Source organism: Pleurodeles waltl, chromosome 3_1 (genome assembly GCF_031143425.1).
Source record: "Pleurodeles waltl isolate 20211129_DDA chromosome 3_1, aPleWal1.hap1.20221129, whole genome shotgun sequence".
NCBI lineage: Eukaryota > Metazoa > Chordata > Amphibia > Caudata > Salamandridae > Pleurodeles > Pleurodeles waltl.
The window spans coordinates 5,282,395-5,354,483 of record NC_090440.1 but is presented as its reverse complement, the minus strand read 5'-3'; the positions used below and the strand labels follow the sequence as shown (position 1 = coordinate 5,354,483).

The window sequence follows — 72,089 nt, the reverse complement described above, 5'->3', positions numbered from 1 at the left end:
TCCTACCTCTTCCATTTTCTGACCTCGTCTTTGCTGGCATTTCGACTCTGTGCACTTTACCACTGCTAACCAGTGCTAAAGTGCACGTGCTCTCTCCCTAAATATGGTAATATTACTTAATCCCCAATTGGTATGATTAATATATTTATATGCACCTAGTCAAGTGGCACTATGTGTACCCAGGGTCTGTAAATGAAATGCTACTAGTGGGCCTGCAACACTAATTGTGCCACCCACATAAGTAGCCCTTAACTCTGTCTCAAGCCTGCCATTGTAAAGCCTATGTGTGTGTAGTTTAACACTGCCATGTCAAAATGGCAAAATAATCATTCTGCGAGGCCCAAACCTTCCCTTTTTATACAGATCAGTCACCCCTAAGGTAGGCCCTAGACATCTCAGAGGGCAGGGTACAACGTGGTTAAGAGGAAGGACATGTACTTTGAAGTGTTGCGTGTCCTGAAAGTGAAAAACTCTCAACGTGGTTTTTCACTAGTGCAAGGCCTATCTCTCCCATAGGATAACAGTGAGATTACCTTAATACATGTTATAAATGTAATACACAACCTAGAAGGGATAGATTTTCCAAGGTTGGTGTCTCCAGAATCACAATTTAATATCCAAACTTATGGTGAAGTCCTATTTTAAATTGCAATTCTAAAAATGCTACTTTCAGAAACTTGTCATTTTTTTACTTTAGCCATTTGGTGCCTGCTGCCTGTCTCTGATCACATGGCTGCGGTGGGTGACTGCTGGGCTTTGTGTACTCCCCCTAGACAGCCACATTCAATGGGAGCTTAGGTGTGACTTGATGGGCCATCCTGGCAGGATGGGAGGGATGAGTTGGAACTAGCCTCACACGTGAATAGGCTGTGTCCTGTCCATACACAAAGGGCTGCATAACCCTCTTTAGTGTGTCGGTTGCCAGGGCAGGAAGGGCAGGCCCCCTGTACACTTCAAAGGCCTGTCTTTGAAGTCAGCCCCACTTCAAAGGCCGAAATGAGTATAAGTACTGGACCTCTGACATTACCACTTCAGTACACTTCTAGACCTGTGGATACTCTGCCAGGAAGAAGGACTGTTGAGTTGCTGAAGGACTACCACTCTGCTGGACTCCTTCTTTGCTGTGCTGACCTGCTGCCATCTGCCTAGGTGATAAGGACTGGACCTGTGTCATTTGAACCCAGAATCCAGAGTGACTCAAAGGGCTAGTTGCTGGCCTCCTGATCTGAAGTCTCTGGGACATAAAAAGACTCCCAGCCACCCTGCATCTTTACCTGGACTCTGCCATCTGTGAGTCTGCTCTGCTAAGTGGTGCCACTCCAGTCCTGGACCCTTGGAAGTGGGCCTGAGGTGCTTTCTCAGCGGAACCGACACATCCTCTGCTTAGTGAAACATCCCCAAGCACAACCAACACATCTCAAGTGAACGGCGCATCTTCAAGCAGCGACTTATCACCCCTGTTGCATGGATTAGACCTGTTGCAACAGACTCGCATTGGTGCCGCAACCCTCATCTTGCGTTCACCGTATTGCCTTTGGAATCACCACTGCGGCCGCTTTTCCTGGTGCAAGCTCCTTGCATCTCCCATTGACAGCAGCCTTGACAATGATGCCAAAACTTTGCATCGCAGCTTCACTGCTCATCAGAACTAATGCATTGTCTTGACTGTCCAATGCATCCTTGACACAAGCCTTCACATTGCAAGCCCCATCAGCAGGATGCTTCAGGTCGACACAACAGGAACTTGCACTACAGCCTTGCTGCATCTCGAAACCAATGCATCGCCTCAGATGGGAAACACATCATCGATATAGATCCATGCTACGCTTCGCAACAAGGATTCAAGGTATTTTGGTTCAGAGGGTCTAACTGGGTCCCTGTAGCCGGCCCGCACTCCATCGCTGTCAGCCTGAACTTGTGACTTTGTTCCACCCTTTTGCGACAAGATATCCCCAATAACTCCTTTTAAAAATTTGAAATTCAGTATCTCCAGTTCTACTAATTGGATATTTGTTGTTTTGGTCTTGTTTTATTTATTACATTCAGATCTATTTTTCTAACCTAGTGTGGAATCTTTTTGTGTGGTGTTTTCACTGTTTTACTGTTTGAAATATTGCACAAATACTTTACACATTGCCTCTAAGTGAAGCCTGACTGCTCAATCCCATGATACCAGAGGGTGAGCACAAGTTAATTTAGAGTTTGCTTGTGTCTTACCCTGACTAGGATTATGGTTGCATTTTAACCAGGGCTCACACCCCAGTGAACCAACATCTTAATTTCTAACAGTATCAGATGTCCGTGCACAAGATCTTGCAGGTAAAGTATTCTTTCCAGAAGGAGTTTCTTTTTCTATTACTAAATGTACAAAGTCCAATTCTAGATCTATTTCATATCCAGTGTTTCCCAGTAATGCAAAATTGCGTGTGGTATGCCATCTGAAGGAGTACGAAGCATGTACAAGAGAGTTGAGACAGGACCATAGTGGGCAATTGCTAATTGCTTTATAGAAGTCATAGAAACCAGTGGCAGCGGCGACTTTGGCCAGGTGGGTGCGCTGGCCATTAGCGGAAGCAGGTATTGATATTTCAAAGTCTGCCGCTCCTTTCGCTTGGGGAGCAATGGCTTCCAGGGTATACGCCTTGGATTTCTATCTGGAAGACCTCATGAGGGTGGCAGATTGGTCTTCAGAGTCTACTTTCAAAGCTAACTATTACAAATCTGTTGTGGATGTGGCATCCTTGGTGGCAGCACAGCTTTAAACAAGCTTAGTCAGAGCCTCCAGTCCTGATATAGAATAAAAACTTTTCTAGCTTACACAACAAGAGCTTTCAATTCCAGGACTCGGAGGCCCCTGGACATTTACATTGACAAACTTTGGTTTACATGAGTTACAATGCTGTTATCCATTTGCAGTCAGTTGTTGTCTTTGCAAAATCCCCTATCTCAACTTTACTGTCTTTCTGGGGTAGTAGGGTAACTTTATTCCTACTTTTCAGGGTCTTGAGGTGGGGTATCTTGGACACCCTTAGTGTTTTCTTATACTCCCAGCGACCCTCTAACCACTACACTAGGCCTGGGGTCCATTCGTGGTTCGCATTCCACTTTTGGAGTATATGGTTTGTGTTGCCCCTAGGCCTATTTCCCCCTATTGCATTCTATTGTGTTCTACAGTGTTTGCACTACTTTTCTAACTGTTACTTACCTGGTTTTGGTTTGTGTACATACTTTGTGTATATTACTTACCTCCTAAGGGAGTATATCCTCTGAGATACTTTTGGCATTTTGTCACTAAAATAAAGTACCTTTATTTTTAGTAACTCTGAGCATTGTGTTTTCTTATGATATAGTGCTATATGATATAAGTGGTATAGTAGGAGCTTTGCATGTCTCCTACTTCAGCCTAAGCTGCTCTGCTATAGCTACCTCTATCAGCCTAAGCTTCTAGAACACTACTAATCTACTAATAAGGGATAACTGGACCTGGCACAAGGTGTAGGTACCGCAAGGTGCCCACTATAAGCCAAGCCAGCCTCCTACATTGGTGGTGCAGCGGTGGGATAAGTACTTGTAACTGCTTTACCACTTTGTCATTGGTGCTTTTCATAAGAAAAACATATTCCAAATACTTAAAAATATATACTGTTAACCTAAACAGTTTAACTCTCTTTTTCTAAAAACTTTCCTGAACAGATTGTAAGATGTTTTAAACGTTTGAAAAGTTTTTTTCATTTCTTTAAAGGTTTCTAAAACTTTTTTCTCTCAATCTAAAACTCTTTCTTACAACTATGTCTGTAGTAGAGACCACCCCCACAGTTGTTCAGGCAACCTATGGTAGTTTAAACTTTAAAAGTTTGAGGGGTCTCTGCATAGAAAGAGGTTTAAGCATTGGTAAGAACCCTACCAAAGATCTTCTCCTTAGCCTTCTCCTAGAAAGTGACCAGAACCAGTCTGGCCCATCCCAGGAACAGGAGATAGGGGAGGAGGGTACCCAGGAGGAATCAGGGGAGGGCCCTGAGGACTCTGGGGAGGGTTCCTCCAAAGACCTGTCAGCGGACAAACCACCTAGTGACACTGGTAGTGGGTAACACACTAGTAGGGCACCTTTCACTCCAAAAGGCCAGGTAACTAGGGTTCAGGTAGTTAGAGACAGGTCCACTTCTGCACATTCCCATATTTCCTCTGTGCCTCAGAATTCCCAAGCCTCCCACCCTGAGGATAACACCCTAGAGAGGGAACTCAGAAAGCGGAGGTTGGAAGAGGCCAGACTGAAGCTGAGACAGCAGCAATTGGCCTTAGACAGGGAATCTCTAGATGTAGAGAGGGAAAGACAGAAGTTGGGGTTAGTTCCCCATGGTGGCAGCAGCAGCATTCTTGATAGTAATACTAAAAGAACAAAATTCAAGAAAACTGCACAGAATTGTCCCCCCTTACAAGGAGGGGGATGACATCAACAAGTGGATTGCTGCACTTGAGAGGGCCTGTTTGGTTCAGTTGGTCCCTCAAAGGCAGGGGGCTGCTATCTTGTGGCTTTCTTTCACTGGTAAGGGTAGGGATTGGCTCCTTACTGTTAGAGAAAGTGATGCTAACAATTTTGCAGTTTTGAAGGATGCACTCTTGGATGGATTTGGCTTAACCACTGAACAATACAGGATTAAGTTCAGAGACACCAGAAAAGAGCCCTCACAAGACTGCATAGACTTTGTTGACTGTTCAGTGAAGGCCTTGGTGGGGTGGTTACATGGCAGTAAAGTTTCTGACTATGAAAGCCTGTATAATCTTATTCTGACAGAGCATATTCTGAATAACTGTGTGTCTGACTTGTTACACCAATATCTAGTGGACTCAGATCTGACCTCTCCCCAAGAATTGGGAAAGAAGGCAGACAAATGGGTCAGAACAAGAGTGAACAGAAAAGTTCATACAGGGGGTGACAAGGATGGCAAGAAGAAGGATGGTAAGTCTTCTGACAAGGGTGGGGACAAATCTAAAAATTAGTCTTCATCAGGCCCACAAAACTCCTCTGGTGGGGGTGGTGGGTCCAAATCCTCTTCAAATCAAGTAAAAAAGCCTTGGTGTTATTTATGTAAAGTAAAAGGCCATTGGACAACTGATGCCAGTTGTCCAAAGAAAAACACCAAACCTCCCACTACCACAACCCCTACCCCTACTGCAAACTTTAGTGCCCCTAGTAATAGCAGTGGTGGTGGGAGCAAACCTACTAATAGCCAATCCAAGGGAGTAGCTGGGGTCACTTTTGGTAATTTAGTTCGGGTTGGTCTTGTTAGGGAGACCACAGAGGCTGTGTTAGTCTCTGAGGGTGCCATTGATTTGGCCACCTTAGTTGCTTGTCCCCTTAGTATGGATAAGTACAAGCAACTTCTCCTAATCAATGGTGTTGAGGTTCAGGCCTACAGGGACACAGGTGCCAGTGTTACCATGGTGATAGAGAAACTGGTACACCCTGAACAACACCTACTTGGTCACCAGTATCAAGTGACATACGCTCATAACAACACTCTTAGCCACCCCATGGCTGTTGTGAATCTCAACTTGGGGGGGTTCTGGTCCAAAGAAAGTTGTGGTTGCTTCAGATTTACCTGTAGACTGTCTACTAGGAAATGATTTAGAGACATCAGCTTGGGCAGAAGTGGAGTTGGAGGCTCATGCAGCAATGCTGGGCATTCCTGGGCATATTTTTGCTTTGACAAGGGCTCAGGCCAAAAAGCAAAAAGGACAGGGTGACTTGGATCCTGGAACAATGGACCAAGTGCTCCCTAAAGCTAGGGGTAGCAAGAGAAAATCCCTACCCACTATCCCTCCCTCTACAGATGATTCTCCTTCTGAGGAAGAAGAATTTCCTCCCTGTGCAGAACCTTCACCAGATGAGCTGGCAGCAGACACTGCTGAGCATTTGGGTGGAGGGGGGCCTGCCAGGAAGGAGCTGAGTGTGGCACAGCAATCCTGTCCCACATTTGAGGGTCTCAGACAGCAAGCTGTCAAGCAGCAAAATGGGGATGTCAGTGACTCAAATAGAGTTTACTGGGAGGACAACCTCTTGTTCACAGAGGCAAGGGGCCCAAAACCTGGAGCAGCCAGGAGATTGGTCATTCCCCTGCAGTACATAGAGTTCCTCCTAACTCTGGCACATGACATTCCTTTGGCTGGACATTTGGGCCAGATTAAAACATGGGAAAGGCTTGTCCCCCTGTTTCACTGGCCTAGGATGTCAGAGGACACAAAAGATTTTTGTAAGTCTTGTGTGACCTGCCAAGCCAGTGGCAAGACTGGTGGCACACCAAAGGCTCCCCTTATTCCACTACCTGTGGTTGGGGTTCCCTTTGAAAGGGTAGGGGTTGACATAGTTGGCCCCCTTGACCCTCCTACTGCTTCAGGCAATAGGTTTATCTTGGTGGTTGTGGACCATGCCACAAGATATCCTGAAGCAATTCCTCTAAGGACCACTACAGCACCTGCAGTGGCAAAAGCCCTCCTAGGAATCTTTTCCAGGGTGGGTTTTCCAAAAGAGGTTGTATCAGACAAGGGTAGCAACTTTATGTCTGCATACTTGAAGGCTATGTGGAAGGAATGTGGTGTAACATACAAATTCACCACACCTTATCATCCACAGACAAATGGACTGGTAGAGAGGTTTAATAATACTCTCAAAGGGATGATAATGGGACTCCCTGAAAAACTCAGGGGGAAATGGGATGTCCTGTTACCTTGCCTCCTTTTTGCTTACAGGGAGGTACCCCAGAAAGGAGTGGGCTTCAGCCCCTTTACTCCTATTTGGGCACCCTGTAAAAGGTCCACTAACACTGTGAAGGAGGGTTGAGAACAACCTTTAAAAGCTCCCAAACAGGACATAGTAGACTATGTACTTGGCCTAAGATCCAGAATGGCCGAGTACATGAAAAAGGCCATTAAAAACCTTCAGGCCAGCCAAGAGCTCCAGAAGCAATGGCATGACCAGAAGGCTGTTCCGATTCAGTACCAACCAGGACAGAAGGTGTGGGTATTGGAGCCTGTGGCCCCAAGAGCACTCCAAGACAAATGGATTGGACCCCACCTCACTGTTGAAAAGAAGGGCGAGGTGACCTACTTGGTTGACCTGGGCACTGCCAGGAGTCCCCTTAGGGTGATTCATGTCAACCGCCTAAAACCCTACTATGACAGGGCTGATCTCACCCTGCTCATGACAACAGATGAAGGACAGGAAGAAGAGAGCGACCCTCTCCCTGATCTCTTCTCTTCCACTGAAGATGATGCTTTAGTGGAAGGAGTAGTTTTAGCAGACTGTCTTACTGCTGAACAGAAAGACAACTGCATAAATCACCTTGGACACTTTTCTGAACTCTTTTCAACTGTGCCAGGCACCACATCTTGGTGTGAACACACAATTGATACTGGAGACAGCTTGCCTGTCAAAAGTAAAATCTATAGGCAGCCTGACCATGTCAGGGACTGCATAAAGCAAGAAGTTCAGAAAATGCTTGATCTAGGAGTGGTTGAACATTCTGAAAGCCCATGGGCCTCTCCTGTGGTGCTTGTACCAAAGCCTCACTCAAAAGATGGAAAAAGGGAGATGAGGTTTTGTGTAGATTACAGAGGTCTCAACCAGGTAACAAAAACTGATGCTCACCCTATACCCAGGGCAGATGAGCTCATAGATATACTGGCATCTGCCAAGTATCTAAGCACCTTTGATTTGACTGCAGGGTATTGGCAGATCAAGTTATCAGAGGATGCTAAAGCAAAAACTGCATTGTTGACTATTGGAGGGCACTACCAATTCACAATAATGCCCTTTGGTTTAAAAAAATGCACCTGCCACTTTTCAGAGGTTGGTGAATACAGTCCTGCAAGGGTTGGAGGCTTTTAGTGCAGCATATCTAGATGATATTGCTGTCTTTAGCTCCACCTGGGATGATCACCTGGTCCACCTGTGGAACGTTTTGGAGGCCCTGCAAAAGGCAGGCCTCACTATCAAGGCTTCAAAGTGCCAGATAGGGCAGGGAAAGGTGGTTTATCTGGGACACCTTGTAGGTGAAGAACAGATTGCACCACTTCAGGGGAAACTCCAGACAATCATGGATTGGGTTCACCCTACAACTCAGACCCAGGTGAGAGCCTTCCTAGGCCTCACTGGGTATTACAGGAGATTCATTAAAAACTATGGCTCCATTGCAGCCCCACTTAATGATCTCACTAGCAAGAAGATGCCTAAAAAGGTATTGTGGACAGCTAGCTGTCAGAAAGCTTTTGAGGAGCTCAATCAGGCCATGTGCACTTCACCTGTCCTAAAAAGCCCATGTTACTCCAAGAAATTCATTGTTCAAACTGATGCATCTGAATTAGGGGTAGGGGCAGTCTTATCACAACTTAACTCTGAGGGCCAGGATCAACCAGTTGCTTTTATCAGCAGAAGGTTGACCCCTAGAGAAAAGCGTTGGTCTGCCATTGAGAGGGAGGCCTTTGCTGTGGTCTGGGCACTGAAGAAGTTGAGGCCATACCTGTTTGGCACTCACTTCATTGTTCAGACAGACCACAAACCTCTACTTTGGCTAAAACAAAGGAAAGGTGAAAATCCTAAATTGTTGAGGTGGTCCATATCTCTACAGGGGATGGACTATACAGTGGAACATAGACCTGGGAGTACCCACTCCAATGCAGATGGACTCGCCAGATATTTCCACTTAGACAATGAAGACTCATCAGGTCATGGCTAGTCTTATTGTCCTTCGTTTGGGGGGGGGGGTTGTGTAGGAAAGTACCATCTTGCCTGGCATGTTACCCCCATATTTCACTGTATATATGTTGTTTTAGTCTATGAGTCTATGTGTCACTGGGACCCAGTGCTCATAAGTATGTGCCCTGTATGTGTTCCCTGTGCGATGACTAACTGTCTCACTGAGGCTCTGCTAACCAGAACCTCCGTGGTTATGCTCTCTCTGCTTTCGAAATTGCCACTAACAGGCTAGTGACCAATTTCACCAATTCACATTGGCATACTGGTACACCCATATAATTCCCTAGTATATGGTACTGAGGTACCCAGGGTATTGGGGTTCCAGGAGATCCCTATGGGCTGCAGCATTTTTTTTGCCACCCATAGGGAGATCTGACAATTCTTACACAGGCCTGCCAGTGCAGCCTGAGTGAAATAACGTCCACATTATTTCACAGCCATTTACCACTGCCCTTAAGTAACTTATAAGTCACCTATATGTCTAACCTTCACCTGGTGAAGGTTGGGTGCAAAGTTACTTAGTGTGTGGGCACCCTGGCACTACCCAAGGTACTCCCACATTGTTCAGGGCAAATTCCCCGGACTTTGTGAGTGCGGGGATACCATTACACGCGTGCACTATACATAGGTCACTACCTATGTATAGCGTCACAATGGTAACTCCGAACATGGCCATGCAACATGTCTAAGATCATGGAATTGTCACCCCAATGCCATTCTGGCATTGGGGAGACAATTCCATGATCCCCCGGGTCTCTAGCACAGAACCCGGGTACTGCCAAACTGCCTTTCCGGGGTCTTCACTGCAGCTGCTGCTAACCCCTCAGACAGGTTTCTGCCCTCCTGGGGTCCAGGCAGCCCTGGCCCAGGAAGGCAGAACAAAGGATTTCCTCTGAGAGAGGGTGTAACACCCTCTCCCTTTGGAAATAGGTGTGATGGCTGGGGAGGAGTAGCCTCCCCCAGCCTCTGGAAATGCTTTGATGGGCACAGATGCTGCCCATCTCTGCATAAGCCAGTCTACACCGGTTCAGGGATCCCCCAGCCCTGCTCTGGTGTGAAACTGGACAAAGGAAAGGGGAGTGACCACTCCCCTGACCTGCACCTCCCCGGGGAGGTGCCCAGAGCTCCTCCAGTGTGCCCCAGACCTCTGCCATCTTGGAAACAGAGGTGTTGCTGGCACACTGGACTGCTCTGAGTGGCCAGTGCCAGCAGGTGACGTCAGAGACTCCTTCTGATAGGCTCTTACCTCTCTTAGTAGCCAATCCTCCTAGCTAGGTAGCCAAACCTCCTTTTCTGGTTATTTAGGGTCTCTGCTTTGGGGAATTCTTCAGGTAACGAATGCAAGAGCTCACCAGAGTTCCCCTGCATCTCCCTCTTCACCTTCTGCCAAAGGATCGACAGCTGACTGCTCAGGGCGCCTGCAAAACCGCAACAAAGTAGCAAGACGACTACTAGCAACCTTGTATCGCTTCATCCTGCCGGCTTTCTCGACTGTCTCCCGGTGGTGCATGCTCTGGGGGTAGCCTGCCTCCTTCTTGCACCAGGAGCTCTGAAGAAATCTCCCGTGGGTCGACGGAATCTTCCCCCTGCAACCCCAGGCAACAAAAGACTGCATCACCGGTCCTCTGGGTCCCCTCTGAGCACGACGAGCGTGGTCCCTGAAACTCAGCAACTCTGTCCAAGTGACTCACACAGTCCAGTGACTCTTCAGTCCAAGTTTGGTGGAGGTAAGTCCTTGCCTCCCCAAGCTAGACTGCATTGCTGGGTACTGCGAGATTTGCAGCTGCTCCGGCTCCTGTGCACTCTTCCAGGATTTCCTTTGTGCACAGCCAAGCCTGGGTCCCCGACACTCTAACCTGCAGTGCACAACTTTCTGAGTTGTCCTCCGGCATCGTGGGACTCCCTTTTGTGACTTTGCGTGGACTCCGGTTCACTCATCTTCCAAGTGCCTGTTCAGGTACTTCTGCGGGTGCTGCCTGCTTCTGTGAGGGCTCCCTGACTTGCTGGGCGCCCCCTCTGTCTCCTCATCCAAGTGGCGACATTCTGGTCCCTCCTGGGCCACAGCAGCATCCAAAAACCCTAACCGCGACCCTTGCAGCTAGCAAGGCTTGTTTGCGGTCTTTCTGCATGGAAACACCTCTGCAAGAGTCTTCACGATGTGCGACATCCATCCTCCAAAGGGGAAGTTCCTAGTCCTCTTCGTACTTACAAAACACCAAGCTTCTTCCATCCAGTGGCAGCTTCCTTGCACCCTCAGCTGGCATTTCCTGGGCTCCTGCCCACTCTCGACACTGTCGCGACTCTTGGACTTGGTCCCCTAGTCTTACAGGTACTCAGGTCTGGAAATCCACTGTTGTTGCATTGCTGGTGTTGGTTTTCCTTGCAGAATCCCCCTATCACGACTTCTGTGCTCTCTGTGGGTTGTAGGTGCACTTTACACCTACCTTACAGGCTCCTGGGGTGGGCTATTTTTCTAACCCTTACTGTTTTCTTACAGTCCCAGCGACCCTCTACAAGCTCACATAGGTTTGGGGTCCATTCGTGGTTCGCATTCCACTTTTGGAGTATATGGTTTGTGTTGCCCCTATACCTATGTGCTCCTATTGCAATCTACTGTAACTTTACATTGCTTGCATTACTTCCTTTTTGCTATTACCTGCATAATTTTGGTTTGTGTACATATATCTTGTGTATATTTCTCATCCTCATACTGAGGGCACTCACTGAGATACTTTTGGCATATTGTCATAAAAATAAAGTACCTTTATTTTTAGTATATCTGTGTATTGTGTTTTCTTATGATATTGTGCATATGACACCAGTGGTATAGTAGGAGCTTTACATGTCTCCTCGTTCAGCCTAAGCTGCTTTGCCATAGCTACCTTCTATCAGCCTAAGCTGCTAGAAACACCTCTTCTACACTAATAAGGGATAACTGGACCTGGCACAAGGTGTAAGTACCTCTGGTACCCACTACAAGCCAGGCCAGCCTTCTACATTGGTTGTGCAGCGGTGGGATAAGTACTTGCAACTACTTACCACTTTGTCATTGTGTACTTTTCATAATAGAATAATATGCAAAACAAGTTCAGTGTATGTACACCTAACCAAAAAGTTTAGCTTTTCTTCTCTTACACTATCTGCTAAGTGCTGAAAAGTACCTCTAAACTTTCTAAAAGTTTCTAAAAAGTTGAAAAAGTTTTTTTTTTCTGTTTTCTTAAAAAGTCCTGAAACTTTTTCTTTCTTTTATCTGTCCCTAAACCTTTTTCTATCATGTCTGATGTAGGACCTTCTCTTGATCTGGTCAGCTCAGCTTATGACCACTTTAACTGGAAGAGTTTGAGGAGTCTCTGCATTGATAGAGGTTTAGGAGTGGGGAAGAATCCCTCTAGAGAATTATCTAACATGCTTATTGAGAATGATAAGGCCTTAGCTGGCACATCCATTGAGAAGTTATGAGATGGTTCACACTCTGACTCAGGGGCACCCCTAGTAAGAGTGTTACAGTAAGAGTGTTAGATGGTGACCTTCCCAACCTGCCCCTTAGCAGACCACCTAGCATAGCTGGTACTAATGTGAGCTCACATCGCAGTAGGGATGTTATTCCTGCAGGCCAGGTTGTTAGGGTGCCAACTGTGAGGGACAGGTCTCCCTCTGTTCATTCACATCATTTTTCTGTGTCAAAGCTTGCACAACCCACCCACCCTGATGACAGATTGTTAGAAAGGGAACTCAACAGATTGAGAGTGGAAGAGTCCAGGCTGAAGCTTAAACAGCAACAGCTGGCTCTAGACAGGGAATCTTTAGACTTAGAGAAAGAAAGAAAGAGGTTGGGGTTAGGACCCCATGGTGGCAGCAGCAGTATTCCAGATAGTAATCCTGTGAAAGAGCATGATTCTAGGAATCTGCATAAGATAGTTCCCCCTTACAAGGAGGGGGATGACATTAACAAGTGGTTTGCTGCACTTGAGAGGGCCTGTGTTGTACAGGGGGTCCCTCAAAGGCAGTGGGCTGCTATCCTATGGCTATCTTTCAGTGGAAAGGGTAGGGATAGGCTCCTTACTGTGAAGGAAAGTTATACCAATAATTTTACAGTTTTGAAGAATGCACTCTTGGATGGATTTGGCTTAACCACTGAACAATACAGGATTAAGTTCAGAGAAACCAGAAAAGAGTCCTCACAAGACTGGGTAGACTTTGATGACTATTCAGTGAAGGCCTTGGAGGGGTGGTTACATGGCAGTAAAGTTTCTGACTATGAAAGCCTGTACAATCTAATCTTGAGAGAGCATATTCTGAATAACTGTGTGTCTGATTTGTTACACCAATATCTAGTGGACTCAGATCTGATCTCTCCCCAAGAATTGGGAAAGAAGGCAGACAAATGTGTCAGAACAAGAGTGAACAGAAAAGTTCATACAGGGGGTGACAAGGATGGCAAGAAGAAGGATGGTAAGTCTTCAGACAAGGGTGGGGACAAATCTAAAAATGAGTCTTCATCAGGCCCACAAAAACACTCTGGTGGGGTGGTGGGTCCAAATCCTCTTCTAATCAAGTTAAGAAACCATGGTGCTATTTATGTAAAGTAAAAGGCCATTGGACAACTGATGCCAGTTGTCCAAAGAAAAGCACCAAGCCTCCCACTACTACAACCCCTACTGCTACACCTAGTGCCCCTAGTAATAGCAGTGGTGGTGGGAGCAAACCTACTAATAGCCAATCTAAGGGAGTAGCTGGGCTCACTTTTGGTAATTTAGTTGGGGTTGGTTTTGTTAGGGAGACCACAGAGGCTGTGTTAGTCTCTGAAGGTGCCATTGATTTGGCCACCTTGGTTGCTTGTCCCCTTAGTATGGATAAGTACAAGCAACTTCTCCTAATCAATGGTGTTGAGGTTCAGGCCTACAGGGACACAGGTGCCAGTGTTACCATGGTAATAGAGAAACTGGTACACCCTGAACAACACCTACTTGGTCACCAGTACCAAGTGACAGACGCTCATAACAACACTCTTAGCCACCCCATGGCTGTTGTGAATCTCAACTGGGGGGGTACTGGTCCAAAGAAAGTTGTGGTTGCCTCAGATTTACCTGTAGACTGTCTACTAGGGAATGATTTAGAGACATCAGCTTGGGCAGAAGTGGAGTTGGAGGCCCATGCAGCAATGCTGGGCATTCCTGGGCATATTTTTGCTTTAACCAGGGATCAGGCCAAAAAGCAAAAAGGACAGGGTGACTTGGATCCTGGAACAATGGACCAAGTGCTCCCTAAAGCTAGGGTTAGTAAGGGTAAATCCCTACCCACTATCCCTCCCTCTACAGATGATTCTACTTCTGAGGAAGAAGAATATCCCCCCTGTGCAGAACCTTCACCAGAGGAGCTGGAAGCAGACACTGCTGAGCTTTTGGGTGGAGGTGGGCCTGTCAGGGAGGAGCTGAGTGTGGCACAGCAGACCTTTCCCACACTAGAGGGTGTAAGACAGCAAGCTGTCGAACAGCAAAATGGGGATGTCAGTGACTCACATAGAGTTTACTGGGAGGACAACCTCTTGTATACAGAGGCAAGGGATCCAAAACCTGGAGCAGCCAGGAGATTGGTCATTTCCCTGCAATACAGAGAGTTCCTCCTAACTCTAGCCCACGACATTCCCTTGGCTGGACATTTGGGTCAAATTAAAACATGGGAAAGGCTTGTCCCCCTGTTTCATTGGCCTAGGATGTCAGAGGACACAAAAGACTTTTGTAAGTCCTGTGTGACCTGCCAAGCCAGTGGCAAGTCTGGTGGCACACCAAAGGCTCCCCTTATTCCACTGCCTGTGGTTGGGGTTCCCTTTGAAAGGGTAGGGGTTGACATAGTTGGCCCCCTTGACCCTCCTACTGCTTCAGGCAATAGGTTTATCTTAGTGGTAGTGGACCATGCCACAAGATATCCTGAAGCTATTCCTCTAAGGACCACTACAGCTCCTGCAGTGGCAAAAGCCCTCCTGGGAATCTTTTCCAGGGTGGGCTTCCCAAAAGAGGTGGTATCAGACAAGGGTAGCAACTTTATGTCTGCATACTTGAAGGCCATGTGGAAGGAATGTGGTGTAACATACAAATTCACCACACCTTATCATCCACAAACAAATGGTAGAGAGGTTTAATAAAACTATCAAAGGAATGATAATGGAACTCCCTGAAAACCTCAGGAGGAGATGGGATGTCCTGTTACCTTGCCTCCTTTTTGCTTACAGGGAGGTACCCCAGAAAGGAGTGGGCTTCTGCCCCTTTGAACTCCTATTTGGACACCCTGTAAAAGGTCCACTAACACTGTGAAGGAGGGTTGAGAACAACCTTTAAAAGCTCCCAAACAGGACATAGTGGACTATGTACTTGGCCTAAGATCCAGAATGGCCGAGTACATGAAAAAGGCCAGTAAAAACCTTCAGGCCAGCCAAGAGCTCCAAAAGCAATGGCATGACCAGAAGGCTGTTTCTGATTCAGTACCAACCAGGACAGAAGGTGTTGGTCTTGGAGCCTGTGGCCCCAAGAGCACTCCAAGACAAATGGAGTGGACCCCACATCATTGTTGAAAAGAAGGGAGAAGTCACCTACTTGGTTGACTTGGGTACTGCCAGGAGTCCCCTTAGGGTGCTCCATGTCAATCGCCTAAAACCCTTCTATGACAGGGCTGATCTCACCCTGCTCATGGCAACAGATGAAGGACAGGAAGAAGAGAGTGACCCTCTCCCTGATCTCTTCTCTTCCACAGAACAAGATGCTCTAGTGGAAGGTGTAGTTTTAGCAGACTGTCTTTCTACTGTGCCAGGCACCACTTCTTGGTGTGAGCACACTATAGATACTGGAGACAGCATGCCTGTCAAAAGTAAGATCTATAGGCAGCCTGACCATGTCAGAGACTGCATAAAACAAGAGGTTCAGAAAATGCTTGAACTGGGAGTGGTTGAACATTCTGAAAGCCCATGGGCCTCTCCTGTGGTGCTTGTACCAAAGCCTCACTCAAAAGATGGGAAAAGAGAGATGAGGTTTTGTGTAGATTACAGAGGTCTCAACCAGGTAACTAAAACTGATGCTCACCCTATACCCAGGGCAGATGAGCTCATAGATATACTGGCATCTGCCAAGTATCTAAGCACCTTTGATTTGACTGCAGGGTATTGGCAGGTCAAGTTATCAGAGGATGCTAAAGCAAAAACTGCATTGTTGACTATTGGAGGGCACTACCAATTCACAATAATGCCCTTTGGTTTAAAAAAATGCACCTGCCACTTTTCAGAGGTTGGTGAATACAGTCCTGCAAGGGTTGGAGGCTTTTAGTGCAGCATATCTAGATGATATAGCTGTCTTTAGCTCCACCTGGGATGATCACCTGGTCCACCTATGGAAAGTTTTGGAGGCTCTGCAGAAGGCAGGCCTCACTATCAAGGCTTAAAAGTGCCAGATAGGGCAGGGGAAAGTGGTTTATCCGGGACACCTTGTAGGTGGAGAACAGATTGCACCACTTCAGGGGAAAATCCAAACTATCATGGATTGGGTTCCCCCTACAACTCAGACCCAGGTGAGAGCCTTCTTAAGCCTCACTGTGTACTACAGGAGGTCCATTAAGAACTATGGCTCCATTGCAGCCCCTCTTAATGACCTAACCTCCAAGAAAATGCCTAAAAAGGTATTGTGGACAGCTAGCTGTCAGAAAGCTTTTGAGGAGCTGAAACAGGCCATGTGCACTGCACCTGTCCTAAAAAGCCCATGTTACTCCAAGAAATTTATTGTTCAAACTGATGCATCTGAATTAGGGGTAGGGGCAGTCTTATCACAACTCAATTCTGAAGGCCAGGATCAACCTGTTGCTTTTATCGGCAGGAGGTTGACCCCTAGAGAAAAGCGTTGGTCTGCCATAGAGAGGGAGGCCTTTGCTGTGGTCTGGGCACTGAAGAAGTTGAGGCCATACCTGTTTGGCACTCACTTTATTGTTCAGACAGACCACAAACCTCTACTTTGGCTAAAACAAATGAAAGGTGAAAACCCTAAATTGTTGAGGTAGTCCATATCTCTACAGGGAATGGACTATACAGTGGAACATAGACCTGGGAGTACCCACTCCAATGCAGATGGACTCTCCAGATATTTCCACTTAGACAATGAAGACTCATCAGGTCATGGCTAGTCTTATTGTCCTTCGTTTGGGGGGGGGGGGGATGGGGGGGTTTAGTGTATGTGTCACTGGGACCCTGCCAGCCAGGGCCCCAGTGCTCATAAGTGTGCCCTGTATGTGTTCCCTGTGTGATGACGAACTGTCTCACTGAGGCTCTGCTAACCAGAACCTCAGTGGTTATGCTCTCTCTGCTTTCTAAATTGTCACTAACAGGCTAGTGACCAATTTCACCAATTCACATTGGCATACTGGAACACCCTTATAATTCCCTAGTATATGTACTGAGGTACCCAGGGTATTGGGGTTCCAGGAGATCCCTATGGGCTGCAGCATTTCTTTTGCCACCCATAGGGAGCTCTGACAATTCTTACACAGGCCTGCCATTGCAGCCTGAGTGAAATAACGTCCACGTTATTTCACAGCCATTTACCACTGCACTTAAGTAACTTATAAGTCACCTATATGTCTAACCTTCACCTGGTGAAGGTTGGGTGCTAAGTTACTTAGTGTGTGGGCACCCTGGCACTAGCCAAGGTGCCCCTACATCGTTCAGGGCAAATTCCCCGGACTTTGTGAGTGCGGGGACACCATTACACGCGTGCACTATACATAGGTCACTACCTATGTATAGCGTCACAATGGTAACTCCGAACATCGCCATGTAACATGTCTAAGATGTTGGAATTGTCACCCCAATGCTATTCTGGCATTGGGGAGACAATTCCATGATCCCCCGAGTCTCTAGCACAGACCCAGGTACTGCCAAACTACCTTTCCTGGGGTTTCACTGCAGCTGCTGCTGCTAACCCCTCAGACAGGTTTCTGCCCTCCTGGGGTCCAGCCAGGCCTGGCCCAGGAAGGCAGAACAAAGGATTTCCTCAGAGAGAGGGTGTTACACCCTCTCCCTTTGGAAAAAGGTGTCAGGGCTGGGGAGGAGTAGCCTCCCCCAGCCTCTGGAAATGCTTTGATGGGCACAGATGGTGCCCATCCCTGCATAAGCCAGTCTACACCGGTTCAGGGATCCCCCAGCCCTGCTCTGGCGCGAAACTGGACAAAGGAAAGGGGAGTGAGCACTCCCCTGACCTTCACCTCCCAGGGGAGGTGCCCAGAGCTCCTCCAGTGTAACCCAGACCTCTGCCATCTTGGAAACAGAGGTGCTGCTGGCACACTGGACTGCTCTGAGTGGCCAGTGCCAGCAGGTGACATCAGAGACTCCTTCTGATAGGCTCTTATCTGTGTTGCTAGCCTATCCTCCTTCCTAGGTAGCCAAACCTCCTTTTCTGGCTATTTAGGGTTTCTGCTTTGGGGAATTCTTGAGATAACGAATGCAAGAGCTCATCAGAGTTCCTCTGCATCTCTCTCTTCACCTTCTGCCAAAGGATCGACCGCTGACTGCTCAGGACGCCTGCAAAACCGCAACAAAGTAGCAAAGACGACTACTGCAACCTTGTATCGCTGATCCTGCCGCTTTCTCGCCTGTTTCCTGGTGGTGCATGCTCTGGGGGTAGCCTGCCTCCTTCTTGCACCAGGAGCTCTGAAGAAATCTCCTGTGGGTCAACGGAATCTTCCCCCTGCAACCGTAGGCAACCAAAGACTGCATCATCGGTCCTCTGGGTCCCCTCTCAGCACGACGAGCGTGGTCCCTGGAACTCAGCAACTCTGTCCAGGTGACTCCCACAGTCCAGTGACTCTTCAGTCCAAGTTTGGTGGAGGTAAGTCCTTGCCTCCCCACGCTAGACTGCATTGCTGGGTACCGCGTGATTTGCAGCTGCTCCGGCTCCTGTGCACTCTTCCAGGATTTCCTTCGTGCACAGCCAAGCCTGGGTCCCCGACACTCTAACCTGCAGTGCAAAACCTCCTGAGTTGTCCTCCGGCATCGTGGGACTCCCTTTTGTGTCTTCGGGTGAGCTCCGGTTCACTCCTCTTCCAAGTGCCTGTTCCGGTACTTCTGCAGGTGCTGCCTGCTTCTGTGAGGGCTCCCTGACTTGCTGGGCGCCCCCTCTGTCTCCTCATCCAAGTGGCGACATTCTGGTCCCTCCTGGGCCACAGCAGCATCCAAAAACCCTAACCGCGACCCTTGCAGCTAGCAAGGCTTGTTTGCGGTCTTTCTGCGTGGGAACACCTCTGCAAGCTTCTTCACGACGTGGGACATCCATTCTCCAAAGGGGAAGTTTCTAGCTCTCTTCGTTCTTGCAGAATCCACAGCTTCTACCATCCAGTGGCAGCTTCTTTGCACCCTCAGCTGGCATTTCCTGGGCTCCTGCCCACTCTCGACACTGTCGCGACTCTTGGACTTGGTCCCCTTGTCTTACAGGTACTCAGGTCCGGAAATCCACTGTTGTTGCATTGCTGGTGTTGGTTTTCCTTGCAGAATCCCCCTATCACGACTTCTGTGCTCTCTGGGGATTGTATGTGCACTTTACACCTATCTTACAGGGTCTTGGGGTGGGCTATTTTTCTAACCCTTACTGTTTTCTTACAGTCCCAGCGACCCTCTACAAGCTCACATAGGTTTGGGGTCCATTCGTGGTTCGCATTCCACTGTTGGAGTATATGGTTTGTGTTGCCCCTATAACTATGTTCTCCTATTGCAACCTACTGTAATTCTAGACTGTTTGCATTACTTTTCTTGCTCTTACTTACCTAATTTTGGTTTGTGTACATATAACTTGTGTATAGTACTTACCTTCTTACTGAGGGTACTCACTGAGATACTTTTGGCATATTGTCATAAAAATAAAGTACCTTTATTTTTAGTATATCTGTGTATTGTGTTTTCTTATGACATTGTGCATATGACACCAGTGGTATAGTAGGAGCTTTGCATGTCTCCTAGTTCTGCCTAAGCTGCTCTGCTATAGCTACCTTCTATCAGCCTAAGCTGCTAGAAACACCTCTTCTACACTAATAAGGGATAACTGGACCTGGTACAGAGTGTAAGTACCCCTTGGTACCCACTACAAGCCAGGCCAGCCTCCTACAATGAGCATCTGGTCCACCTATGGAACGTTTTGGAGGCCCTGCAAAAGGCAGGCCTCACTATCAAGGCTTCAAAGTGCCAGATAGGGCAGGGAAAAGTGGTTTATTTGGGCCACCTGGTAGGTGGGGAACAGATTGCACCACTGCAGGGGAAGATCCAGACCATTATGGAATGGGCTCCCCCTACAAGTCAAACCCAGGTGAGAGCCTTCTTAGGCCTCACAGGGTACTATAGGAGGTTAATTAAGAACTATGGCTCCATTGCAGCCCCTCTTAATGACCTCACAATCAAGAAGATGCCTAAAAAGGTATTGTGGACAGCTAGCTGTCATAAGGCTTTTGATGAGCTAAAACATGCCATGTGCTCTGCACCTGTCCTAAAAATCCCTTGCTACTCCAATAAATTCATAGTCCAGACTGATGCTTCTGAAATAGGGGTAGGGGCAGTTCTATCAAAGCTTAACACTGAGGGCCAGGATCAACCTGTTGCTTTTATCAGCAGGAGGTTGACCCCTAGAGAAAAGCGTTGGTCTGCCATAGAGAGGGAGGCCTTTGCTGTGGTCTGGGCACTGAAAAGTTGAGACCATGCCTGTTTGGTACTCACTTTATTGTTCAGACAGACCACAAACCTCTATTATGGCTTAAACAAATGAAAGGTGAAAACCCTAAATTGTTGAGGTGGTCCATCTTCCTACAGGGAATGGACTTTACAGTGAAACATAGACCTGGGAGTACCCACTCCAATGCAGATGGACTCTCCAGATATTTCCATTTAGACAATGAAGACTCATCTGGGCAAGGTTAGCCTTATTGTTCCTCGTTTCGGGGGGTGGGGGTTGAGTAGGAAAGTACCATCTTGCCTGGCAAGTTACCCCCATTTTTCAAATGTATGTAAGTTTGTTTTTGCCTGTGTCACTGGGATCCTGCTAGCCAGGACCCCAGTGCTCATAGTTTGTGGCCTGAATATATGTATCTGTGTAGTGACTAACTGTGTCACTGAGGCTCTGCTAACCAGAACCTCAGTGCTTATGCTCTCTCTGCCTTTAAAATTGTCACTATAGGCTAGTGACAATTTTCATCAATTCTAATTGCCACACTGGAACACCCTTCTAATCCCCTAGTATATGGTATCTAGGTACCCAGGGTATTGGGGTTCCAGGAGATCCCTATGGGCTGCAGCATTTCTTTTGCCACCCATAGGGAGCTCAGACAAATCTTACACAGGACTGCCACTGCAGCCTGAGTGAAATAACACACACGTTATTTCACAGCCATTTTTCACTGCACTTAAGTAACTTATAAATCACCTATATGTCTAGCCTTCACTTAGTGAAGGTTAGGTGCAAAGTTACGAAGTGTGAGGGCACCCTGGCACTAGCCAAGGAGCCCCCACATAGTTCAGGGCAATTTACCCAGACTTTGTGAGTGCGGGGACACCATTTCACGTGTGCACTATATATGTCAATACCTATATTTAGTTTCACAATGGTTCTCCGAATATGACCATGTAACATGCCTAAGGTCATGGAATTGTGACGATTTATCTAATGTGACCTCATGGTAGGCTGATGCTAAGCCAAGTGGTAAAATTATTAGCACCAGCCAAAGTTGTTATTTCATCAATGTTCGGAAGAGGAAATCTAGCCACAATTACTTCCTTATTCAGTGCTTTGAAGTCAACATACAACTGTATCTCATTGTTGGACTTCTTTGCCACCACTATGGGGAGCCAATCGCTCATTAGCTTTCAGCAGCTCAATCACCCCCAAATCAACCAAATGAGTAATATCTTGCTCTACTCCTTCTTCTTTGCTAAGTGGTATTTTTCGCACTTTAGCAACTACAGGTTTTGCACCCAATTTTAGCTTAATGTGATGTTTATAGTTTAACAGACATTCCAATTCATCAGAAAATAATACTGCAAATCTCATCTCATATTCACTTTTGTCCCTATCTATCCCCTTTACTTGTACTTGTGGAATTGCAATTGAATTTAGTGTTATTCCCGACAGCAGCAGATTTTCTGGTGCCAGGGGCTCCCCTAAATACTGAATTTAGAAGGCCTGCTATAGGAGTGACTTGGGGCAGAGGAGCCTGGGGGTGAAGGGAGCTGGGGGGGGGGGCAGAGGAGCCTGGGGGTGAAGGGAGCTGGGGTGCCTTGTTAGAAGGTATGTGTGAGAAAGTAGCCTCTTTCTAGCCTTGTTACCCCCACTTTTGGCCTGTTTGTGAGTATATGTCAGGGTGTTTTCACTGTCTCACTGGGATCCTGCTAGCCAGGGCCCAGTGCTCATAGTGAAAACCCTATGTTGTAAGTGTGGTTGTTATGTCTCACTGGGATCCTGCTAGCCGACCTTGCACTAGCTACAGTCCCCCGCATCCAATGAACCACCCCAGTTGAAAAATAAAAATCATTGGGCCCCCCTCAGAGTTTTTCACAATTATTTTAGAAAGATGCCAATGTTTAAATATGTCTAAACCTATTTAAACATTGCAGTTAAACACCGTTACCTTTTTAAAACTGAAATAACTTGCTTCTGCTTAAAACAAAGGCACGTTATCTGTATATTTCTTTTGGCCAGAGTTTGGCACCCCCCCCTGGGATCACTTGAGGCTCCCCTAGAGGGGCCTGCCCCCCAGTTTGAAGACCTCTGCCCTAGAGGATGGCACAATCAGTGCTGGTGCCCTCAGGGGCCTACTCTTAGTACCCCATGCCCTGGCTACCTATATACCATTTACTAGGGACTTACAGTGGCAGCTAAAGGTGTTGCCAATTGTGCCAATGCATCATAACAGTTTAGGAAAAGAGATCTGACCCAGGGAGCCAAGTTAGCAGGGGCCACTATTTCTCAGGGACAAACACTGTTTAGTTGTATGATGTAAATGATGTGCCTGCCAGCGCATTTCTAAAACAAGTACTAAGTTAGGCTGAAACCATGGTATGCCGGACTATTAATGGCATGGCTGTCACCATAGTACAGTTTAATTATGTGGTTGTCACAATTTCTCAAAACAAACACTGCAAAATAAGATGAATTTATGGTGTGCCTACCACAGTTGTATTTTGTTAGGCATTCCCTCTTAGTTTTGATGTACTTTCACTTGATCTTGGATGTTATTTATAACCAGGGCCTGTGACCATAACTCATATTAGTGTGCTTCTTAAATACTTCTGAACCCAATTTCCACCAAAAACGTGTGCCTGTAGTGCAATACGACTTATTTATAGGGAAAATGAAGCCTTTTTCAAGATTTCTGCCAATATCCTGATCTCCCAAAACGGCTGCCAGGCATGACCACAGAACGATAGGACTTGTTTTTACATAAAGCTGAGTTTGTTCTGATAGATCCCGGATGTCTTTTTACAGGAAGTTGGCCACTCTCATTTCAGTTTATTTTGGGTTTCACCACATTATCTGAACTCTCTCGTCTCCTCCAAACAGTTCAAAGTGATACTCCAGACAACAACCTGTGTCCTGTTGCACTTCGCTCCTGTGTACCTCTGCGATGAGCTGTTGGTATCACCACAGTCAACAGCGGTCGGTCACTTTCAGCATTATGTGCACGTTGATGTTGAGGTGGAAAACAACTGCAACGTCCCGCAGCCTGCGCTCATTGCCAAATGTGAAGTTGTGTTCTTGAAAGGATAAGAGACAGCTCACTGAGGTAACAGCACTTTATTCCACCTCATGCAGCAGTTTCTCTCAGCAGACATCTGGAAGACTTTTTAAACACCAACATTCTCTTACTTAACAAAGTGAGATAGTTCCACCTTGGAGCCTGAGTACGGCACAGAAATGGAAGACATATTGGAACAACATGCCTGATGTTCTGCACCACTACAGGTTTTTCACTTTGAATTCTGGGAATTGTTGTCCTCTTTTATAATTTGATAAACAAGAGCACAAGTCCCAGAATTTGAAGAAAAACTCTGGACTGGAGCAGCAGGTCACGCATGGATTTGCCTGGACAGTGAAACCCGTCGGTGGCCAACACTGGTTATAAAAATAGAGCAATGTCCTGGTTCTGGGGAGGTTGGGGAGAGCCGCACATTCATCTCTGTGCTTCGGAGGCCCCTCCTGAGGCAGCACTGATCACCCACGGCCAGGATAACAAAGGTGCCCTCGCAGCCCCCGGCAGCATGCCCAGGAAGCCTTTCATGTCCATGCTAGAGATGTGCTTCTCGAGAATGAGACTTCCATGGTGTAGGGTGTTCCAAACGGCAGCCCTGAGAAAAACAAAAAGGTGCGCTCGATCCATCTGCGCGCGGAAGTCACTGGCCTACAACGGGGCCACGCGGGCGGCGACAACACGGAGTCCTGCGGTTTTGTGCGGAGGATCTGCTCGCCCTACATGGCCCAGGGAGGCCTGCAGGCGGATCCGCACACGGCCCTCCGCTCAGCACCACGGCCGCGGTTAATGTCCTCTTCGAGCTGCCATGACCAGCTCTGCACAGATCCGAATGCGTCGGCAGAGAAGCAGCACGAGGCGCAGCACGAGGCGCCTGACGCTCTATGACGTCACGGCGCGACGTCAGCCGCCGACCCGACGTGGGCGCGCAGGCGCAGAACGAGCGAGGCTGCCCTAAGATGGCGGCGGCTGCAGGGCGCGAGGGGGACTGCGCGCGCGCCCCCTAGCCTCCCCCGCCCCAGGTGCGCGCGCAGCCCGGGCCCCTCCCCCCTCCATGGCGTCTGCGGTGGCGCGCATCGCCTTCCTCCCCTCGCTGCTGTACAACGTGCTGCTGGAGAAGGCCTCGCTGCGGAGGTGGTACGACCGCATAGACCAGACCGTGGTGCTGGGGGCGCTGCCATTTCGGGGCGTCAGCCGCCGGGTGAGCAGACGCGAGCCGAGCGCGTGCTGTGAGGGGCGCCGCGGCAGAGCGTGATGACAGCGGAAGTGTGGTGCTTGGGGGCGGGCCTAAAGCGTGCAGACCCGGAAGCGGTTAGAGAGAGGCCTGGAAAGAGCGCGTGGAGCGTCGGCGCCGTTACTCTTGTGTGTTACCAGGGTTGCGGGAAAGGACGGCTCCCTCCGCGTCGTGCGTGACACTGACGGGATGAGACAGTCTCCTGCCCGCGTCATGCGTGACACTGACGGGATGAGACAGACTCCTGCCCGCGTCATGATGACACTGACGGGATGAGACAGACTCCTGCCCGCGTCATGCGTGACACTGACGGGATGAGACAGACTCCTGCCCGCGTCATGCGTGACACTGACGGGATGAGACAGTCTCCTGCCCGCGTCATGATGACACTGACGGGATGAGACAGACTCCTGCCCGCGTCATGCGTGACACTGACGGGATGAGACAGACTCCTGCCCGCGTCATGCGTGACACTGACTGGATGAGACAGACTCCTGCCCGCGTCATGATGACACTGAAAGGGCCAAGATAGAGACCTTCCCGCGTCATGCGTGACACTGACGGGATGAGACTCCTGCCTGCGTCATGCATGACACTCAGACAGACTCCTGCCCGCGTCATGTGTGACACTGACGGAATAAGAGCGAATCCTGCCTGCTTTACGTGTGACATTGATGCTTAGGGACAGAGACGAGACCTGCCCTCCTCATGAGTGACCATTAGGAGCAGACACCATCCCATGCTGTGACACTGACGAGATGAGACAGAATCTTACCTGCTTCATGCATGACACTGACGGGATGAGACAGAATCTTACCTGCTTCACGTGTGACACAGAGGTCCTGGACACGTACATGCCTGCCTCATGCATGACATTGAGGAGCCGAGATAAGAGACCGGCCCATGCCACCACATGCATGACACTGACGGAACAGGACAGGGACCTGCCCTCGTCACAGATGACAGTAAGGGCCTGGACAGAGACCTGTTGAGCCATGCGTGACACTGACTGGCCAGAAAGAGACCGTCATGTGTGACACTGGTTGGGAAAGAGACCTGTCTGCATCATCCATGGGCTGCAGTAAAAACAAAGTAATGAAACAACGCACTAGTAATTAACTGCTGTTAACCCATCTGCATAAATCCCGCACATTGAGCTGATGAGAAAATTTGGTGATTCAAACACGGAGTTCACATGCTGATCCTTTCGTGAGTTGAGGTCTCATGACCTGGCTGACAGTTAATCCAACCTTAGTGTTTTAGCCAACCTCATTTTGCATTCTGGGATTTCTGCGCTAATGCTCACAATTCTAAAAGCAACACCGAAAGTCCATCAACGAATAGCTGTGCGTTCCCGGTTTTACAGTGTTGCATTTTTACTAAAAAGCCAGAAATGTGTGAATGTGTCACCTATGACACAAGGTCATATAGCAGTTATGACATGAAACATCCACATTTGCTGAAAAAAAAAACATGAAAATTCTTCCTCCATATCTTGTTTCGTCCTTGCTTACTGTTAACATGTGATATCTCAAGCATCCTCTCTACGACATGCCACTCCACTCTCAAGACCCCACTACACTCTGTGCCCCTCTGCTCTACACTCCACTCTACGCCACTCTACAGCACTTTATGATCCTCTACTCGGCGTCCCTCCAATCTAACACTCTCCACTCTGACGCTCCACTCTACAATACTCTGTGCCACTCCATGACACTACTCCACAACTGCCACCACTTCACACGTTTTTTACTCCACTGTAGCCTACTGCACTCTTCACTCTGCGAATCACTACTCCACTCTTCACTCTGTGCCACTAGAAACCAGGCTCTCTAAATGTAGCTGTGGATGAGCAGACAAGGCTTATGTAGGATACATGCAAAGCTCATGCAATACCACTGTAGTCACACAGTACTCACACATGAAACAAAATACCCAGTGTTACAAAAATAAAGGAACTTTATTTTGATGACACAAATGCCAAAAATACCTTAGAGATTATACTCCCTTAGGAGGTAAGTAATACACAAATTATATACACTAGTATGCAGAAATAGGCATAAAAACAGTTAGAAAACAGTGCAATTAGTGAAAATCACAGTAGTTAGAAATGGGCATAGGGGGAGCACAAACCATATACTAAGAAAGTGGAATGTGAAAGTCGATCTCCCACCTAGGCAAGTGTAGGGTGTAGAGGGGAGCTGGGAGTACTAGAAACCCCCACAATTAAGTACCAGAACCCACCCAAATGACCAGGAAAGCAGGAGTAAATCACAGTAAGTTTCCTAGAACACACACAGAAACAAGAAGAAGAATTATGCAAGAACCAGAAGATACTGCAAGACACTAACAGTGGACTCCTGGACAAGAAGACCTGTGGAAGAAGGAGACCAAGTCCGAGAAGCACATATGAGTCCAGGAAAAACAGGAGCCCCTGCTAACCTGTATGAAGGTGCAAAAGGTGAACCACTGGTGAAGAAGAAAAGTGAGCACTGCACCCAAGAAGACGAAGTTGGGTTCCTGGAGGGTGCAATTGATGTCCCACGCCGGATGGAGGATTGCAGTCTGGTTTGCGTTGCTGGAGTCCGCCAACAAGCCTTGGCACACACAAAGCTCGCAGTTAGCGGAAAATGGCGCCTCCCGGGACCAGGAGGGAGCAGGTGGACTACCCAGGAGTGGGAGGCAGAGGGGCCCCATAGCAACTCATAGAGCTCTTAGAAGACCAGGAAGTGCACACAGGAGACCCACATGACGGGGACAAGAAAGTTGCAGAAGAGGCCCACACAACACTACGACAGAGTCCCACGCCGACGGAGACCTACCTAGGAAGCTGTGCGTTGCAGGATAGAGTGATGGAGGCCAGAGCTGCAAGTTGCACGAAGAACTTCATAGAAGGATGCCAACAAGCCTTGGCAGCTACAAAACACGTGGTGCACAGGGGTACAGTCTTGCGCGGGGAGGCAAGCTCTTACCTCCACCAAAGTTAGATAGCTGGACAAGAGGACCGTCTGGACCACTTCAGTCCACCACCCATGATGCAGGATCCACGCAGCTCTGCAGGAGAGGGAATCCACGTAGCCGGTCGTCGTTGCAGTTGGTGCCTGCTGAAGCGGGGGAGTGACTCCTTCACCCTAAGGGAGATTCCTTCGCTCTTCTGGTGCAGGCTGAAGACGGACTGTCCTCAGAGGATGCACGACCAGGAAACAGTTGCAATTGCTGGCAGGAATCAGAGATACAATTTTGCAGAAGGCATCTTGCTTCTTTGTTGCACTTGTAGAGTTCCTGTAGGATCCAGATGCAGTTTCTTCAGTGAGAAGTCGAAGTGGAGGATGCAGAGGATTCCTACTGGAGACTTTCAATCCGAATCTGAGGGACCACCCAAAGGAGAGACCCTAAATAGCCCTGAAAGAGGGATTGGTCACCTTACCAGGTAAGCACCCATCAGGGGAGGGCTGTGACGTCACCTGCTGGCACTGGCCTCTCAGGTGCTCCCACAGTTCCCTGCCAACCATGAATCCAAGATGGCAAAACCCAGGGACCCGCTGGAGGACTTTGAGCACCACCCCTGGGGTGGTGATGGACAGGGGAGTGGTCACTCCCCTTCCTTTGTCCAGTTTCGCGCCAGAACATGGACTGGGGGTCCCTGAACTGGTGTAGACTGGTTTATGCAAGGAGGGCAGCAAATGTGCCCTTCAAAGCATTTCCAGTGGACTGGGGAGGCTACCCCTCCCGAGCCTGTAATACCTATTTCTAAAGGGAGAGGGTGTAACACCCCTCTCCCAAAGGAAATCCTTTGTTCTGCCTTCCTGGGCTCGAGCTTTTCAAGCAACAGGAGGGCAGACACCTGTCTGTGAGGTGGCAGCAGCTGGGGCTGCCTGGAAAACCTCAGAAGGCTGAAATGACAATACTGGGGTGGTGCTCTAAGAAGCCCCCAGAGTGCATGGAATCATACAACCAATGCTTGCCATTATGTAGCTGGACGTAGGTAGTGACCTATGTCCAGTCCACGCGTAAAATGGCGTCACACACTCACAAAGCCTAGGAAAATGGTCATGGAGGTCGTGGGGGCACCTTTGCTAGTGCAGGGGTGCCCTCACACAGGTACTTTACACCCTGCCCTCCGGGCTAGAGGGCCTGCTATAGGGGTGACGTATAAGTGACCTGGTGCAGTGTAAATGACAGTGAAAGGGTGCTTGCACCTTTTCACGCAGGCTGCAATGGCAGTCCTGCAGAAGCCCTTGCATGGGCTCCCTATGGGTGGCAAATTATATGCTGCTGCCCATAGGGATCCCCTGGAACCCTAATGCCCTAGGTACCATATACTAGGGGCTTATAAGGGGGCACCAGTATGTCAATTGTGGGTGAAATACTGTGTTAACAGTAGCCAACAACCACATTTAAAGGAGAGAGAGCATAATCACTGGGGTCCTGGTTAGCAGGATCCCAGTGAACACCGTCAAGCACACTGACATCAGGCATAAAATGGGGGTAACCATGCCAAGAAAGAGGGTACTTTCCGACAAAGGGAGCAAATGTTTGGGGAAGCCCAGCATGGCTGCATGGACAAGGAACTCTACCTCAGCCCAATCTGAGGCCTCTAGGTCATTCCCTAACAGACACTCAACAGGTAGGTTAGGACAGACTACCACCTGTTAGGGGCCAGTAACTCCCCCCCACTAAAGTGTACTCTAGCTAAGGGGAGGGACTGAGTGGAGTTGTTGACATCAGTAACTTGGTACTGGTGACCAAGTAGGTTTTATGCAGGTGACACTAAGCTTTCAGTAACTATGGTGACACTGGCACCTGTGTCCCTGTAGGCCTGGGCCTCAACACCATTTACCTGAAAGTGCTGCTAGTACTTACCCATAGTAAGGGTACAAGCAGCCAGGGTGGCAAAGCCAGTGCCACCCTGGGAGACAGAAACTGTCTTAGGGGTTCCTACACCTATCCCAGTTTCCACTATGGACCCAAAGGTGAACCCAACTACACTTGTGGGCTGACTACTGTCAATAGTCCCACCACTATTACTACTACTGCTATGGGCACTCTGAGTGGAAGTGGATGTAGTAGTGGTGGAAGGCTCAGGACCTTTACCAGGACAGGAGCTGTCCCCTGGCCTAAGGCCTTTATTTCTCCACACACAGCACCAATGCTTTTTACTGTATGCAGAGGATGAAGAGGTTTTAGACCCACCCCAGAGGAGTTTTGTGGGCCTGATTAGGAGTCTTTACTTTTGTCTTTGTCCCCACCCTTGTCCTGAGACTTTACCTGTTTCCTTTTTCTTATCCTTGTCACCCCCTGCATGAGCTTTTCTGCTCACCCTTGTTTTGACCCATTTGTTTGCCTTCTTTCCCAATTCTTGGGGAGAGGTCAGATCTGAGTCTACCAAGTACTGGTGCAACAAATCAGACACACAGTTGTTGAGAATGTGCTCTCTCAGAATTAGATTATACAAGCCCTCAAAGTCACGACTTTGCTACCATTTAACCAGCCTTCCAGAGCAGTCCACAAAATCAATCCACTCTTGGGAGGACTCTTTCGTGGTCTCTCTGAACTTGATACTATACTGTTCAGAAGTGAGACCAAAACCTTCTAAAAGTGCAGATTTAAAAACTGTATAATTATCAGCATCCCCCTCTTTGACAGTAAGGAGTCTATTTTTCCCCTTGTCAGAGAAGGAGCGCCAAAGAATAGCAGCCTTCTGTCTCTTGCGGACCTTCTGAACTTTAAAGGCCCTCTCCAGAGCAGCAAACCACTTCTGGATCTCATCCCCCACCTTGTATGGGGGAACAACCTTACTAAGATTTCTAGAATCTAAAGAGTCCTCCCTGACCCTAGGTTCCCTGAAACCAAAGTTACTGCTGCCACCATGGGGTGCTAACCCCAACTCCTGCCTCTCCCTCTCCACTGCCAAGGACTACCTGTCTAGGGCTAGCTGTTGCTGCCACAGCCTTATCCTGGCCTCCTCCAGCCTCAGTTACCTGAGCTCCCTGTCTAGAGAATATTTTGCTGGAGTTGATCAGTTGGTCCCCTCAGATACAGAGGTGACATGAGAGTGGCAGGATGAGGATCTTTCCCTAGTCTTACTAACCCTCTGAACTAGTCCTCTGGGGACAAAGGGGGACCTTCTAACATGGCCACCTTTGGCACTACCTGTAGTGCTCCCAGCCACACTAGGGGGTTCGTTAGAGACCCTGTGATCCTCCGAGGGACCCTCCTCAGTGTTCAGATCCTCTCTTTCTAACACTGGGGGGTTATACTCCTCTTCCTCCTCTTCATGGCTACCAAAAGCACAATTGTATTAGGGGCCCTCCCTGTCTTCAGGTTCCTACTCTTGCACACTTCCCTAAGTTCCTGAAAGTTTAAGTCCTCACAGGGAGAGCCCATAGTCTGAGATGTGCTAGGTACTGAAGACATGTTTGTGTTAGTGTGCTGTAGGGCGTGCCTAACCTCCCTAACTTCTAGTCCCTTTTTAGAGAAGTCTGGTGTAAGGGCTGTGCCAGACCCCTTTCTTACCCAAACTTTAAGTGACTATCCCTGCTACTCGCTATAAGTGTAAACCTAACTAGTAAGTGGTCTTTCTTGTAGAAAGAAGCAAGCAAAAGAGTGATAAGGCAATTGCAAGTGCTTATCCCGCCGCTGCACCACCAATGGAGGAAGCCGCTATGGTACTTGCACCTTATACCAGGTCCAGGTATCCCCTATTAGTGAAGTGTAGGCAGTGTCTAGAAGCCTGGCTCTCTAGGGATAGCTGTGGATGAGCAGCCAAGCCTTATCTAGGAGACATGCAAAGCTCAGGCAGTACCACTACAGTCACACAGTACTTACACACAAGAAAGACAACACTTGGTTGTTAAAAAATAAAGGTACTTTATTTTTAGCACACAGTATCAGAAAATACTAGAGAGGCAAACCTCCAAGCGGAGGTAAGTAAATACACTATATATATAATAAACAGTAGGAGGCATAAAAGGTTAGAAAACAGTGTAAAATAGCAATAAGCAATAGTGGCCCTAGGGGGAGCCCACCATATACCAAGAAAGTAGAATGCAAACACAGGGCCCCCACCTAGGTAAGTAAATCGTGTAGAGGGGAGCTGGGAGTACTAGGAAACCACACAGGTAAGTAATGCAGTACCCCCAGCTACCAGGAATGAAGGAGTAAAACACTGGATTTCCCTGAAACCACCCCAAAGGATGAAAAGAAGACACCCAGAACAGACTGCAAGAAACCGACAATGGATTACCAAAGAAAGAGACCTGTGGAGAGAGGGGACCAAGTCCAGAAGTGCCTGTGGAGTCCAGGAGGAGTAGGAGATACTACCCACCCAGGGGTACTTATTGAAGTTGGTCGACGAAGAAGAAAGACAGGTCAACACTGCAGCCCAGAAGCTGGAGAAGAGTTCCTGATGAGTGCAAATGGTGTCCCACGCTAGAAGCTGGATTGCAGAGGGGTGTTGGTGAAGGATTTCCACCCACAAGCCTTGGCAAACTCACGTTTGGAGGAAAAGAGGTGCTGCTGAGGACCAGCAAGGTCTAGGAGGACTCTACCCGGTAGGGGGAGTCACAGGGGACCCTCCGCGTCACAGAAGGCCTACAGGAGCAAAGGCAGCACCCACAGGTGCCCCACAGGACAGGGACACAGAAGTCGCTGAAGCAGCCCACGCAGCACCACAGAAGTTGCTCCCACCTCGCCGGAGGACCACGCAGAGGCCCAGGAGTTGCAGGAGGGAGTGCTGGGGCCTGGAGTTACACGTTGCCTGAAGTTCCCCTTGGAGGTGAAGCAACCAAGCCTTGGCAGCTGCAAAGGACAGGGTGCACGGGGGTACTGTCATGCGGGGAGTGGAAAAGACTTACCACCACCAAAGTGCAACAGCTCATAAAGAGGACCAAGGGGACCACCTCCCGTGATGCAGGATCCACGCAACTCAGGATGAGGGGAGACCCATGCAGCCAGTCGTCGTTGCAGACTGGTACCTGCAGATGCAGGGGAGTGATGCCTTCATCCCACGGGAGATTCCTTCTTCTTGTGCAGGCTGAAGAGTTGCAGTCTTCTGCGGATGCACGGCTGGGAAAATGTTGCAAAGCTGGCAGGAGCCAGAAAAGCAGAGTTGCAGAAGAGTCTTCTTCCACGTTAGCAGCGATGACGGTTCCTGGAGGGTCCAGATGCAGTTCTGATAGCCAGAAGTCAAAGTGGAGGTTGCAGAGGAATCCTGCTGGAGTCTTGCAAGCCGAATCTGAGGACCCACCTCAGAGGAAGTGTGAGAAGGTAGCCTCTTTCTAGCCTTGTTACCCCCACTTTTGGCCTGTTTGTGAGTGTATGTCAGGGTGTTTGTCACTGTTTTCACTGTCTCACTGGGATCCTGATAGCCAGGCCTCAGTGCTCATAGTGAAAACACCATGTTTTCAGTATGGTTGTTATGTGTCACTGGGGTCCTGCTGGTCAGGACCCCAGTGCTCATAGGTTTGTGGCCTATATGTATGTGTCACTGGGACCCTGTCACACAGGGCCCCAGTGCTCATAGGTGTGCATGTATATGTTCCCTGTGTGGTGCCTAACTGTCTCACTGAGGCTCTGCTAACCAGAACCTCAGTGGTTATGCTCTCTCATTACTTCTAAATTGTCACTAACAGGCTAGTGACCAATTTTACCAATTTACATTGGCTTACTGGAACACCCTTATAATTCCCTAGTATATGGTACTGAGGTACCCAGGGTATTGGGGTTCCAGGAGATCCCTATGGGCTGCAGCATTTCTTTTGCCACCCATAGGGAGCTCTGACAATTCTTACACAGGCCTGCCACTGCAGCCTGAGTGAAATAACGTCCATGTTATGTCACAGCCATTTTACACTGCACTTAAGTAACTTATAAGTCACCTATATGTCTAACCTTTACCTGGTAAAGGTTAGGTGCAAAGTTACTTAGTGTGAGGGCACCCTGGCACTAGCCAAGGTGCCCCCACATTGTTCAGAGCCAATTCACTGAAATTTGTGAGTGCGAGGACACCATTACACGCGTGCACTACATATAGGTCACTACCTATATGTAGCTTCACCATGGTAACTCCGAATATGGCCATGTAACATGTCTATGATCATGGAATTGCCCCCTCTATGCCATCCTGGCATTGTTGGTACAATTCCATGATCCCAGTGGCCTGTAGCACAGACCCTGGTACTGCCAGACTGCCCTTCCTGGGGTTTCACTGCAGCTGCTGCTGCTGCCAACCCCTCAGACAGGCAGCTGCCCTCCTGGGGTCCAGCCAGGCCTGGCCCAGGATGGCAGAACAAAGAACTTCCTCTGAGAGAGGGTGTGACACCCTCTCCCTTTGGAAAATGGTGTGAAGGCAGGGGAGGAGTAGCCTCCCCCAGCCTCTGGAAATGCTTTGTTGGGCACAGATGTGCCCAATTCTGCATAAGCCAGTCTACACCGGTTCAGGGACCCCTTAGCCCCTGCTCTGGCGCGAAACTGGACAAAGGAAAGGGGAGTGACCACTCCCCTGACCTGCACCTCCCCTGGGAGGTGTCCAGAGCTCCTCCAGTGTGCTCCAGACCTCTGCCATCTTGGAAACAGAGGTGCTGCTGGCACACTGGACTGCTCTGAGTGGCCAGTGCCACCAGGTGACGTCAGAGACTCCTGCTGATAGGCTCCTTCAGGTGTTAGTAGCCTTTCCTCTCTCCTAGGTAGCCAAACCCTCTTTTTCTGGCTATTTAGGGTCTCTGTCTCTGGGGAAACTTTAGATAACGAATGCATGAGCTCAGCCGAGTTCCTCTGCATCTCCCTCTTCACCTTCTGATAAGGAATCGACCGCTGACCGCGCTGGAAGCCTGCAAACCTGCAACATAGTAGCAAAGACGACTACTGCAACTCTGTAACGCTGATCCTGCCGCCTTCTCGACTGTTTTCCTGCTTGTGCATGCTGTGGGGGTAGTCTGCCTCCTCTCTGCACCAGAAGCTCCGAAGAAATCTCCCGTGGGTCGACGGAATCTTCCCCCTGCAACCGCAGGCACCAAAAAGCTGCATTACCGGTCCCTTGGGTCTCCTCTCAGCACGACGAGCGAGGTCCCTCGAATCCAGCGACACCGTCCAAGTGACCCCCACAGTCCAGTGACTCTTCAGCCCAAGTTTGGTGGAGGTAAGTCCTTACCTCACCTCGCTGGGCTGCATTGCTGGGAACCGCGACTTTGCAAGCTACTCCGGCCCCTGTGCACTTCCGGCGGAAATCCTTCGTGCACAGCCAAGCCTGGGTCCACGGCTCTCTAACCTGCATTGCACGACTTTCTAAGTTGGTCTCCGGCGACGTGGGACTCCTTTGTGCAACTTCGGCGAGCACCGTTTCACGCATCCTCGTAGTGCCTGTTTCTGGCACTTCTCCGGGTGCTACCTGCTTCAGTGAGGGCTCTTTGTCTTGCTCGACGTCCCCTCTCTCTGCAGGTCCAATTTGCGACCTCCTGGTCCCTCCTGGGCCCCAGCAGCGTCCAAAAACGCCAAACGCACGATTTGCGTGTAGCAAGGCTTGTTGGCGTCCATCCGGCGGGAAAACACTTCTGCACGACTCTCCAAGGCGTGGGGGATCCATCCTCCAAAGGGGAAGTCTCTAGCCCTTGTCGTTCCTGCAGTATTCACAGTTCTTCAGCCTAGTAAGAGCTTCTTTGCACCAACCGCTGGCATTTCTTGGGCAGCTGCCCATCTCCGAGTTGCTTGTGACTTTTGGACTTGGTCCCCTTGTTCCACAGGTACCCTCAGTCAGGAATCCATCGTTGTTGCATTGCTGACTTGTGTTTTCCTTGCATTTTCCCTCTAACACGACTATTTTGTCCTTAGGGGAACTTTGGTGCACTTTGCACTCACTTTTCAGGGTCTTGGGGAGGGTTATTTTTCTAACTCTCACTATTTTCTAATAGTCCCAGCGACCCTCTACAAGGTCACATAGGTTTGGGGTCCATTCGTGGTTCACATTCCACTTTTGGAGTATATGGTTTGTGTTGCCCCTACCCCTATGTTTCCCCATTGCATCCTATTGTAACTATACATTGTTTGCACTGCTTTCTAAGACTATACTGCATATTTTTGCTATTGTGTATATATATCTTGTGTATATTTCCTATCCTCTCACTGAGGGTACACTCTAAGATACTTTGGCATATTGTCATAAAAATAAAGTACCTTTATTTTTAGTATAACTGTGTATTGTGTTTTCTTATGATATTGTGCATATGACACTAAGTGGTACTGTAGTAGCTTCACACGTCTCCTAGTTCAGCCTAAGCTGCTCTGCTAAGCTACCATTATCTATCAGCCTAAGCTGCTAGACACCCTATACACTAATAAGGGATAACTGGGCCTGGTGCAAGGTGCAAGTACCCCTTGGTACTCACTACAAGCCAGTCCAGCCTCCTACAGGAAGACCCTACATAGTCCAAAGAGGGGGCTTGGTCACCTAACGAGGTAACTACCTATCAGAGGGTGCCTCTGACATCACCTACCTGGCCTGGCCACTCAGATGCTCCCAGAACTCCCTGCAAACCTTGGAATCAAGATGGCAGAACCCAGAGACCCCCTGGAGGAGCTCTGAGCACCACCCCTGCGGTGTTGGTGGACAGGGGAGTGGTCACTCCCCTTTCCATTGTCCAGGTTCGCACCAGAGCAGGGCCTGGGGGGTCACTGAACCGGTGTGGACTGGTTTATGCACAGACAGCACCAAATGTACTCTTCAAGGCAAAACCAGTGGCTGGGGGAGGCTACCCCTCTCAAGCCAGTCACCCATATTTCCAAAGGGAAAGGGTGTTACCTCCCTCTCCCAAAGGAAATCTTTTGTTCTGCCTTAATGGGCTTGATCAGATCGAGCACCTGGGCTGCCCGGAAAAACCGGTAAGACTTGTGGTAGCAATGCTGGGGGTCCTCTAAGGAGCCCCAAGGGTGCATGGAATCATACTTCCAATACTTGCAACAGTATTGAGGTATGATTCCGACATGTTTGATACCAAACATGCCTAGGTTCGGAGTTACCATTATGGAGGTGGACTTAGGTAGTGACCTAATTCCAGTACTCGCGTAAAATGACGTTCCCTTACTCACGAAGTCCAGGAAAATGGAACTGGAGTTCGTGGGGGGCACCTCTGCCTTCGGGGCTGAGAGGACCTACTCTAGGGGTGACGTGCAGTGACCTGTAGGGAAAGGGTGCATGCACCCGTTTCACGCAGGCTGCAATGGCAGGCCTGCAGAACCCTTTGCATGGGCTCCCTATGGGTGGCAGAATAACTGCTGCATCCCCTAGGGATCCCCTGAAACTCCAATGCTAGGTACCACATACTAGGGACTTACATGGGGGGACTGGTATGCCAATTGTGGGAAGAAAAAGTTACCAGCAACCAAATTAAGAGGAGATAGCATAATCACTGGGGTCGTGGTCAGCAGGATCCAAGTGAACGTAGTCAAACACACTGACAAACAGGCCAAAAGTGGGGGTTACCAAACTAGAAAGAGGCTACTTTGCTAGACCAATGCCCGGGGTACTTGGGTACCCTATACTACGGACTTGCATGGGGGCACCAGTATGCCAAATGTGGGGTGGAAGTAGTTTAAGGAACCAAGTTTGAAGGGAGAGAGCATAATCACTGGGGTCCTAGTTAGGATCCCAGTGAGCACAGTCAAAACACTGACAACAGGCAGAAAAGGGGGTAACCATGCCAAGAAAGAGGGTACTTTCCTACAAGGGGACTCCATTGAATGGTACAATTCTCATAATGGTGTATGAGGGAACTCCATTGAATGGTATGATTCTCACAATGGTGTATGAGGTAACTCCACTGACTGGTACGATTCTCACAATGGTGTATGAGGGAACTCCACTGAATGGTACAATTATCACAATGGCGTATGAGGGGACTCCATTGAATGGTACGATTCTCACAATTGTGTATGAGGGAACTCCATTGAATGGTACGATTCTCTTGATGCTGTGTGAAGGGACTCCAATGAATGGTACGATTTTTGCAGTGGTGTATGAGGAGACTCCGTTTAACGGTACGATTCTTACGATGGTGCACGAGAAGACTCAGTTGAATGGTACGGTTCTCTCGATCGTGTATGAGGGCACTCCATTGAATGGTACGATTCTTACGATGGTGTATGAGGAAACTCCGTTTAATGGTACGATTCGTACGATGGTGCACGAGAAGACTCAGTTGAAAGGTACAATTCTCTCGATGGTGTATGAGGGCACTCCATTGAATGGTACAATTCTTACGATGGTGTATGAGGAAACTCCGTTTAATGGTACAATTCGTACGATGGTGCACAAGAAGACTCAGTTGAAAGGTACGATTCTCTCGATGGTGTATGAGGATACTCAGTTTAATGGTACGATTCTTACGATGGTGCACGAGAAGACTCAGTTTAATGGTATGATTCTCTTGATGGTGTATGAGGGGACCCCATTGAATGACACGGGTGGCGATCACACTCCTTTTCGTTACAAAGCACATCAGATAAGTTATCTTAAAAGAGCTGAATAATACTTCATTATTTTCGTTTCTCTCCTGCTGCAGCTTGTGGAAACGGAGAATGTTCGAGGAGTTATCACCATGAACGAAGAATATGAGACTCGCCTGTTCTGCTACACAGCTGAGGTGAGTGCCATACATACCAACACACCCATTCAGCATTGACTTGTGTCCCCTGCCCCCAACACAACCCCACTCTGCGAACTTGGGCTCCTATATCTGTGCCATGCCTTCCCTCTCTCTGGCCTTCAGGTGTCGCTACACGGTCCTGCATCTGCCCCCCATTCCAGCTTCCCCGTGCCGTTGCATGCTTCTATCTGTGCAGTAGTCGTCAAGCAAGCTTTCATGCTATCACATGCTTTCCTTAGTGTGATTGTAATGCGGGCACCTCTTCCTGCCATCACACGTATCTCTTAGCATGATAGCTATGAAACAGTATATAGTGAATCGTTGCAAAAAAGGGGAATTTGATGTGGCCATTGTGGTTACAGAATGCCTCCGAGGCAAATGTGAGTGTGTGGTTGAGGTTGAGGTTTGGGACCTGAATGTCCCTGTCTTTAGTGCCCGACTGCATGCAAAACTGGCAACAGGCTAATCCACCTGTATGTAGAGGCCTAGGCCCTCTCTGTGGTAATGCGCTACGTATTGTATGCATGTGCTGCTTGTATAGTGCATACGTATCTAGCCTAACAGTAGGTAAGCTCTGTACAATGTCAAAGACAAGTATAGAGTCGAGTGATAAGAGTTTGTTGGTTTGTGAGTGGTTAACACGTAGTGCTCTTTAGAAAGGTGCATCTTCAGCTTTTATCCAAATTGAAGCAGTGTTTTGGTTGTCCTGATGGAAATAGAGGTGTTGTTCGATAACCTGGGTGCAGAGATGGAAACATCCTGTTGCCTTGTTTTTTAATTTTTACACTTCTTGGTCTGCAGTCTGGTGGTTTCCTGGCTGCAGGTGTTTCGAGAACCACCAGCGAGGGTGTGCTTGTCTGGAGTCTGGTGGTGTCCTGGCAGCAGGTGTTTCGAGAACCACAAGCGAGGGTGTGCTTGTCTGGAGTCTGGTGGTGTCCTGGCAGCAGGTGTTTCGAGAACCACAAGCGAGGGTGTGCTTGTCTGGAGTCTGGTGGTGTCCTGGCCACAGGTGTTTCAAGAATCACCAATGATGGTGTGCTTGTCTGCAGTCCGGCGGTGTCCTGGCCGCAGGTGCTTCGAGACCTACCAGCGACGGTGAGATTGTCTGTAAGATAAGCAATCGTGCTGCTCTAGGTGGCTTTGTAAATGATGCATCTGGTTTGAAAATGTGTAGGCTGGCAGGGGGAGCCAATGGAAGCCTGCAAGGATGGGAGTGATTTGTTCATATTTCGTCAGGCCCGGATGAGACATGGTCTGCCATGAAAGATTCTGTTTAGGGGTGCCGGTGTGGAGTCTGAGAGGCCATAGAGTATGATGTTACTATCATCCAAATGCAAGAGTACAAGGGCACGATCAGCAGTTCTGAAATTGTCTTCTGAAATAATTTCACTGTCTTTAGAAGAGAGGGTTTGTACCAGGCTGTCTGTTTTTTGGCAAGGTGTCCTTCAGAGACTGGTAGTCATGCAGGAGATGGTTAGTATTAATGTGATTTTGGAGTTGAACCAGGTAGAGGGAGAGCTTTTTGTCAGAGTAAGATTGAGCACTAAAGCAGTACTTTAGGAAGTACCTTCTTTTTCATCCTTTTGTGCCTGCCCCCTCCCATCCTGTTCTTATCCTCCTCCTCTGCTCTTTCTCTGCTTGCATGCTGCAGGAGTGGCAGGCTCTTGGTGTGGAACAGCTGCGTCTAAGCACTGTGGATCTGACTGGTGTCCCCACTCAGGAGCATCTGCAGAAGGGAGTGAAGTTTGCATTGAAACACCAGGAGCTCGGCCACAGCGTTTACATTCACTGCAAGGCTGGGCGCTCGCGCAGTGCCACCATGGCAGCAGCGTATCTAATACAGGTAAGATATTCTGCACCCTCTGGCTGCTTATATTTGGGGCTTGTTGTCAGAATGTTTTGGCATTTTCATGTGTGTAATGCTGTAAGGACCAACCGGGTAGGCTTGGACACCCTCTACACTAAGCCGTGTCCCTGTGGACACAATTGCCGGATCATTCTTGGGTCGTGGGGTTGAGTTGATTTGGGGATAAATGATCGGACATAAGGAGCTATGCCAAGAGAGAGTGAATTATTGTCACCCAGCTCCCTTGTCCTCATGTAGGGAAGTACCATCTTGCCTGGCATGTTACCCCCGTTTTTACTTGTGTATCAGTTTGTTTTTGCCCGTGTCACTGGGATCCTGCTAGCCAGGACCCCAGTGCCCATAGTTTGTGGCCTGAATGTGTTCCCTGTGTGGTGCCTAACTGTGTCACTGAGGCTCTGCTAACCAGAACCTCAGTGCTTATGCTCTCTCTCCTTTTAAAATTGTCACTGCAGGCTAGTGACCACTTTCACCAATTCTCATTGGCACACTGGTACACCCATATAATTCCCTAGTATATGGTACCTAGGTACCCAGGGTATTGGGGTCCCAGGAGATCCTTATGGGCTGCAGCATTTCTTTTGCCACCCATAGGGAGCTCAGACAATTCTGACACAGGACTGCCACTGCAGCCTGAGTGAAATAACGTCCACGTTATTTCATAGCCATTTTTCACTGCACTTAAGTAACTTTTAAAACACCTATATGTCTAGCCTTCACTTAGTGAAGGTTAGGTGCAAAGTTACTAAGTGTGAGGGCACCCTGGCACTAGCCAAGTTGCCCCCACATAGTTCAGGGCAATTTCCCCGGATTTTGTGAGTGCGGGGACACCATTACACGCGTGAACTAAATAGGTCAATACCTATGTGTAGCTTCACAATGGTAACTCAGAACATGGCCATGTAACATGTCTAAGATCATGGAATTGTCCCCCCAAGCCCAGTGTGTCCCAGACCTCTGTGATCTTGAATGCAGAGGTGTGAGGGCACAATGGGGACCTCTGAGTGGCCAGTGCCAGCAGGTGACATCAGAGACCCCTCCCGATAGGCTCTTACCTGGTTATGTAGCCGATCCTCCTTTCGGGGCTATTTAGGGTCTCTCCTGTGGGTTTCTCTTCAGATATCGAATGCAAGCGCTCACCAGAGTTCCTCTGCATCTCTCTCTTCGACTTCTGCCAAGGATTGACCGCTGACTGCTCCAGGACGCCTGCAAAACCGCAACAAAGTAGCAAGACGACTACCAGCAACATTGTAGTGCCTAATCCTGCCGGCTTTCTCAACTGTTTCCTGGTGGTGCATGCTCTGAGGGCTGTCTGCCTTCACCCTGCACTGAAAGCCAAGAAGAAATCTTCCGCGGGTCGACGGAATCTTCTCCCTGCTAACGCAGGCACCAAATTTCTGCATCACCGGTCCTCTGGGTCCCCTCTCATCTTTACGAGCATGGTCCCTGGAACACGGGAGCTGGATCCAAGTGACCCCGACAGTCCAGTGGTCCTTCTGTTCAAATTTGGTGGAGGTAAGTCCTTGCCTTCCCACGCCAGACAGTAATCCTGTGTACTGCGTGATCTGCAGCTGCTAGGGCTTCTGTGCACTTTTGCAAGGATTCCTTCGTGCACAGCACAGCCCTGGTACCCAGCACTCCGTCCTGCATTGCCCAACTAGCTGAGTTGACCACCGGCTTCGTGGGACCCTCTTTTGTTGTGTTGAGACGACCGCCGTGCTCAGATTTCTTGAACGCCTGTACAAGTGCTTCTGCGGGTGCTGCCTGCTTCCGTTGCTGAGGGCCCCCTCTGTCTCCTCCTCCAAGGGGCGACCTCCGGGTCCTTCCTGGGCCCGGGCAGCACCCATTATCTTCAACCGCGACTCTTGCAGCTAGCAAGGCTTGTTTGCGGTCTTCCTGCATGGAAACAACTCTGCATCCTCCAGCACGCCGTGGGACATCTTCTAACCAAAGGAGAAGTTCCTGGCACCTTCCGTTGTTGCAGAATCTTCGGCTTCTTCCACCCGTAGGCAGCCCTTTTGCACCTTCATCTTGGACTTGGTTCCCTTCCTTTACAGGTCCTCAGGTCCAGGAATCCATCTTCAGGGCTCTGCAGGCAGTTGTTGTCTTTGCAGAATCCCCTATCTCAACTTTACTGTCTTTCTGCAGTAGTAGGATAACTTTACTCCTACTTTTCAGGGTCTTGGGGTGGGGTATCTTGGACACCCTTAGTGTTTTCTTACACTCCCAGCGACCCTCTACACACTACACTAGGCCTGGGGTCCATTCGTGGTTTGCATTCCACTTTTGGAGTATATGGTTTGTGTTGCCCCTAGGCCTATTGTCTCCTATTGCATTCTATTGTGTCCTACAGTGTTTGCACAACGCTTCTATCTGTTTACTTACCTGATTTTGGTTTGTGTGTATATTTTGTGTATTTTACTTACCTCCTAAGGGAATATATCCTAAGAGATACTTTTGGCATATTGTCACTAATATAAAGTACCTTTATTTTTTAATAACTCTGTGTATTGTGTTTCTTATGATATAGTGCTATATGATATAAGTGGTATAGTAGGAGCTTTGCATGTCACCTAGTCCAGCCTAAGCTGCTCTGCTATAGCTACCTCTATCAGCCTAAGCTGCTAGAACACTACTAATCTACTAATAAGGGATAACTGGACCTGGCACAAGGTGTAAGTACCATCAGGCACCCACTATAAGCCAGGCCAGCCCCCTACACCTCATAAATAGTTGCTCAATCATCTGGTACACTTATCTGGCCAAAGTACCTTGTGATATGAAAGCCAGACTCCTCAACTTGAGGGGGGTCTCCTCACATGCACCCACTGCAGACCTAGTGAAAACATGAAAAGAACATACTGGACACACTAAATAGGAACAGCATATCCGGGCTGGGCATTCAGAATCTAGATCCAAACATCCATATCTTAGTTGAGGATTCACAGGTTTAGATGTAGTCCAGGGTCAAAATCCTTTAATCATTGTTATTTAAAAATGTCAAGCACCCTTAGAGACGTATCTGAGCACTGTGACGCCATTTCAGTTCAAGCAGGAATAACAAAAACAGTACTGAATCCTAAGTAACCAAGAAAACAACTAGAATAAGGATAGAGATACAATCCATGTGCACGCCTCGCCTAGAGAGTGATGCAGAACAGATGTGAAACGTTTTCAGTGTTTTGAGTTCTCTTATTACAGAAGGCGGAAACAGTGGCAGGCTTTGGGCTGGTTATGCTGCCCGGATGGTAGAAAACAACAAAAAGTACTAGTTGTAGGAACCCACAACTAGTGATGCATTGGCACTCATCCACTGTGGGATATAGGATCCAGTAGGTGACCAGTGACAGCCAGGAATGGGATATCAGTGGAATTAAGAGTGTTAGACAAGTGACAGATGAGAAGGACCTGATAAAATGTCATCACACAGCATAGAACCCAGACCTATGCACTATTATCAGTGTAGAAGTAGCCATCTATGAGCACAGAACTACAGCATCACGTGCAGCTCGCAACTAACCAAAAGAGCAGTCACCTTAGTGCAAAGACACCAAGTGAAATAGTCAAAGGTACTGTAAACCAAGATGCAGGAATACTGCAGAAGTAACCAAGCTCATATGTACACAACTGGAGAGAAGGCAGTATAAAGCCTGGCCATGCCTGCACGTCACATTATAACGCCACTGAGAATGCCTGGTTGCCTGGCATTCTTGGTGATATTATGCACCCAAGCTCATGCCGGCTGTTGCACAGGCTTTCGTCCACGGACAAGTAAATATCAAAGAGATGAGTCGTACATACAGTAGCATTGGGTATAACGGAGAGCTAAACCATGCGAACAGTAACATTGGTACACAAAACCCTCCTATCTCTGACACTGGGCACACCACTGTTCCAGCTAGGGCCTCTGTACACCTTCTCAATCTTTTATGCCCCCCACCGACCTCTGGCTCTCTAGATCACTCTTAAGAAGCAGTGACATCTTAGGTTGCGCTAACACCCTCATACTCTGTGGGCGCCTTTGCAGTGTTGTGCACTGCCATCGGTTACCTTTGGCGTTTGCAGAATTATGTTAGCAGTGGAATCACTACACTATTACCCCACACAGCCAGCATATTCTTCCTTGCATTGCCCTAAGTGCAGTCCATCTCCGTACCCCAACCGCTGTCACCTGGAAGTACTCCTTTGCTGCAGTCCCTATCCAGGGCAGCTCCTCTGTAGTCAGTCTCAGCACTGGTTTATCCAAGGACTCCCTCTTCTGCAGTTCTTCCCAGTGGTGCCTCCATCGCAGCTTCAGCAAGCACATCTCTCATGTCTTCCATCTTTTGGCGTCCAATTGTATTTCCTACTAGTGTTGTTTTCACTGCAGCCTCTTCTCATGCCACACCTCCGTTGGATTCCCCCATCCCTACCTTGCAGTACATCCACTGCATTCTGTCTTTGCAGTGCTTGCATTTCGGTCCCTTCTGACATTCGGTCTTTGCAGTGCTTGCGTTTCGGTCCCTTCTGACATTCGGTCTTTGCAGTGCTTGCATTTCGGTCCCTTCTGGCATTTGGTCTTTGCAGTGCTTGCGTTTCGGTCCCTTCTGGCATTCGGTCTTTGCAGTGCTTGCATTTCGGTCCCTTCTGGCATTCGGTCTTTGCAGTGCTTGCGTTCGGTCCCTTCTGGCATTCGGTCTTTGCAGTGCTTGCATTTCGGTCCCTTCTGGCATTTGGTCTTTGCAGTGCTTGCGTTTCGGTCCCTTCTGGCATTCGGTCTTTGCAGTGCTTGCATTTCGGTCCCTTCTGGCATTCGGTCTTTGCAGTGCTTGCATTCGGTCCCTTCTGGCATTCGGTCTTTGCAGTGCTTGCGTTTCGGTCCCTTCTGGCATTCGGTCTTTGCAGTGCTTGCGTTTCGGTCCCTTCTGGCATTCGGTCTTTGCAGTGCTTGCATTTCGGTCTCCCCCCAGTGGGTATCTTCACCTAATGCAGTCTGTCGTCAGAGTGCCTTTGCTGCCTTCAGTCCCAGTGGGGTTTATACATAGGTTTCTGCAAGTAACACATCCAGCCAATGCAGGTTCTCTTTACAGGACTTTCAAAGCAGTCTGCTTCAACTTTACGTCCACTGTAGTCTTTCCCTCCCCTTCCCTACACTGCAGTCCATCGCCACAGTATCTCTAGTGTAGTTGTCAGCTGTACTTCCACTGCAGCCCTTTCCTACACTGCAGCCCTTCCCTACACTGCAGTCCATCTCCACAGTATCTCTAGTGTAGTCCATCTCCACTGTACTGCCACTGAAGCCTTTCCCTACACTGCAGTCCATCTCCACAGTGTCTCTAGTGTAGGCCATTTCAGCTGTACTTCCACTGCAGCCCATTCCTACACTGCAGCCCTTCCCTACACTGCAGTCCATCTCCACAGTATCTCTAGTGTAGTCCATCTCCACTGTACTGCCACTGAAGCCTTTCCCTACACTGCAGTCCATCTCCACAGTATCTCTAGTATAGTCCATTTCAGCTGTACTTCCACTGCAGCCCTTCCCTACACTGCAGTCCTTCTCTGCAGTATCTCTAGTGTAGTCCATTTCAGCTGTACTTCCACTGCAGCCCTTACCTGCGCTGAAGTCCATCTCTGCAGTGTCTCTAGTGTAGTCCATGTCAGCTGTACTTCTACGAAAGCCGTTCCCTACACTGCAGTCCATCTCCGCAGTTCATGCAGTGTAGTCCATCTCAGCTGTACTTCCACTGCAGCCCTTCCTTACACTGCAGTCCATCTCCGCTGTATCTCTAGTATAGTCCATCTCAGCTGTACTTACACTGCAGTCCTTCCCTGCACTACAGTCCTTTTGCAGCCTCTGCTATGGTCCATCTAAGCTGTACTTCCACTGCAGCCCTTCCCTGCACTGCAGTCCATCTCTGCAGTTCATCTAGTGTAGTCCGTCTCAGCTGTATTTCCACTACAGTCCTTCCTTACATTGCAGTCCATCTCCGCAGTACCTCTACTGTGGTCCATCTCAGCTGTACTTCCAGTGCAGTCTGTCTCCACAGTATCTCCAGTGTAGTCCATCTCAGCTGTGCTTCCACTGCAGTCCTTTCCTGCACTACAGTCCATCCCTGCAGTTAATCTAGTGAAGTCCATATCAGCTGTACCTCCACTGCAGCCCTTCCCTACACTGCAGTCCATTGCTGCGGTACCTCTAGTATGGTCCATCTCAGCTGTACTTCCACTGCAGCCCTTCCCTGCACTGCAGTCAATCTCCACAGTAATGCTAGTGTAGTCCATTTCGGCTTTACTTCCACTGCAGCCCTTCCCTGCACTGCAGTCCTTCTCTGCAGTATCTCTAGTATAGTCCATCTCAGCTGTACTTCCACTGCAGCCCTTCCCTACACTGCACTCCATCACTGCAGTATCTCTGGTATAGTCCATCTCAGCTGTACTTCCACTGCAGCCCTTCTCTGCACTGCAGTCCTTCCCTGCAGTATCTCTAGTATAGTCCATTTCAGCTGTACTTCCACTGCATCCCTTCTCTGCACTGCAGTCCTTCTCTGCAGTATTTCTAGTATAGTCCATCTCAGCTGTATTTCCACTGCAGCCCTTCCCTGCACTGCAGTCAATCTCCACAGTAATGCTAGTGTAGTCCATTTTGGCTTTACTTCCACTGCAGCCCTTCCCTGCACTGCAGTCCTTCTCTGCAGTATCTCTAGCAGAGTCCATCTCAGCTGTACGTCCACTGCAGCCCTTCCCTACACTGCAGTCCATCCCTGCAGTATCTCTAGTATAGTCCATCTCAGCTGTACTTCCACTGCAGCCCTTCTCTGCAGTATCTCTAGTATATTCAATTTCAGCTGTACTTCCACTGCAGCCCTTCTCTGCACGGCAGTCCTTCTATGCAGTATCTCTAGTATAGTCCATCTCAGCTGTATTTCCACTACAGCCCTTCCCTGCACTGCAGTCCTCTGCAGTATCTCTAGTATGGTCCATCTCAGCTGTACTTCCACTGCAGCCCTTCCCTACACTGCAGTCCATCCCTGCAGTATCTCTAGTATAGTCCATCTCAGCTGTACTTCCACTGCAGCCCTTCCCTACACTTCAGTCCATCCCTGCAGTATATCTAGTATAGTCCATCTAAGCTGTACTTCCACTGCAGTCCATCCCTGCAGGATCTCTAGCATAGTCCATCTCAGCTGTACTTCCACTGCAGCCCTTCCCTACACTGCAGTCCATCCCTGCAGTATCTCTAGTATAGTCCATCTCAGCTTTACTTCCACATAAGCCGTTCCCTACACTGCAGTCCTTCTTCACAGTATCTCTAATGTATTCCTCAGCTGTACTTCTGCTGCAGCTCCTTCCTACACTACAGTCCATCTCTACAGCATCTCTAGTGTAGTCCATCTCAGCAGTACTTCCACTGCAGCCCTTGCCTGCACTGCAGTCCTTCTCTGCAGTATCTCTAGTATAGTCCCTCAGCTCTACTTCCACTGAAGCCGTTCCCTACACTGCAGTCCATCTCCGCAGTTCATGTAGTGTAGTCCATCTAAGCTGTACTTCCACTGCAGCCCTTCCCTACACTGCAGTCTCCATCCCTGCAGTATCTCTAGGATAGTCCATTTCAGCTGTACTTCCACTGCAGCCCTTCCCTACACTGCAGTCCATCCCTGCAGTATCTCTAGTATAGTCCATTTCAGCTGTACTTCCACTGCAGTCCTTCTCTGTAGTATCTCTAGTATAGTCCATTTCAGCTGTACTTCCACTGCAGCCCTTCCCTACACTGCAGTCCAACCCTGCAGTATCTCTAGTATAGTCCATTTCAGCTATACTTCCACTGCAGTCCTTCTCTGTAGTATCTATAGTATAGTCCATTTCAGCTGTACTTCCACTGCAGCCCTTAGCTGTGCTGCAGTCCATCTCTGCAGTGTCTCTAGTGTAGTCCATCTCAGCAGTACTTCCACTGCAGCCCTTGCCTGCACTGCAGTCCTTCTCTGCAGTATCTCTAGTATAGTCCCTCAGCTCTACTTCCACTGAAGCCGTTCCCTACACTGCAGTCCATCTCCGCAGTTCATGTAGTGTAGTCCATCTCAGCTGTACTTACACTGCAGTCCTTCCACAGACTCTGGTATGGTCCATCTAAGCTGTACTTCCACTGCAGCCCTTCCCTACACTGCAGTCTCCATCCCTGCAGTATCTCTAGGATAGTCCATTTCAGCTGTACTTCCACTGCAGTCCTTCTCTGTAGTATCTCTAGTATAGTCCATTTCAGCTGTACTTCCACTGCAGCCCTTCCCTACACTGCAGTTCATCCCTGCAGTATCTCTACTATAGTCCATTTCAGCTGTACTTCCACTGCAGCCCTTAGCTGCGCTGCAGTCCATCTCTGCAGTGTCTCTAGTGTAGTCCATGTCAGCTGTACTTCTACGGAAGACATTCCCTACACTGCAGTCCATCTCCACAGTTCATGTAGTGTAGTCCATCTCAGCTGTACTTACACTGCAGCCCTTCCTTACACTGCAGTCCATCTCCGCTGTATCTCTAGTATAGTCCATCTCAGCTGTACTTACACTGCAGTCCTTCCTGCACTACAGTCCTTTCGCAGCCTCTGCTATGGTCCATCTAAGCTGTACTTCCACTGCAGCCCTTCCCTGCACTGCAGTCCATCTCTGCAGTTCATCTAGTGTAGTCCGTCTCAGCTGTATTTCCACTACAGTCCTTCCTTACATTGCAGTCCATCTCCGCAGTACCCCTACTGTGGTCCATCTCAGCTGTACTTCCAGTGCAGTCCGTCTCCACAGTATCTCCAGTGTAGTCCATCTCAGCTGTACTTCCACTGCAGTCCTTTCCTGCACTACAGTCCATCCCTGCAGTTCATGTAGTGTAGTCCATTTCAGCTCTACTTCCACTGCAGCCCTTCCCTACACTGCAGTCCATCTCCGCAGTACCTCTACTGTGGTCCATCTCAGCTGTACTTCCACTGCAGTCCGTCTCCACAGCATCTGTATTGAGGAATCATCCTGAACAACTAGGTCCTAAACAACTACTTGCCTAAACCACTACTGCTAAACAAATAAAACTTCTCTACAACGAAGTACTGAACAACTACTGTCTAAACAATGATTTTGCCTGAATAACAATTGCCTGAACAATGAATTTTAAGATAAGGTTTTCTTTTTTTATGGTTTATTAGTTGTTTAGAATTTTTATATATATATATGTTCGATGGCATGTGTAGCTGCAGATACACATGCTGTGCACATCCTGCCATCTGGTGTTGGGCTCGGAGTGTTACAAGTTGTTTTTCTTCGAATAAGTCTTTTCGAGTCACGAGACCGAGGGACTCCTCCCATTTCGGCTCCATTGCGCATGGGCGTCGACTCCATCTTAGATTGTTTTTTTTCCGCCATCGGGTTCGGACGTGTTCCTTTTCACTCCGTGTTTCGGGTCGGAAAGTTAGTTAGAATCTCGGAAAAATCGTCGGTATTGTTTGCGTTCGGTATCGGGTTAGTTACAACAGATCGACACAGACTTTTGAAGAGCTCCGGTGGCCCTTCGGGGTTTTTTCGATCCCCCGTCGGGGCCTGGTCGGCCCGGACACGTGTCTCTTCAAGGCTGATGGAACGGACCCCATTCCGCTTCTGCCCAAAATGCCATAACAAGTATCCATATATAGATCAGCATCTGGTCTGTAACTTGTGTTTGTCGCCGGAACACAAGGAAGATACTTGTGAAGCCTGTCGAGCGTTTCGGTCCAGGAAGACACTAAGAGACCGAAGAGCAAGGAGACTGCAAATGGCGTCGGCGCCGACAGGACAAGAGCGTTTCGAGGAGGAGGAAGAAACATTCTCCATCCAGGAATCGGACTCCGATGAGATCGATCCCGAAGAAACGCCGAAAACCGTGAGTAAGACGTCGAAACACAAAACTCACGAAAAAACCACTAAAGCCCAGGGGACGCCACCGCCAACAGGCCATGGCTTAACCCGAAAAATAGGTGACCGATCATCGGCACCGAAAAAGGGCACACTGGGGGCAAAGTCATCCGACTCCGGTTGAGATACCGCCACACAGCAATCTTGGGCTCGAGATAGTGGCTCCGAGCAGGTTCGGCACCAAGATAGCGGCACCGAAATGGGTCGGCACCAAGAGACCACGACGCCGAAAGTAAAGAAGGTTTCGTCGGAACCGAAAAAAGCAGCTGAAAAGGTTTCGATACCGAAAACAAGTTCCTACATTGAGGAAGAAGGACTGTCCACACAAATGAAGACACATAGATTTGGACAGGAATTGGAAACAATAGAGCCAGACTATACACAAAGAAGGCTCCATATCCAAAAAGAAACAGGGAAGATCAGTACTCTCCCTCCGATTAAAATGAAACGCAAACTTGCCTTTCAGAAAAAAGACAAGCAGCCACAGGCAAAGGTGGCTAAACAAGTAACCCCGCCACCATCTCCACAATGCTCTCCGCAACCATCACCGGTAGCCACTCCACCAATGATGCAATCCCCAACTCATACAGGAATGAGTCAAGATGACCCTGACGCATGGGACCTTTATGACGCACCAGTGTCAGATAATAGTCCTGAATGTTATCCAGCTACACCGTCGCCACCAGAGGATAGTACAGCCTACGCACAGGTGGTGTCGAGAGCAGCGGCATTTCATAATGTCAGCCTGCATGCTGAGCCCATTGAAGACAACTTTCTTTTTAACACACTGTCGTCCACACACAGCCAGTATCAAAGTCTTCCTATGCTACCCGGAATGCTAAAACACTCTAAACAAGTGTTTGAAGAGCCTATAAAAGGAAGGGCCATTACTCCAAGAGTGGAGAAAAAATATAAACCGCCACCAACAGACCCCGTGTACATCACACAACAGCTAACACCGGACTCAGTTGTAGTAGGGGCAGCGCGCAAAAGAGCGAACTCACATACTTCAGGAGATGCACCACCTCCAGATAAAGAAAGTAGAAAATTCGACGCAGCAGGCAAAAGGGTGGCGGCACAGGCAGCAAACCAGTGGCGTATTGCCAATTCACAGGCTTTGTTGGCCAGATACGATAGGGCTCATTGGGACGAAATGCAACACTTTATAGAACATTTGCCCAAGGAGTTCCAAAAGAGAGCGCAGCAGGTAGTAGAAGAAGGCCAGAGTATCTCCAACAATCAGATACGGTCAGCAATGGATGCTGCTGACACAGCTGCTAGAACTGTCAACACAGCAGTAACAATAAGGAGACATGCATGGCTGCGTACATCAGGATTTAAACCAGAAATACAGCAAGCTGTGCTAAATATGCCATTCAACAGACAGCAGTTGTTTGGGCTGGAGGTGGACACTGCGATCGAAAAACTTAAAAAAGACACTGACACGGCCAAAGCCATGAGCGCACTCTACTCCCCACAGGGCAGAGGCACATTTCGAAAAACACAGTTTAGAGGGGGGTTTCGAGGACAAAGCACAGAACCCACAACCTCACAAACAAGACCCACTTACCAGAGCCAGTATCACCAGGGAAGTTTTCGGGGACAATATAGAGGGGGACAGTTCCAAAAGAATAGAGGAAAGTTCCAAAGTCCCAAAACTCCTCAAAACAAGCAGTGACTTCCAAGTCACACATCCCCAACACATAACATCTGTGGGGGGGAGACTAACCAAATTTTACAAACATTGGGAGGAAATAACAACAGACACTTGGGTCCTAGCAATTATCCAGCATGGTTATTGCATAGAATTTCTCAAATTCCCTCCAAACGTCCCACCGAAAACACACAATATGTCAAAACAACATATAGATCTTCTAGGACTAGAGGTTCAGGCATTGCTACTAAAAGAAGCAATAGAATTAGTACCAAAACACCAGAAAGGAACAGGACTTTACTCTCTGTACTTTCTCATACCCAAAAAAGACAAGAGTCTGAGACCTATATTAGATCTCCGAACATTAAATACCTACATCAAATCAGATCACTTTCACATGGTGACATTACAAGATGTAATCCCACTACTCAAACAACAAGACTACATGACAACACTAGACCTAAAGGATGCATATTTCCATATACCGATACATCCTTCACACAGAAAGTACTTAAGGTTTGTATTCCAAGGGATACATTACCAATTCAAGGTGTTGCCATTTGGAATAACAACTGCGCCAAGAGTTTTTACAAAGTGCCTGGCAGTTGTAGCTGCACATATCAGAAGGCAGCAAATACATGTGTTCCCGTACCTAGACGATTGGTTAATCAAAACCAACACGCTAGAAAAGTGTTCCCAACACACAAAGTATGTCATAGAAACCCTCCACAAACTAGGTTTCTCAATCAACTACACAAAGTCACACCTTATACCGTGTCAAACACAGCAATACTTAGGGGCGACAATCAACACAGCAAAAGGGATTGCCACTCCAAGTCCACAAAGGGTTCAGGCATTTCACAATGTAATACAGGCCATGTATCCAAAACAAAAAATACAAGTCAAAATGGTGATGAAACTCCTAGGCATGATGTCCTCATGCATAGCCATTGTCCCAAACGCAAGGTTGCACATGCGGCCCTTACAACAGTGCCTAGCATCACAGTGGTCACAGGCACAGGGTCAACTTCTAGATCTGGTGTTGGTAGACCGCCAAACATACACCTCGCTTCAATGGTGGAACAGTATAAATTTAAACAAAGGGCGGCCTTTCCAAGACCCAGTGCCACAATATGTAATAACGACAGATGCTTCCATGATAGGGTGGGGAGCACACCTCAATCAATACAGCATCCAAGGACAATGGGACACTCACCAAAAACAGTTTCACATAAATCACTTAGAACTATTGGCAGTATTTCTAGCGCTGAAAGCATTTCAACCCATAATAAGCCACAAACACATTCTTGTCAAAACAGACAACATGACAACGATGTATTACCTAAACAAACAGGAAGGGACACACTCAACACAGTTGTGTCTCCTGGCACAAAGAATATGGCATTGGGCGATTCACAACCACATTCGCCTAATAGCACAATTTATTCCAGGAATTCAGAATCAGTTAGCAGACAATCTCTCTCGGGATCACCAACAGATCCACGAATGGGAGATTCACCCCCAAATACTGAATACTTACTTCCAGAGTTGGGGAACACCACAAATAGATCTATTTGCAACAAAGTAAAACGCAAAATGCCAAAACTTCGCATCCAGGTACCCACAAGATCAGTCTCAGGGCAATGCGTTATGGATGAGTTGGTCAGGGATATTTGCTTACGCTTTTCCCCCTCTCCCACTCCTTCCATATCTAGTAAACAAGTTGAGTCAAAACAAACTCAAACTCATACTAATAGCGCCAACATGGCCAAGACAACCTTGGTACACAACACTACTAGACCTTTCAGTAGTGCCTCATGTCAAACTACCAAACATACCAGATCTGTTAACGCAACACAAACAACAGATCAGACACCCAAATCCAGCATCGCTGAATCTAGCAATCTGGCTCCTGAAGTCCTAGAGTTCGGACACTTAGACCTTACACATGAATGTATGGAGGTCATAAAACAAGCTAGGAAACCTACCACTAGACATTGCTATGCAAATAAGTGGAAAAGATTTGTTTATTACTGCCATAATAATCAAATTCAACCCTTACACGCATCTGCCAAAGACATCGTAGGATACTTACTACATTTGCAAAAGTCAAAGCTAGCTTTTTCTTCCATTAAGATACATCTTACAGCAATTTCAGCTTAGCTGCAAATTACGCACTCAACTTCTCTATTTAGGATACCAGTCATAAAAGCATTTATGGAAGGTCTAAAGAGAATTATACCACCAAGAACACCACCAGTTCCTTCATGGAACCTCAACATTGTCTTAACACGACTCATGGGTCCACCTTTTGAGCCCATGCACTCTTGTGAAATGCAATACTTAACATGGAAAGTTGCATTTTTAATTGCCATCACATCTTTAAGAAGAGTGAGATTCAAGCATTTACCATACAAGAACCATTTATTCAAATACACAAGCATAAAGTAGTTCTGCGGACAAATCCTAAACTTTTACCAAAAGTCATATCACCGTTCCACTTAAATCAAACAGTAGAATTACCAGTGTTCTTCCCACAGCCAGACTCTGTAGCTGAAAGAGCACTACATACATTAGACATCAAAAGAGCGTTAATGTACTACATTGACAGAACAAAACTAATTCAAAAAACAAAACAATTATTTATTGCTTTCCAAAAACCTCATACAGGAAATCCAATTTCTAAACAAGGCATTGCTAGATGGATAGTTAAGTGTATTCAAACCTGCTATCTTAAAGCAAAAAGAGAACTGCCTTTTACACCAAAGGCACACTCAACTAGAAAGAAAGGTGCTACCATGGCCTTTCCAGGAAATATTCCAATGACCGAAATATGTAAGGCAGCTACATGGTCTACGCCTCATACATTTATCAAACACTACTGTGTAGATGTGCTAACGGCACAACAAGCCACAGTAGGCCAAGCAGTACTACGAACATTGTTTCAAACAACTTCAACTCCTACAGGCTGAACCACCACTTTTGGGGAGATAACTGCTTACTAGTCTATGCACAGCATGTGTATCTGCAGCTACACATGCCATCGAACGGAAAATGTCACTTACCCAGTGTACATCTGTTCGTGGCATCAGTCGCTGCAGATTCACATGCGCCCACCAGCCTCCCCGGGAGCCTGTAGCCGTTTAGAAGTTGATCTTGAACATCTGTATATTTGTAAATATATTACTTTAAACTACATTATGTACATTACTCCATTGCATGGGCACTATTACTAGCATACACAACTCCTACCTCACCCTCTGTGGGGAAAACAATCTAAGATGGAGTCGACGCCCATGCGCAATGGAGCCGAAAGGGGATGAGTCCCTCGATCTCGTGACTCGAAAAGACTTCTTCGAAGGAAAACAACTTGTAACACTCCGAGCCCAACACCAGATGGCGGGATGTGCAAAGCATGTGAATCTGCAGCGACTCATGCCACGAACAGATGTACACTGGGTAAGTGACATTTTCCATATATATATATATATATATCTATATATCGAAGTGTTACAAGTTGTTTTCCTTCGAACAACTTCCTTCGAAGAAGTCTTTTCGAGTCACGAGATCGAGGGACTCCTCCCATTTCGGCTCCATTGCGCATGGGCGTCAACTCCATCTTAGATTGTTTTCCCCGCAGAGGGTGAGGTAGGAGTTGTGTATTATAGTAATAGTGCCCATGCAATGGAGTGAATATGTATGTACATAATGTAGTTTAAAGTGATATATTTACGAATTTGCAAATGTTCAAGATCAACTTCGAAACGGCTACAGGCTCCCGGGGAGGCGGGTGGGCGCATGTGAATCTGCAGCGACTCATGCCACGAACAGATGTACACTGGGTAAGTGACATTTTCCGTTCTATGGCATGTGTAGCTGTAGATACACATGCTGTGCATAGACTAGTAAGCAGTTATCTCCCCAAAAGCGGTGGTTTAGCCAGTAGGAGTTGAAGTAGTCTGAAACAAAGTTCGTAATACTGCTTGTCCTACTGTGGCTTGTTGTGCTGTTAACACATCCACGCAGTAGTGTTTGGTAAACGTATGAGGCGTAGACCATGTGGCTGCCTTACATATTTCAGTCATTGGAATATTTCCTAGAAAGGCCATGGTAGCACCTTTCTTTCTAGTCGAGTGTGCCTTTGGTGCAATAGGCAGTTCTCTTTTTGCTTTGAGATAGCAAGTTTGAATGCATTTAACTATCCATCTAGCAATGCCTTGTTTGGAAATTGGATTTCCTGCATGAGGTTTTTGGAAAGCAATAAATAATTGTTTTGTTTTCCGAATTTGTTTTGTTCTGTCAGTGTAGTACATTAACGCTCTTTTGATGTCTAATGTATGTAGTGCTCTTTCAGCTACAGAATCTGGCTGTGGAAAGAACACTGGTAATTCTACTGTTTGATTCAAGTGGAACAGTGATATGACTTTTGGTAAAAAATTTAGGATTTGTCTGTAGAACTACTTTATGCTTGTGTATTTGAATAAATGGTTCTTGTATGGTAAATGCTTGAATCTCACTTACTCTTATTAGAGATGTGATGGCAATTAGAAATGCAACTTTCCACGTTAAGTATTGCATTTCACAAGAGTGCATGGGCTCAAAAGGTGGACCCATGAGTCGTGTTAAGACAATGTTGAGGTTCCATGAAGGAACTGGTGGTGTTCTTTGTGGTATAATTCTTTTTAGGCCTTCCATAAACGCTTTTATGACTGGTATCCTAAATAGTGAAGTTGAGTGCGTAATTTGCAGGTAAGCTGAAATTGCGGTAAGATGTATCTTAATGGAAGAAAAAGCTTTGACTTCTGCAAATGTAGTAAGTATTTTAGGATGTGTTTGGCAGATGCGTGTAAGGGTTGAATTTGATTATTATGGCAGTAATAAACAAATCTTTTCCACTTATTTGCATAACAATGTCTAGTGGTAGGTTTCCTAGCTTGTTTTATGACTTCCATACATTTCTGTGTAAGGTCTAAGGGGGTTATTCTAACTTTGGAGGAGGTGTTAATCCGTCCCAAAAGTGACGGAAAAGTGACGGATTTACCACCAGCCGTATTACGAGTCCATTATATCCTATGGAACTCGTAATACGGCTGGTGGTATATCCGTCACTTTACCGTCACTTTTGGGACGGATTAACACTCCTCCAAAGTTAGAATAACCCCCTAAGTGTCCAAACTCTAGGACTTCAGGAGCTAAATTGCTAGATTCAGTGATGCTGGATTTGGGTGTCTGATCTGTTGTTTGTGTTGAGTTAACAGATCTGGTCTGTTTGGTAGTTTGACATGAGGCACTACTGAGAGGTCTAGTAGTGTTGTGTACCAAGGTTGTCTTGCCCAAGTTGGTGCTATTAGTATGAGTCTGAGTTTGTTTTGACTTAACTTGTTTACCAGATATGGAAGGAGTGGGAGAGGGGGAACAGCGTATGCAAATATCCCTGACCAACTCATCCATAACGCATTGCCCTCAGACGGATCTTGTGGGTACCTGGATGCGAAGTTTAGGCATTTTGCGTTTTCCTTTGTTGCAAATAGATCTATTTGTGGTGTTCCCCAACTTTGGAAGTAAGTGTTCAGTATTTGGGGGTGAATCTCCCATTCGTGGATCTGTTGGTGATCCCGAGAGAGATTGTCTGCTAACTGATTCTGAATCCCTGGAATAAACTGTGCTATTAGGCGAATGTGGTTGTAAATCGCCCAATGCCATATTCTCTGTGCCAGGAGACACAACTGTGTTGCGTGTGTCCCTCCCTGTTTGTTTAGGTAATACATTGTTGTCATGTTGTCTGTTTTGACAAGAATGTGTTGGTGTCTTATTATAGGTTGAAATGCCTTTAACGCTAGAAATACTGCCAGTAGTTCTAAGTGAAATATGTGAAACTGTTTTTGCTGAGTGTCCCATTGTCCCTGGATGTTGTGTTGATTGAGGTGTGTTCCCCACCCTATCATGGAGGCATCTGTTGTTATTACATATTGTGGCACTGGGTCTTGGAAAGGCCGCCCTTGGTTTAAATTTATATTGTTCCACCATTGAAGCGAGGTGTATGTTTGGCGGTCTATCAACACTAGATCTAGAAGTTGACCCTGTGCCTGTGACCATTGTGATGCTAGGCACTGTTGTAAAGGCCGCATGTGCAACCTTGCGTTTGGGACAATGGCTATGCATGAGGACATCATGCTTAGTAGTTTCATCACCATTTTGACTTGTATTCTTTGTTTTGGATACATGGCCTGTATTTACATTGTGAAATGCCTGTACCCTTTGTGGGCTTGGAGTGGCAATCCCTTTTGCTGTGTTGATTGTCGCCTCTAAGTATTGCTGTGTTTGACACACTGAAGGTGTGACTTTGTGTAGTTGATTGAGAAACCTAGTTTGTGGAGGGTTTCTATGACATACTTTGTGTGTTGTGAACACCGTTCTAGCGTGTTGGTTTTGATTAACCAATCGTCTAGGTACGGGAACACATGTATTTGATGCCTTCTGATATGTGCAGCTACCACTGCCAGGCATTTTGTAAAAACTCTTGGCGCTGTTGTTATTACGAATGGCAACACCTTGAATTGGTAATGTACCCCTTGGAATACAAACCTTAAGTACCCTTTGTGTGAAGGATGTATCGGTATATGGAAATATGCATCCTTTAGGTCTAGTGTTGTCATGTAGTCTTGTTGTTTGAGCAGTGGGATTACGTCCTGTAATGTCACCACGTGAAAGTGATCTGATTTGATGTAGGTATTTAATGTTCTGAGATCTAATATAGGTCTTAGAGTCTTGTCCTTTTTGGGTATGAGAAAGTACAGAGAGTAAACTCCTGTTCCTTTCTGTTGAATTGGTACTAATTCTATTGCTTCTTTTTGTAGTAACGCTTGGACCTCTAGTTCTAGAAGATCCATGTGTTCTTTTGACATATTGTGTTTTTTCGGTGGGACGTTCGGAGGGAAATTGAGAAATTCTATGCAATAACCATGCTGGAAAATTGCTAGGACCCAAGTGTCTGTTGTTATATCCTCCCAATGTTTGTAAAACTTGGTTAGTCTCCCCCCCACAGGTGTTATGTGTTGGGGATTTGTGACGTGGAAGTCACTGCTTGTTTTGAGGAGTTTAGGGACTTTGGAACTTCCCTCTATTCTTTTGGAATTGTCCCCCTCTATATTGCCCCCGAAAACTTCCCCGCTGATATTGGCTTTGATAAGTGGGCCTTGCTTGTGAGGTTGTGGCTTCTGTGGGTTGACCTCGAAACCCCCCCCTAAATTGTGTCTTGCGAAATGTGCCTCTGCTCTGTGGGGAGTAGAGTGCGCCCATGGCTTTTGCCGTATCAGTGTCTTTTTTAAGTTTCTCAATAGCAGTGTCCACTTCCGGCCCAAACAACTGCTGTTCATTAAAAGGCATATTCAGCACAGCTTGTTGTATTTCCGGCTTGAATCCTGACTTACGCAACCATGCGTGTCTCCTTATTGTTACTGCAGTATTTACTGTCCTTGCAGCTGTATCGGCTGCATCCATTGCTGACCATATCTGATTATTTTAGATACTTTGTCCTTCCTCTACCACTTGTTGTGCCCTTTTCTGGAACACTTTGGGTAAGTGTTCTATGAAATGCTGCATTTCGTCCCAATGAGCTCTATCATATCTTGCCAGAAGTGCTTGTGAGTTGGCAATGCGCCATTGGTTTGCTGCTTGTGCTGCAACCCTTTTCCCCGCAGCGTCGAATTTGCGACTCTCCTTGTCTGGAGGTGGAGCGTCTCCCGAGGTGTGAGAGTTTGCTCTCTTGCGAGCTGCCCCAACAACCACAGAGTCTGGTGTTAATTGCTGCGTAATATAAACAGGGTCTGTTGGCGGTGGCTTGTACTTTTTCTCCACCCTTGGAGTTATTGCCCTGCCTTTCACAGGATCCTGAAATACTTGTTTGGAGTGTTTTAGCATTCCGGGGAGCATAGGTAAGCTTTGGTATTGGCTATGAGTGGAGGATAGTGTATTAAACAAAAAGTCATCCTCAATCGGTTCTGCATGCAAGGTCCCATGCGTCGGGATCATCTTGACTCATTGCAGTATGAGTCGGGGATTGCATCAGTGGTGGAGTGGCTACCGGTGATGTGTGCATTGATGGTGGCGGAGTTGTTTGTCTTGCCACCTTTGCTTGTGGCTGCTTGTCCTTTTCTTGAAAGGCAAGTCTTCTTTTCATTTTAATTGGGGGAAGAGTGCTTATCTTCCCTGTGTCCCTTTGAATGTGGAGCCTCCTTTGAGTGTAGTCTGGCTCCATTGAATCAAGTTCTTGTTCGAACTTATGTCCTTGCATTTGGGAGGACAACCCCTGTTCCTCTGTGTAGGAACCTGTTTTCGGCTCCGAGCTGGGTGTTTCGGAATCAAAACCTTTTCGGTTGCCTTTTTGGGCTCCGACAAAACCTTTTTTATTTTCGGCGTCGTGGTGTCTCGGTGCCGACCCATTTCGGTGCCGCTGTCTCGGTGCCGAACTTGCTCATAGCCGCTGTCTCGGGCCCGAGATTGTTGTGTGCTGGTATCTCGACCGGAGTCGGATGACTTCGACACAAGCGTGCCCTTTTTTGGTGCCGATGATCGGTCACCTATTTTTCGGGTTAAGCCATGGCCTGTTGGCGGTGGCGTCCCCTGGGCTTTTGTGGTCTTCTCGTGAGTTTTATGTTTCGACGTCTTACTCACGGTTTTCGACGTTTCTTCGGGATCAAGCTCGTCTGAGTCCGACTCCTGAATGGAGAAGGTTTCTTCTTCCTCCTCGAAACGCCCTTGTCCTGTCGGCTCCAACGCCATCTGCAGTCTTCTCGCTCTTCGGTCTCCTAATGTCTTCCTCGACCAAAACGCTCGATAGGCTTCACAAGTATCTTCCTTGTGCTCTGGAGACAAGCACAAGTTACAGACCAGATGCTGATCTGTATACTGATACTTGTTGTGACATTTTGGGCAGAAGCGGAATGGGGTCCGTTCCATTAGCCTTGAAGAGACACGTGGCCGGGCCGACCAGGCCCCGACGGCGGATCGGAAAAAACCCGAAGGGCCACCGGAGCTCTTCCAAAGTCGGTGGCGATCTGTTGTAACTAACCCGATACCGAACGCAAACAATACCGCCAATTTTTCCGAGATTCTAACTAACTTTCCGACCCGAAACACGGAGTGAAAAGGAACACGTCCGAACCCGATGGCGGAAAAAAAAAATCTACGATGGAGTTGACGCCCATGAGCAATGGAGCCGAAAGGGGAGGAGTCCCTCGATCTCGTGACTCGAAAAGACTTCTTCGGAGGAAAATAACTTGTAACACTCCGAGCCCAACACTAGATGGCGGGATGTGCAAAGCATGTGTATCTGCAGCTACACATGCCATCGAACATATATATATATATATATATATATATGTAAACCTTTAGAATTAATGTTTATAAATTTGAAACAACTAATAAACCATTAACAAAAACTTACCTTAAAATTCAGGCAAAATAGTTGTTGTACCTTCCCTACACTGCAGTCCTTCTCCACAGCATCTCTAGTGTAGTCCATTTCAGCTTAATTTCTACTGCAGTCCTTCCCTAAACTGCAGTACATCTCCACAATATCTGTAGTGTAGTCCCCAGCTGTACTTCCACTGCAGCCTTTCCAAACACTGCAGTCCATCTCCGCAATTCATCTAGTGTAGTTTGTCTCAGCTGTTCTTCCACTGCAGCCCTTCCCTACACTGCAGTCCTTCTCTACACTGCAGTCCTTCCCTACACTGCAGTCCATCCCTACAGTATCTCCCGTGTAGTCCATCCCCACTGTACTTCCACTGCAGTCCTTCCCTACACTGGAGTCCATCTCCACAGTATCTCCAGTGTAGTCCATCTCAGCTGTACTTCCACTGCAGTCTTTCCCTGCACTGCAGCCCTTCCCTACTCTGCAGCCCTTCCCTACACTGCAGTCCATCTTTGCAGTACCTCACTGACCTTGTCAGTGAACTGCTCTGCCACCGCGTAGCTCCACCAGCAAGTGAAGCCCCTCTGACTTGAACTCTGCCCTCTGTCAGGAGTTCGAAGCCCTCCTCCACCCGCGGGTTTCTGCCTGCGCCTCATCCATGGTGTCTAATGGGAGAACTCTGCTCTTTTACTGGGCTGCCCTCTGGCTCCTTTCTTTTTTATCTTTTCTCCTTGTTTTTCTTTTAGTTTAGTTTCCTTTAGTGTTTTTTTTGTGTGCTGTTTTTGTGCCTCCCTGCGTTTTCCTCTATCTTTTCCCCGTTTTTCTCATCACTCCTCTCACTCTAGCTTCTCTCTCTCTCCTCTCTCTCAAGTTCCCCGCCCCCTTTTTCGCACCGTTTCCCGCTCCTCCCTCCCAGCTGGCCTCTCCTCCCCCCTCCCTCCTTAATGGCAGCCGCCCAGCGGGCGCACCTAAGGCAAGCCCATCTGCACCCGTCTGCGACCCAACCGCGACCAGCACCAGGACCCCTGGTCCTGCCACCCGCCGCCTCTACACGTCAGCAGCACTCATCGTACTCAACCCAGGATGCAACAATAACTGCAAGCAGACATCACCAGCTAACACCCACGGACCCTTCAGCTGCCTCCGCTGCCGCCAAACCTACATCACCACCAAGACCTTGGACCCAGCACAACCCACCCTCAACAACACACCGACCCTGAAAACTCTAAAGTGCATTCTCCTCAACATCCGCTCCCTCCATAAACATGCTACCAAAATCTGGGACCTCCTTGACAGCACCACCTCAGACGTTGCATTTCTCACCGAGACCTGGACCAACACCACCTCAGCCCAGACATGGCCATCGCCATCCCCCAGGGATACAAGATCACCCAGAAAGACCGCCTCAGCCGCCCGGGGGGGATGTGAGGGGGGATTGCCATCATCCACAGGTCCAACCTCTGCCTGAACACACACTCCGAAGACTCCACAAGCCAGATGGAACACCTCCACTTCAAACTACATACCAGTCCGACATCCACCATCAGGGGAACCCTCATCTACCGCCCTCCCGAACCACGTGCTCCCTTCGCCTACTCCATCACGGACTGCATCTCTGCATAAGCCATCACAGCCACCAACTACACCCTGCTGGGAGACCTCAACTTCCACCTCAACAACCTACAAGATCCCAACACCGCATCCCTCCTAGATAACCTCCACAACATAGGGCTCCGACAGATCGTGACGGAATCAACACACTCAGTAGGACACATCCTCGATCCCATCTTCACAACATGAACCTCCGCTACCTTCAGTCACGCCACAGCACTCCCATGGACTGACCACCGATGCATCCATTTCACCTTCAACACACCCACCGTCATCAGACCCCAACACCAACCATCAGATAGAAACTGGACAAGAATCACCGATGATCAGCTCACCTCCGCCCTTGTCGCCCCCACCATCGCACACAACGACCCAAACACTGCAGCACACACCTTCCACAAATGGATCGCCGACTGCGCCAACACCATAGCCCCCCTCAAAAAGAACAACAGCACCCACGCAAAGAAAGCCAGCTGGTTCCCCCCAGAACGTTGAGAATTTAGATGCACTTGTCGCCGCCTCAAGAAAATCTGGAGAAACACCAAATCCACAGAAGCCACTTCAGAGCCGCCACCACCGCACACTACCAACTCATCAGAAACACCAGAAAGAAAGCTATACAGGATAGAATCTCCTCACACACAAACACAACAGCAAGGAACTCTTCAGCATCATCAAGGAGTTTGCCCACCTCCCAACAGTGAAACAACGGACATCCCACCCTCACAGGACATCTGTGCCAGACTAAACACCTACTTCCACCACAAAATCAAGACCATCTACGACAGTTTCAGCAAGAATAACTTGCGCGCAGAACCCCCTCTACCAAACCTCGACACCAACAATCACCATCTGGACCCCCCTCACCACCGAAGATACTATGAGAACAATGAGGTCCATACACTCCGGGGCCCCCACGGACCCATGCCCCCACCACATTTTCAACAGAGCTGCAGACACCATCGCTCCACCTCACCATCAACCGCTCACTAGCTGCTGCCACCTTCCAGACGACTGAAAACACGCCAAGATCAACCCCCTTCTCGAATAACCCTCGGCAGACCCCACAGACCTCAAAAACTTCAGGCCCATCTCCCTACTTTCATTTCGTGCGAAAGTAATCGAAAAAGCGGTCAACAGCCAACTCGCCATGTTTTAAGAAAACCACAACATCCTCGACATCTCCCAATCCGGATTCAGGAAAAACCATAGCACCGTAACAGCCCTCCTGGCCGCACAGACGACATCCGCTCCCTGCTGGACAAGGGAGAGATGGCGGCACTCATCCTGTTAGAACTCTCGGCGGCCTTCGTCACAGTATCCCATCACACCCTGATACGAAGGCTCCACGAAGCCGGCATCAAAGCAAGGCCCTCGACTGGATCCAATCGTTCCTCTCCGGCAGAACTCAACAAGAGAGACTCACCCCCTTCCTTGCAGACCCCACACCCACCACCTGCGGAGTTCCCCAGGGATCCTCCCTCAGCCCCACGCTGTTTAACATCCACATGGCCCCACTAGCCACCATCGTCGGAAGCTACGGAATCAACATCGTCTCCGCCGCCGACGACACTCAGCTCACCCTCTCCCTCTCCAGCAAACCAAACAAAGCCAAACACAACTTCCACAAAGGCATGGAAGCAGTCGCCAACTGGATAGGAAACAGCTGCCTTCAACTCAACGCAAACAAGACAGAAGTACTCATCATGAGCCCTCAACCCAACGCGTGGAACAACTTCTGGTGGCCACCCACCGTCGGAAACCCGCCCACCCCCACCAGCCAAGCCTGTAACCTCAGGATCATCCGGGCCTCCAGTCTCAGCATGAACCATCAAATCAACTCAGTCACCTCCACCTGCTTCCGCACCCTCCGCCTCCTACGCAAGTCCTTCAAATGGATCCCCCTGAAACAAAGAAAGACTGTCAAACACACCCTCATCACCAGCAGACTGGACTATGGCAACGCACTCTACAAGAATCAACAAGAAACTCACCCGCAAACTACAAAACATCCAAAATGCTGCTGCCAGACTTGTCCTCGACCTACCGCGATACATCTCGCAACACCTGCGTACTCTGCACTGGCTTCCCATAGAGAAAAGAATCACCTTCAAGATCCTCACCCACGCACACAAAGCCCTCCACAACACCAGACCAGGCTACCTGAACCAGCGACTCAACCTCCACGTATCCCACAGGGCCCTACGCTCAGCCCAGCTCTCTCTTGCAGAAGTACCCCACATCACGAAAACCAGAACAGGAGGACGCTCCTTTTCCTACCTCGCAGCCACCGCCTGTAACGCCCTTCCTCTCCACATTAGACAAACCACCTTCCTCCTCAGCTTCACGAAGGAACTGAAGACATGGCTTTTTTAAAGACCACCTAAACAGGGAACGCTGCACTTCTTCCCCCCCCCCCCCCCAACCCACCCACCCAGCCTAGCGCCTTGAGGCCCTAACGGATGAGTAGTTGCGCTTTACAAGCACGGATTGATTGATTGCGTACCTCTAGTATGGTCCATCTCAGCTGTACTTCAACTGCAGCCTTTCCCTACACTGCAGTCCATCTCCGCAGTATCTCTAGTGTAGTCCATCTCAGCTGTCCTTCCACTGCAGCCCTTCCCTGCTCTGCAGTCCATCTCCACAGCATCTGTAGTGTAGTCTATCTCAGTTGTACGTCCACTACAGTCCTTACCTACATTGCAGTCCATCTCCGCAATACCTCTACTGTGGTCCATCTCAGCTGTCCTTCCACTGCAGTCCTTCCCTGCACTGCAGTCCATCTCTGCAGTTCATCTAGTGAAGTCCATATCAGCTGTACCTCCACTGCAGCCCTTCTCTACACTGCAGTCCTTCTCCACAGCATCTCTACGGTAGCCCCCATTTAAGCTTAATTTCTACTGCAGTCCATCTCCAGTGTACTTCCATTGCAGCCCTTCCCTGCACTGCAGTCCATCTCTGCAGTTCATCTAGTGTAGTCCGTCTCAGCCGTATTTCCACTGTAGCCCTTCCCTACACTGCAGTCCATCTCTACAGTATCACTAGTGTAGTCCATCCCCACTGTACTTCCACTGTAGCCCTTCCCTACACTGCAGACCATCTCCACATTTCATCTAGTGTAGTCCGTCTCAGCTGTACTTACACTGCAGTCCATCTTCGCAGTGCCTCTAGTATGGTCCATCTCAGCTGTACTTCCACTGCAGCCGTTTCACTGCACTGCAGTCCATCTCTGCAGTAGCTCTCGTGTAGTCCATCCCCACTGTACTTCCACTGCAGTCCTTCCCTACACTGAAGTCCATCTCCGCTGTATCTCTAGTATAGTCCATCTCAGCTGTATTTCCACTGCAGTCCTTCTGTACACTGCAGTCCTTTTCAGCAGTGTATGCACACTATTCTGTCTGAACACTGGTGCCTCATCAGTCCCTTAAGTTAATACCTCCTGTGCAGTCCTCTACACTACCTCCAATGCAGCAGTTATGAACAGTAACTCCATTGCAGTGTTTCTCTGCACCTCAACTGTATCACCTGTGTTCTATGTACAGTACCTCTGATGCAGTCCCTTCCAGCTGTATCGCCAGTGTGTGCAGCGTACAGTACTTCTGGTGCAGTTCCTTCCAGCTGTATCACCAGTGTGTGCAGCGTACAGTACCTTTGATGCAGGCCCTTCCAGCTGTATCGCCAGTATGTGCAGCGTACAGTACCTCTGATGCAATCCCTTCCATCTGTATCACCAGTGTGTGCTGCGTACAGTACCTCTGATGCAGTCCCTTCCAGCTGTATCCCCAGTGTGTGCTGCGTACAGTACCTCTGATGCAGTCCCTTCCAGCTGTATCCCCAGTGTGTGCAGCGTACAGTACCTCTGATGCAGTCCCTTCCAGCTGTATCCCTAGTGTGTGCAGCGTACAGTACCTCAGATTCAATCCCTTCCAGCTGTATCACCAGTGTGTGCAGCGTACAGTACCGCTGATGCAATCCCTTCCAGCTGTATCATCAGTGTGTGCAGCGTACAGTACCTCTGATGCAGTCCCTTCCATCTGTATCACCAGTGTGTGCTGCATACAGTACCTCTGATGCAATCCCTTCCAGCTGTATCACCAGTGTGTGCAGCGTACAGTACCTCTGATGCAATCCCTTCCAGCTGTATAGCCAGTGTGTGCAGCGTACAGTACCTCTGATGCAATCCCTTCCAGGTGTATCACCAGTGTGTGCCGCATACAGTACCTCTGATGCAATCCCTTCCAGGTGTATCACCAGTGTGTGCAGCGTACAGTACCGCTGATGCAATCCCTTCCAGCTGTATCACCAGTGTGTGCAGCGTACAGTACAGCTGGTGCAATCCCTTCCAGCTGTATCCCCAGTGTGTGCAGCGTACAGTACCTTTGATGTAATCCCTTCCAGGTGTATCACCAGTGTGTGCAGCTTACAGTACCTTTGATGTAATCCCTTGCAGGTGTATCACCAGTGTGTGCAGCGTACAGTACCTCTGATGCAGTCCCTTCCAGGTGTACCACCAGTGTGTGCAGCGTACAGTACCTTTGATGTAATCCCTTCCAGGTGTATCACCAGTGTGTGCAGCGTACAGTACCTTTGATGTAATCCCTTCCAGGTGTATCACCAGTGTGTGCAGCGTACAGTACCTCTGATGCAGTCCCTTCCAGCTGTAGCTGCAGTGCAGTCCGTTTGAGCTGTGCTTCCACTTCAGTCGCTGTGATTGAAACCTCCATGGAGGGTGCCCTCCACAATAGCTTCAATGCAGCCTTCTATGCTGTACTGGCGCTGTAGTCTTGTCCCTGCACTACTATCCATCTGAACACTGCTGCCGCTGTAGCTTTGTCCATGCGCCACAACCAGTCTTCGTTGTACCCCTGCTGTAGTCCATCTTGAAGTGCATCATTGATGTCCCAGCAGGTGTTACGTCCAGCACAGCCTCTCCCTGTAGGAGGCTGGCCTGGCTTATAGTGAGTACCAGATGGTACTTACACCCTGTGCCAGGTCCAGTTATCCCTTATTAGTAGATTAGTAGTGTTCTAGCAGCTTAGGCTGATAGAGGTAGCTATAGCAGAGCAGCTTAGGCTGAACTAGGAGACATGCAAAGCTCCTACTATACCACTTATATCAATTAGCACTATATCATAAGAAACACAATACTCAGAGTTACTAAAAATAAAGGTACTTTATTTTAGTGACAATATGCCAAATGTATCTCAGAGGATGTACTCCCTTAGGGGGTAAGTAAAATACACACAAACCAAAACCAGGTTAAGTAAAACAGAAAGTAGTGCAAACACTGTAGAATACAATAGGATGCAATGGGCCTAGGGGCAACACAAACCATATACTAAGGAAGTGGAATGCGAACCACTTAGGGACCCCAGGCCTAGTGTAGTGTGTAGAGGGTCGCTGGGAGTGTAAGATAACACTAAGGGTCCACGATACCCCACCCCAAGACCCTGAAAAGTAGGAGTAAAGTGTTACTACTTCCCCAGAAACACACTAAAGTTGTGATACGAGATTCTGCAAAGACCACAACTGACGGCAAAGCACTGAAGATGGATTCTTGGACCTAAGGACCTGCAAAGGAAGGGACCAAGTCCAAGAGTCACGAAAGTGTCCGGGGGGGGGGGGCAGGGGCCCACTAAATCCCGGATGAAGGTGCAAAATGGCTGCCTCCGGGTGGAAGAAGCTGAAGATTCTGCAACAACGAAAGATGCCAGGAACTTCTCCTTTGCACAGAAGATGTCCCACGGCATGCTGGAGAATGCAGAGTTGTTTCTATGCAGAAAGACCGCAAACAAGCCTTGCTAGCTGCAAAGGTCGCAGTTGAAGAAAAAGGGTGTTGCCCAGGAAGGACCAGGAGGTCGCCACTTGGACGAGGAGACAGAGGGGGCGTTTAGCAACACAGAGAGCCCACGCAGAAGCAGGCAGCACCCACAGAAGTACTTGAACACTGGTTCAAGAAAACTGTGCACGGCGGTCGTCTGAACACTACAAAAGAGGGTCCCACGAAGCCGGTGGTCAACTCAGCGAGGTGAGCAGTGCAGGACGGAGTGTTGGGGACCTGGGCTGTGCTGTGCACGAAGGATTCCTTGCAAAAGTGTACAGAAGCCCTAGCAGCTGCAGTTCACGCAGTACACAGGATTACTGTCTGGCGTGGGGAGGCAAGAACTTACCTCCACCAAATTTGGACAGATGGACCATTGGACTGTCGGGGTCACTTGGATCCAGCTCCTGTGTTCCAGGGACCATGCTCGTCACAATGAGAGGAGAGCCAGAGGACCGGTGAAGTAATAGTTTGGTGCCTGCGTTAGCAGAGGGAAGATTCCATCGACCCACGGGAGATTTCTTCTTGGCTTCCAGTGCAGGGTGAAGGCAGACAGCCCCCAGAGCATGCACCACCAGAAAACAGTCGAGAAAGCCGGCAGGATTAGGCGCTACAATGTCACTGGTAGTCTTCTTGCTACTTTGTTGCAGTTTTGCAGGCGTCCTGGAGCAGTCAGCGGTCGATCCTTGGCAGAAGTCAAAGGGTGAGATAGAGAGGAACTCTGGTGAGCTCTTGCATTCGTTATCTGAAGAGAAGCCCACAGGAGAGACCCTAAATAGCCCTCAGAGGAGGATTGGCCACATAGTCAGGTAAGCACCTATCTGGAGGGGTCTCTGATATCACCTGCTGGCACTGGCCACTCAGAGGCCTCCATTGTGCCCTCACACCCCTGCATTCAAGATGGCAGAGGTCTGGGACACACAGGAGGAGCTCTGGGCACCACCCCTGGGGTGGTGATGGACAGGGAAGTGGTCCCTCCCCTTTCCTTTGTCCAGTTTCCCGCCAGAGAAGGGGCTGGGGGATCCCTGAACCAGTGTAGACTGGTTTATGCAAGGAGGGCACCATCTGTGCCCTTCAAAGAATTCCCAGAGGCCAGGAGAGGCTACTCCTCTCAGGCCCTTAACACCTATTTCCAAAGGGAGAGGGTGTAACACCCTCTCTCAGAGGAAATCCTTTGTTCTGCCTTCCTGGTACTGGGTTGCCCGGACCCCAGGAGGGCAGAAGCCTGTCTATGGGTTGGCAGCAGCGGTAGCTGCAGTGAAAACCCCAGAGAGCTGGTTTTTGTAGTACCCGGGGTCCATGCTGGAGTCCCGGGGATGCATGGGATTGGCACCCCAATACCAGATTTGGCATGGGGGACAATTCCATGATCATAGACATGTTACATGGCCATATTCCGAGTTATCATTGTGAAGCTACATATAGGTATTGACCTATGTGTAGTGCACATGTGTAATGGTGTCCCCGCACTCAAAAAGTCCGGGGAAATTGCCCTGAACTATATGAGGGCACCTTGGCTAGTGCCAGGGTGCCCTCACACTTAGTAACTTTGCACCTAACCTTCACCGAGTGAGGGTTAGACATATAGGTGATTTATAGGTTACTTACATGCAGTGTAAAATTGCTGTGAAATAACGTGGGCGTTATTTCACTCAGGCTGCAGTGGCAGTCCTGTGTAAGAATTGTCTGAGCTCCCTATGGGTGGCAAAAGAAATGCTGCAGCCCATAGGGATCTCCTTGAACCCCAATACCCTGGGTACCTAGGTACCATGTACTAGGGAATTATTAGGGTGTTCCAGTGTGCCAATGAGAATTTGTAAAAATGGTCACTAGCCTGCAGTGACAATTTTAAAGGCAGAGAGAGCATAAACACTGAGGTTCTGGTTAGCAGAGCCTCAGTGATCCAGTTAGGCACCACACCGGGAACACATATAGGGCACATACTATGAGCACTGGGGTCCTGGCTAGCAGGATCCCAGTTAGACAGGCAAAATCAAACATACACTCAAGTAAAAATGGGGGTAACATGCCAGGCAAGATGGTACTTTCCTACACAACCCACAGTAACTTCCATGTAACTTTTTCAGCTATTCTTCCACTGCAGGTCTCAACAGTACGTTGTTTGCAGTATGTGTCAGCAATACTTCCATTCTGCTCCCTACGAGTGGCACTTTCAACACATTGCCTTTCTGCCCCATCTCCTCTGCAATGTTTGCTTGCAGTGCCTACACTATGGTCCATCTCAGCAGTGCCTCCATTCTCAGTCCCTTAGACACCCACCAACATCAACATAGTGTTACTCATCTAATCCAACAGTTTACATTTGCACCCCTTACTCTCCTTATGTTTTTTTTCTCTCCCTTCTGTTGTGATGATGTATTCTTTTTCAGTTTGTTGACCTGATAGTATTATATGTTGCTCTGTTTCAGGTCCACAACTGGAGCCCACATGAAGCTAAAGAATATATCAAGAATATCCGTCCTCAGACTCTTATCCGCAGATCCCAGTTTGAGGCACTCGAGCAGTTTCATGCCTGGGTGCGCAACCAGAGTCCTGTACAGTCTGGAGGCTGAGCAGATGTCAATGGGAGAGCATTCACTTAAGGAACAGCAGGGAGCACAAAGACACTGTCCAACGGCCTGTTCTCACCACAAACACACCATTTAGCAGAGTGTTCTCCACCACAAAGATGCAGTCCTACAGCATGTTCTCCACCACAAAGACAACATCGAGCAGTATGTTCACCACCACAAAGACGCGGACCAACAGCGTGTTCTCCACCAAACAGACGCAGTCCAACAGCGTGTTCTCCACCAAAAAGACACCGTCCAGCAGCGTGTTCTCCACCACAAAGATGCGGTCCAGCAGCGTGTTCTCCACCAGAAAGACACCGTCCAGCAGTGTTCTCCACCACAAAGACGTGGTCCAACAGCCTGTTTTCCACTACAAAAACACTGTCCAGCTGAGTGTTCTCCACCACCAAGACGTTGTCCAGCAGCGTGTTCTCCACCACAAAGACCTCCTTACTGATACCACTTAGCATACCTTTATAATGATAAACGTCTCTGTTTGACCAAGCACAAGACAGGTGCACTTGGAGCATGGAGACCTCCGCGCCATTTTTTCATTGCATATAAAGACTGATTCAATCTGTCTATCCAAGTCTTGTTTATTGAGAAAAGTAATTTATAGTGCCATTAGAGAGGCTTCAAGGAGCTCTTGCGTCACTGACCAGAACGTACTATACAGTGTGACAAAGTTACTGACAGGTGGCTGAGGTGGGGTGTGATCTGGGGTTCCTGCTTCACATCATGCTGCCTTCAGCTCAAGACTGCTCCATTACATCTCTGAATTTGCACAGGGTTTGCGGGCGCGCAGTGGTCCAGGAAAGGCTAGCTGGCTGTTATGGAGTGACTCTGGGGGCTGTGTGCCATGAGCATGGCGTATG

General features: G+C 48.4%; 1 protein-coding gene across 3 annotated transcripts; it reads left to right on the top strand.

Moving 5' to 3' along the window:
* Nucleotides 1–24,444: 24,444 nt before the first annotated feature.
* On the top strand, nucleotides 24,445–71,798 carry PTPMT1 (protein tyrosine phosphatase mitochondrial 1). Of its 3 annotated transcripts, XM_069221611.1 has the most exons (5): nucleotides 24,445–24,707; nucleotides 38,294–38,374; nucleotides 39,179–39,472; nucleotides 40,029–40,220; nucleotides 71,071–71,798. In XM_069221611.1, exons 1-5 carry the CDS (start codon nucleotides 24,561–24,563, stop codon nucleotides 71,212–71,214), a joined length of 858 nt encoding a protein of 285 aa, XP_069077712.1. In that variant the 5' UTR covers nucleotides 24,445–24,560; the 3' UTR covers nucleotides 71,215–71,798. The 3 variants fall into 3 exon arrangements, with proteins under 3 accessions (XP_069077712.1, XP_069077713.1, XP_069077714.1); XM_069221612.1 differs by lacking the exon at nucleotides 39,179–39,472 and having other exon boundaries at nucleotides 24,446–24,707; XM_069221613.1 differs by lacking the exon at nucleotides 39,179–39,472 and having other exon boundaries at nucleotides 24,452–24,707; nucleotides 40,098–40,220.
* The last annotated feature ends 291 nt before the right edge of the window (nucleotides 71,799–72,089 follow it).

Coding starts and splice junctions, on each gene's coding strand:
- PTPMT1 (XM_069221611.1), top strand. CDS start 24,561: ATGGCGTCTGCGGTGGCGCGCATCGCCTTCCTCCCCTCGCTGCTGTAC. Junction 38,375..39,178: donor TGTTCTGCTACACAGCTGAG/GTGAGTGCCATA, acceptor CTTGGTCTGCAG/TCTGGTGGTTTCCTGGCTGC. Junction 39,473..40,028: donor TTCGAGACCTACCAGCGACG/GTGAGATTGTCT, acceptor TGCATGCTGCAG/GAGTGGCAGGCTCTTGGTGT.